Raw genomic sequence first — 72089 nt, 5'->3', positions numbered from 1 at the left:
GTCCCCCAGAGCAGAGTAGCCGGCCAGATATATTTATTTTTCAGGCCAACCTCTCTGCCTTTCTTATCAATAAACCCTCTGTCTCTGCGGTTTCGAGATATCACCGAATATTTGAAAGACAGGCATCACCAGTTCCTTCCTCCAGCAAAGGGGCTGTCGAAGGCAGACGAACGCATTCGGCGACAGCTACAGACGAACACCTACTGGTGTACCGCCAAAGCTGCACGCTAGGCCCCGAAAGTGAATCATTTGTGTTCACACTGTGATGAGCTCTCTTCTCTATCCCACATGGGGTGGGCCTGCACACAGACCCCACTTCACTCCCCACCCCACCCCCACTAAAGAGGCTTGGGAGATCTTTCTCCTCGAGTGCTCGAGTGTGACACCACAAGCTGCCCTTGCACGCCGGGCTCGTGAGGCGGTGGGATCTTGGGGCATCCCGGGCTATACGGACGCGGTCCAAGAAGATACCGATATTCACCAACTACGTCGGCTCATCCTCTCTATTTTCTTAATAAAGGTTTGTTCTCTCACCAGAAAATCGCATTCAAGTCTGCTTGACAGCGGAAATGCGAAAGTTTTTCCCTGTCTTCTTTGTCCCTACAATTATCATGTTATTTTCTGCGTCATTTAGTGTTCCTTCTTGCTGGATGTTTTTCATTGCTTTTTAGCTATTACTTTTTTCTTTCATTTTTTTTTTATTATTATTGCTTTGTTTATTATTTACAGATATGTTACAGGATAACTGATACCTAATAAATTCTTGCATTTTTGTTTTATTTCATCATCCTCATCAGCCTGACTACACCCAATGCAGGGCAAAGACCTCTCCCATGTCTCTCCAATTAAGCCTGTCCTTCGCCAGCCGCATCCGCACTATGCCTGCAAACTTCTTATCTCCTCCGCCCACCTAACCTGCTGCCGCCCCTGCTACTCTTATTTTCTTTTAGAATCCGCTCTATTAACCTTAAAGACCAACGGTATCTTGCCGTCGCTTTATATGCCCGGCCTAAGCCCCTTTCGTCCTCTTGATTTCGACTAGGATTGATTTCTTCCTCTTGATTTCGACCATGTGACCAACCACGTGACAGCGTGGCAGTGAAGCGACGGCGTAGCGGCTCAGCCACGGCGTGGCGGCGCAACCACAGGGTAGAGGCGTCGCCAAGTTGAAGGCTCGAAATACTACCGTAATGTAGCTATCGCTACACGAACACTCCTTCGTTCTGTGATGTGTTCTGTGTACATATCAGGTACGTCCCGCAGGTAGGGGTGGCGGAACTCGCCGTGCGCTGGGCCCAGGAGCAGTGCGTCAGGAGCCGCGGCATGCGTTCACCGCTGCAGCTGAAAGTAGGGATGCGTCCTTTCTTTCCCAAGCTGCGCTTCCTGACCATGATCGCCGAGGACTTTATCAGGGGCCCGGTCACGTGGGGCATCATGGACGGCGACGAGGCCCTATCCGTGCTGCGGAACACAGTTTCTAATGGGGCGCTGCCGCTTCCGCCCGGATTCTGCGAGTTGACGCAGCCCCGTTACTAACTGTGCTTAAGTTCTCTGTAAAACCTATGTTGAAGGTCCAAGATTGTCCAAAGGCTATACGGAATATAAAATTTGGAAGTAATTTGACAATCACTGCAAACAGCAAAAGTGTAGAGTTACTAGACCGCGAAGTGACAGAAGAACGTGTTTCAAAAGTGCTGACATTTCGGAAGGTTTGCCCCTAGAACTAGTGAAAACTTATTTTGTACAAAGTGTTACAAAAATAAACGCATTGGTTGCCTGTAGCTTCTTTTTCATGGACGTGATGTTAATATAGAGCTATATTTTATCTCTTTGAGACAACAGACATGAAGTGGAGCCATAAAAGAGGCCTACTGGGCATCTGAGCAAAAAAGAACTTTGCTTTGTTATCTGTAATATAAGCAATTATTATCAATACATCGGGCAGACAAACTGCGTGTCCACATAGATGACCTGTCAACGACATCTTCACTCATTTCTTTTTTCGCAGAACAGATATGTTATATATCGATAATCGTATCTGTAGTCTCGGCACTAGTTCTCTTTTGCATCCTGTCCTGCCTATCTTGCTCTTAGTGCAATGTGGTCACATCAACACGGTTACTCGCTGTTGACAGAGACTATTTCTACCGAAGGCTGGGAACCTTAGCCATAAGCAAGGGGTTGGACTTTTATTTCTTTATTTATTACATTACCCACAGAGCCTATTTGGCATTACAGTTGTGGGACGAGAGTTACAACACGATCATAAGAATACTTGCAGGAAGATAACGAAAAATATATTCACAGCAAATACAAAGCAGCATAATATGATGCCAACAAACAAAAGCATAAAATTACAGCAGTGCGGCAAACGATTCATTCGTATAAACCGAAGAACGCGGAACAGTGAAAGTACACGGAATTAAACCTTCAGAACTTGGTATTAATCGATAAGGACGGGCTAAGGTTAGGAACCAATAAGCCCAAGCATGTACCCTTATGACGGTCAGTATCCTTGACAAGCTGGCCACAACTACCTGGTTCTGGGGTAGGAATTGCACTCAGTAGGAGTAGAAAATCGTCACAGTACAGAAGCCAGAGGGGTGGAGAGTCGATGGTAGGATTAAGTGGCACAGCGGTTGGCATGTGTGTGCAGAGCGGCCGCTGAGCTCCACATCCTCTCGTGACGTCGTCTCATAACGTAACGCTGTTCGTTCACGGTCGTCTTCCCCTTTAGGGCAGTTCACTGCGTTTTATTACGTTGACGCAAAACCGTGCATAAGCGTCACAAAAGTGTGATGTTGCGGCTACCCCCGGGAGTCTGCGATAGTTTCATCGGGTAATTTCGTCAACACAGAGCCCGCGTGATGCCCCGCCCCAGCCTCTTTCACCCCAGTGCAACAACCCAATGAAAACATGACAGCGGAGTTTTTAGAAATAGATTTGCACTTGCATTTTTGTATAGTGGATCCATCATATGCACATCATGTTAAACCCCGTCATGTCAAACACTGCAGAACCGGCAATCAAGACAAGAAAAAACCTCAGCGGTGGCCTAGTGGTTTATCATCCGCCTCGCGTGCGGGAGGTGCGGGGTTCGATCCCCAGTGCCTCCGGGCACCCACCGCGGTGATGCAGTGGGTACAAGCTTTCCCTGGCGTGGTGCTCGGCTTAATCACGGTGAAATGCTTGAGAAATGGGCCTTTGACTCGCCTTTAGCAAACGAAAAATACCTTGTGCCATGGCACTATTTCGGCGCAGATGCCCTTGCGGCCTAACAAATCAGTATCTTCATTATCCTGTTTGTACGCGGCTGTTATAACGATCCGGTGAAAACACTTGCGGGAACTATCAAAAAGGGTAGAGGAGCTGAGTATTGAATGGCGACATAGCGTTGCGCCTGTTCTACACTGCGGATGGAGGCTAAGTCTCTGCACTGCGCTACACTGTGTCTTCGTAGCCAGCGCGCAAGTCTGCAGCGATTAGACTAGAAAGGCGTGCTAAGCTTGCTGCAAAATATAATCGATGCTGAACACACCTAAACTCATGACACAAGACTAAAAGAGTGGCAGCTGTTTGTTAACTAGGAATTGTGCAGTCATCCTGAGGCTGTGGATTAGCTCAGTTAATACAGGATACAAAAAGAGAAAACTGTCGGCGTTCAGTTTGTTCATAGGCTTTGGCGTTGACAACGTCCCAGATTCTAAAGATTTTGTGGAAAGGAGGAACACATGACTGGCTTCCTGGGTCAGTGGACACCTCAATCATGCTTTGAAGTACGGGGCGGTATTGAGACAGGAATATAGTGGTGTCAATAAAAATAAAAATAAATAATTTTGGGTGAAAGGAAATTGCACAATATCTGTCTCATATTTCATTGGACACTAGAACGGCGCCGAAAGAGAAAGGGATAAAGGAGCGAGTGAAAGAAAAGAGGTGCCGTAGTGGAGGACTCCGGAATATTTTCGACCACGTGGGGATCTTTAAAATACCCACCGCGGTGGCTAAATGGTTAGAGCGGTGGACTACTGATACAGAGAGTATTTCCAAGGTTTTTACAGATTCGTCATTTCGCTGAATTTAGCAACGGAGTACATTTTTTTAAAAGGTTCTAGGCGTCTGCGTTTTTATGGAGGCAAAACGCTAAGGCGCCCCTGTGCTGTGCGATGTCAGTTTATTTTATGAATCCCCACGTGGTCGAAAGTATTCCGGAGCCCACCACTACGGCACCTCTCCCATCCTTTCTTCTTCCCCTCCCTTCTTTATCCCTTCCATTACAGCGCGTTACAGGTGTCCAACGATATATGAGAAAAACATTTTAAAAAATTATAATTGGTTTTGGGGGAACGGAAATGGGGCAGTGTCTATCTCATTTATCGGCGAACACCTGAACCGCGCCATAAGGGAAGGGATATAGGAGGGAGTGAAAGAAGAAAGAGGAGCCGTAGTGGAGGGCTCCGGGATAATTTAGACCACCTGGGGATCTTTAATACCTACCGCGGTGGCTCAGTGGTTAGAGCGCTCGAGTACTAATCCGAAGGTCCCGGGTTGGAACTCGACCGCGGCGGCTGCGTTTTTATGGAGGAAAAACGCTAAGGCGCCCGTGTGCTGTGCGATGTCAGATTACGTTAAACATCCCCACGTGGTCGAAATTATTCTGGAGCCCTCAACTACGGCACCTCTTCCTTCCTTTCTGCGTTCACTCCCTCCTTTATCCCTTCCCTTACGGCGTGGTTCAGGTGTCCAACGATATATGAGACATACTGCGCCATGTCCTTACCCCCAAAGCTAATTATTTTTATTAATTTAGGGGTCAAAGTGAAGCGTGATTTGAACTTCGGCTTTGCTTGCGAGAAGCGTAGATTTTCGCTTAAGAACCTCTAAATCTCGGAGAGGAGCAGGCACGCTTCAAGAACGCGGACGACGGTGTGTTCGAGGGAGGCTGAAGCCCCGTGTAAAGAAGGAATGCCAGCTCAAAGCAACGAATTGAACGGGAGAGAGTTCGTGCTGTGGAATTCTCAGTTGCATTCATAAAGTTTAATGACAAATGATGCGCCAACCATCCTGTTTGTAGGCGGCTGTTATAACGATCCGGTGAAAACAACGCTTGCGGCAATTATCAAAAAGTGTAGAGGAGCTGAATATTGAGCGGCGTCATAGCATGTGCGTTGCTTACATTGCGGATGGAGCCGAAGTCTGCACTTCTCTACACCATGTCTTCGTAGCCAGCGCGCAAGTCTGCAGCGATTCAACTAGAAAGGCGTGCTAAGCTAGCTGCAAAATATAATCGATGCTTAATACATCTAAACTCATGACACAATACTAAAAGAGTGGCAGCTGTCTATTAACTAGGAATTGTGTAGTCATCCTGAGGCTGTTGATTAGCTCAGTTAATACAGGATACAGAAAGCGAAAACTGTCGGCGTTCTGTTTGTTCATAGGCTTTAGCATAGACAACGTTCCAGACTCTAAAGATTTTGAGGAAAGGATGAACGCATGACTGGCTTCCTGGATCATTGGACAATAATAATAATAATTGGTTTTTGGGGAAAGGAAATGGCGGAGTATCTGTCTCATATATCTTTGGACACCTGAACCGCGCCGTAAGGGAAGGGATAAAGGAGGGAGCGAAAGAAAGGAAGAATAGGTGCCGTAGTGGAGGGCTCCGGAATAATTTCGACCACCTGGGGATATTTAACGTGCACTGACATCGCACAGCACACGGGCGCCTTAGCGTTTTTCCTCCATAAAAACGCAGCCGCCGCGGTCGAGTTCGAACCCGGGGATCAGTGGACGCCTCAATCATGCTTTGAGGTACGTAGCGGTAGTGAGAGAGGAATATGGTGGTGGTGATAAAAATAAAAATATATGGTTTTGGGGGAAAAGAAATGGCGCAATATCGGTCTCATATTTCATTGGACACCACAACCGCGCCGAAAGGGAAAGGAATAAAGGAGGGAGTGAAAGAAGAAAGCTGCCGTAGTGGAGGGCTCCGGGATAATTTCAACCACCTGGAGATATTTGATACATACCGCGGTGGCTAAGTGGTTAGAGCGCTCGACTACTGGTCCAGAGAGTATTTTCAAGGTTTTTTACAGATTCGTCATTTCACTGCATTTAACAACGGGGTACATTTGGAAAAGATTTTAGGTGGCTGCGTTTTTATGGAGGCAAAACGCTAAGGCGCCCGTTTGCCGTGCGATGTCAGTTTATGTTAAAGGTCCCCACGTGGTCCAAACTATTCGGGAGCCCACCACTATGGCACCTCTCTCATCCTTTCTTCTTTCACTCCCTCCTTCTGTTACAGCGCGGTTCAGATGGCCAACGATATATGAGACAAACATAAATAATAATAATAATAATAATTGGTTTTGGGGAGAGAAAGAGAAACTTTATTTGGGTGCTTTCAAGGGCTTGGCGTCTCGAGGCCTCCATCGTCTTCACTGCGCTGGCGACTTGAGGCCTCTTCTTAAGCAAGGTTAGGCCCCTATTCCAGGGCTGGGAAATGGCGCAGTATATACCTCATATATCGGCGGACACCTGAACCGCGCCGTAAGGGAAGGGATAAAGGAGGGAGTGAAAGAAGAAAGAGGTGCCGTAGTGGAGGGCTCCGGAAAAATTACGACCACAAGGGGATCTTTAAAATGCACTGACATTGCACAGCACACGGAAGCATTAGCGTTTTGCCTCATGAAAGCGCAGCCGCCGCGGTGGGGTTCGAACCCGGGAACTCCGGATCAGTAGTCGAGCGCCTAACCACTGTGCCACCGCCAAGGTCTGTGGTTGTGGTGAAAACTCTTATTTTGTGAAAGAGTTTGGAAGCCACAGACAAACTGGCTTTATTTCTGCAAGTGAGTTTTAGACCAACCAGCCGCGGTGTGTCAGTGGTTAGGGCGCTCGGCTACTGATCCGGAGTTCCCTGGTGCGAACCCGTCCGCGGTGGCGGCGTTATTATGGAAGCGAAACACTAATTCTCCCGTCTGCTTTGCGATTTCAGTGCACGTTAAAGATCACTGGCTGGTAAAAATTAATCCGGAGCCCTCCACTATGACACCTCTTTCTTCTTGCATGCTTCCAATTCCTCATTTATTTCTTCCTTTACGGCGAGGTTCAGGTGTCCAACGATATATGACAGATACTGCGCTATTTCCTTTCCCCCAAAAGCAATTATTATGATTTTAGACCCTGCTGGGTCCCTGGGCCACTGCGCGCTCCCGCACTGCGTCATGTAGGTCATGTCGGGACATGTCGGCAGCCCGAGCCACCTCAGCAAGCAGCGATGTCGGGTCAGCAGACGTGAGCAGGACCTCCCAGTTCTCCCTCCCCGCTCGAGATGACGTGCTGCTCTTGAGGGCTGCGGTGGCTCGGGATGCCGACGTGAGCAGGACCTCCCAGTCCTCCCAGCTCTAGGTGGCGTGCTGTTCTAGCAGGTGAGGGTCAGCAGGGCAGCCGAAAAGCATGTGGGAGAGTGTGGCCTGAAGGTCGCAGCATAGGGAGCATGCAGCGGACGTGCCACAATTGTGGGATAACAGCTGAGGGGATGACAGAGAGCGGGTCTGGAGGCCTCTGAAGTGGACTTCTTGGGAGTGGCCCTGCTACATGGTCGGCGTCCTTATTCCGGGACACCGCATGACGAGACCCCGTCTCGCGCCCATTTCACCAGAGTCCTTTGGAACTCAAGGAGCTTTCAAAGGGACCACCAGAGGCGCGACGTGTGGAACTTCGGCTCCGTGGAATGACCATCTTTTAGGATGGAAAACGACAATGGACTGCTGAAAAAGTGTTGTTTGTATGCCGCGGACATGGTAAGGATCCTGTGAATACTATTACCAAGACTGTAATAAGACTGTAAGCTTGTAGGATTTGATCGCATCTTGTGCATTCTACCACGCCGAAAGCCTCAATCAGCCTAATGCTGCCGTGGCCTGAGCGGTGGCCGAGGGCCACCGACGTCAGGCCCTAGACACTATGGCGTCACTATCACGATGACATTGAGCGTTGAGGGTACGGATGTCGATCCGGCAGAACTTCAAGGCTCGGACTTGGTGAAGAAAATATCGGAACGTGTGGCGGAGGTTCAAGAGCGCAAACAACGAGAACGCCCAGATGGCGCCGCTAAAAAAGCGATGTTCAGCTGTGGAGTAGGGAAAGGCGGCAGGAAGATGCAGGTCGGATACAGTGGCAACAAGTGCGGCGTCTGCGGGAGACGCTCGTATAAAGCGGCGGGAAGAAAGCTCGCGGAGCCGTGGGTGGTATCGCACCTGCCGCGTCCTCCGAACGCGGACCACACGATTATCATCAGGCCCAAAGAAGGACTTACCCTAACCAAGCTCTCTGTGCCAGTGATCGGCGGAGTAATAAGGATGGCGGCTGGCACTTCGAGGCGGAAAGGTCAAGAGGAGGAGAGGATCATCGTGAACGACAAGCAGGGAGCACTGATATACAGCACGCCCAATGAGGACGATGAGAAAAAAATGTTGGGACTGAAGTCCATTAAGCTCGACAAGAAGAAGTACGAGGTGTCGACTTACATGGCGGAACCTGAAAGCTGTGGCAAAGAAGTGGTACGCTGTCTCGATCTGAGGCTGTGTGAGAAAGAACTGGAATTGGCTTTCTCACCCCCGCAGAATCCTCCCATTCTTGGCGCGCAGGATGAGCGACTCTAACTCGGTGATCATCACTATTGGTCATGACTATATACCGAAGTGGATGATGTGTTTCGGGTCGCCAATGAAGTGCTTTCTATACAAGAGATATGAAGTATGCTAAATGTGTGTTGAAGTGTGGTGACGTGTGAGACAGTCCGCATGAAGAGTGCAGAGGGTGTGGGGCAACCCCCCGATGAAGGCCCACGAGTGTGTGCCGACACTGCCTAGGTGCCAACTTTGTGGCAAGGATCACATCACCGGAGATAAGAGGTGCAAGGCACTCTTCCCAACACCTTATATATTCAAGAAGCGACAGGGGTAAATGAAGCTGGAATACGAAGAGAGAAAGAATGAAGAGCGCCACAAGGCTGATGCAGAAAAAGAAAGGCGCAGCTGGAAAAGCTGGTTTAGAGACCGTTCGAGGAGTGATTCGGGGCATCGCAGCAAGTCGAGACGGCGCTCGGAATCTTTCCCTCGACTTCCATCACTGAGAAAAGGTAAACCTACAACGACGGAACCCCAGGAGCGTAGTGGCGGCACGCAGACGAAGACAGTCTACTGGTCCAAAGGTGGGTTGGGTAAATAAGAACCGGAAACATCCCGCACCGGAAACATCCCGCACCAGAACCGGAAAACTTCCCGCACACCTAATCTTCAACCCTTAAAGAGGAAGAGTGCTAAGGAAACAGAGGACGAGGATCATCACGGAGTGAGAACTGCAGCTCTTGAGGTTGAAACAAAGCCATTGCATGGAATGCTTCAAACGGTACTTGAGCAGCTGAAACGGATGGGCACTGCTGTCGAGCAAGTGAAGGTTTACTATAGGGATAGGCAGTTGCAACGGTTATGCTAAGAGGCTCAAATACTCAATCACAATGGACCTGCGCGTCACTGTAATGACAAAGATTTGGAGTTGAACTAGAGGTTTCTCGCGTAAACGTGCGGTTCAGCAGCGCTTTCTCGCCAATGGCGATCTACCGCAGGTTATTGCAACCAAGAACTGCGGGAAAATACGAAGTTAGCAGGTTACAAATCGTTTGCGGGCGGGTACGCTACCCGAGTGACTACCTTTGTAAAAACAAAAACACTTCAACGTTGCAGCACGAGACGGGGAATGCGCATATAGATCATATTTTGGTCCAACTCATCCCTCGTAATCGCAGCAACAATCTTTCCTTCCTGAACGTGTATAGCTCACCCAGGCAGCGCAAATGTGACTTTGGCGATCCTTTTACGAAGACTAAGGTTATTTCAAAAAGGATTCTATCTTGATACTGGGCGATTTTAATATGCACTGCCGGCAGGGGGATAAAAATTCACGCAACTTAAAGGCAGAAGACTCTGGAATAAAATTCTACAACATGGGCTCGTTCTTATTACGGACCTGATGAGGCCGACTAGGAAGACGAATAGCTTATCCATGGGCACGACACCAGATGCAACCTTGGTCGGTAGTGGCATGCATCACTGCTACATGATGCAACACAAAGAAAGACCTAGGTTGCGATCATAGGATACAAGAGATCATCGTCGAGAATGGCCCACCGGTCTTCAGTAAGAGGAGAGTTGAGACTGTACATTGGGATTTTGTTAGAAGTATCAGGTCGGGATCGGAAACGATAAGCGATATTAACGATTGGAGCAAGGGAGTTATTCAATCTGTTTGGACGCTACCGAAGAGATTGAATTTGAAGGTGATCCGGAAGTCGTTGATAGGCATCTCGTGGGTTTATGGAAGAAAAAGAAATAGAGCAAAAGCGTGGAAGGAGATCCACATTTATTGGAGGTAACGACAGCCGCACCTGGCTAGCAGGCGGAGCGGGCTGTTGATTTTGCTGGCCAGGCCGGTTGCCGAATGCGCTCTGCTTTGCGCGAGCGAGGTCTCGATCTCATCAACATCAGAGCCGCTGGCGATGCCACCGCCGCTACAGGTGCCCCCAATAGCGCGATGCGCGATAAAAGACAATATAAAAACGGTATAAAAAGTGTATCTACGAAGTTTCTTGAGGCGAGTGAAGTTCGGGTCAGAGTTCGAGAAGGCAGTCGTGCGGGAGAAACGAGCTCGGGTGCTTGAGACTGGCTGCTTCGCAAAGGGCGAGAGGAGCCAGAAGAATATGAGCATGATGCAAAAAACAGGCTCGAAAAGTAATCGAGGAACGGGAGGCGAGCTAGGCGCGCTTCAGTCGTAAGGCCTACTGGCGGGGCAGGGAAAGGCCCCTGCGGTAGCTGTCCGGGAAACGCCAATACAGAAAACGCATCCTCGTGGGGATTTACGGGAGATATGAGATGTGTGCTGCTCCACTCAGTTTAGGCGAAGGTACGGCAAGAAAACCACAGCCGTAGAAGAGAAGGGGATGCCTCGGCCGCTGGCGATGGTGAAACGACGGCGCGCGCCATTGGGCTTGCGATCTGCTCTGTGGGGCTGGGGCTGCCGTGTAGGGAAGTGGTCGAAGCGGGCGACGGTGTGTACCGACTGTTTGCAAAAGTGAGCCCACTGTGGCGTTGGGGCTGCTTGCTGGGAACTGAGGGCACAAGTATGTGACGTAGGGGTTGGAGTTGGAAGGAAGTAATAGTGCCGAGTACATTGGCGGTGTTGGACGGGGCATGCTGCAATGTGTCGAAAGCATGACACCTCCTTCGATGGCTATCTTGTCTGTCGCGAAGGTACAGTCACTTGTGAAGGCGCCAGGCTGGCAGGTATCCGATCCAGGTGGTTCAGGTCGCGTGTGATGAGCGAAAATGCTCTGGTGGGGCTTGCATGCGCGCCCCACAATTAAAAGAGTTGGGCTCACTCTGGTTAGGCTAGAGGTAGCAAGCAAACATGCGACTAGAAGCGAGTTGGGGCCCGGGTCGAGAGAGGGTTCTTCTGGTGATGGTCCAAGCGCCACAGCTGGCAAGCAGGGATGGGCAGGAGGCGCCCAGGGACGGGAGCTCGCAGCTGGATGGCCGTCCGTGGAGGCTGCTGGAGCAAACTTATGAGAGACCGCGGTGTAGTATAAGGCAGCTGGTTGAGAAGGTTGGCAAGAGACCGACGCGTGCATGCGTGGCACTTGAAGTTCCGTGGGTAAGGGCACATTCAGTGGCGGCGATAGTGGACATACCGGTGTGCGGAGCGGCACTGGTGTGGTAGTGTTAGCTGGCAGAGTGAAATCCGAAGCAGCTCGGTGAAGGAGTCTGGCCAGGGGTAGTGCGTGGAGTGGGGCCGCAGCTTCTCAATCTGGAACTGGAGCGCAGGAAGGTGGCGGCAGCTCCAAGCCAAATTACGCCGTCAGGCCTTTCTTGAAGTCAGCGCAAATGTCTGGGCCAGCAGGCGGCAACCGCAGCTTTGCCAGAAGACTGGGTTTGAGTTCGCGGCCGGCGTGCTGATAGGGCAGCAGCTGGCTGGACACATGGTGGATGTGAAAGTGCGAGACCAGCAGCGCCAGCCACAAAACGGGGTCCCTGGCATAAAACGCGGGTAGACCGGGCAACCGAGGAATGAAGGAGCGCCGATACTGCTCGAAGAACCCACCGGATGCGATGATAGGCGCGTACATGGCGGAGAGAAGAAGCTGCCGAAAGCCGGGTGCAAACAGCGGGCGTGCAGCGGCAAGGCCAATTGGTGGGAAAGGACGGAGGGAGCGTAGAGCCGGTGGGACCGGCGTTGCGCGTGTCGAAGCTGTCGTCCTGAGTCACAAGATGAGGAAGGTGATCCACATTTATTAGAGGTCCCGGTAGCCACGGCTGATGAGCCGGCGGAGTGGCCTGTTGATGTTGCTGGCCCGGCCGGTTGTCGAATGCGTTCTCAGTTGCGGGAGCGAGGCCGCCCTCCCATCAGCACCTCCGTCAGCGCCGCTGGCGATGCCAGCGCCGCTATAAAAGATCAGCCAGAGAAAAGGTGACAGGAATCTCAGAAAACAACTTGCAGCATTCAAGATAAACAATGAAGAGCATGCAATAGAACTCACCAAGCAAAATTTGGTTATATTTGTGTAACAAATGGATAGGAATATTGGCAGCGCTGGAAGGTGGAAACTGCTCCGACATCTATTAGCTCCAGAGAAAACAATATCGGAGGCTGAACAGCAGCTTCAATTGCTTGTGCATAAATATGCAGGTCCGACAAAGGAACTTATAACCGAGGTTAGGGATCGCTACCTTAACTGTTCTGGAGTCCTTGAGTACACGGGCTCGGTAAACCCGGTATTGGACAGTCCCATCACTGTCGGGGAAGGGGGGGCTAAACTCAACAGCCTAAGAACCAAAACGTCAGCCGGGTCGGAGAGAATCAACAACAGGATGCTCAGGAATCTTGACGACGGTTACATTCGGAATCTTACAACCTGTATGCAAGAATGTTGGGACCAGGGAGAGATACCGCGAGCATAGAAAGCTGCGAACCTGGTCTTCATTGCGAGGAGAGGAAAGAAGCTAGGCTTTGGGCATGTCAAACCCATTTCCTTAAAGTTTTGGGTTGGAAAATTGATGGAGGACATAATTCAATCTAGACTGCATAGAGTCATGGAAGATCAAAATCATTATCCTGATACCGGCGTTTCTCATAGCCTGAGTCACTTTTGGACGTTAACCCCCCACAAATACTTCATCCTGATACATTCATATTCTTCAGATCAAACCTATCGGCATGCGATGCCATTCTACAGCCTAAGATGCAGGTAATCGATAAAAATACGGTTGATACTAGGGTCATTGTGGCACTGGACGTCCCTGAATCTTTTGATAGTGTCACAAACGTAGCCATACTTGAGAAGCTTAGCACGCTAAAAGTTGGAGTCGCGATCATAGAAAGCTGCGAACCTGGTCTTCATTGCGAGGAGAGGAAAGAAGCTAGGCTTTGGGCATGTCAAACCCATTTCCTTAAAGTTTTGGGTTGGAAAATTGATGGAGGACATAATTCAATCTAGACTGCATAGAGTCATGGAAGATCAAAATCATTATCCTGATACCGGCGTTTCTCATAGCCTGAGTCACTTTTGGACGTTAACCCCCCACAAATACTTCATCCTGATACATTCATATTCTTCAGATCAAACCTATCGGCATGCGATGCCATTCTACAGCTTAAGATGCAGGTAATCGATAAAAATACGGTTGATACTAGGGTCATTGTGGCACTGGACGTCCCTGAATCTTTTGATAGTGTCACAAACGTAGCCATACTTGAGAAGCTTAGCACGCTAAAAGTTGGAGTCGCGACCTATAACTACGTAAGGGACTTTCTCGCAAATCGGACGGTTACCATCAGCCTGGCTGGACAATCACTCTAAAACATTAAATAGGGGAATATAGGGACGCCGCAAAGATCTGTTCTCTCTCCCACTCTGTATAATGTAGCGAAGATTCGGCTCCCAGGGCAGCTGAATGGAATCACAAATTTGCATCACACCATATATGCCGACGATTTGACGCGGTGGTTGAACAGGAGTAGCGATGGACAGATTGAAAGGAAACTTCAGCGAGCCATAGGCGCAATAGAGAAATATCTCGAGCAGATTGAGTTAATATGCAAGGCAGAAAAATCAGGGGGCTTTTTTTGTTTCATCTCAAAAAATGAAAAGAAAGAGTCCCCCTTGAAAAAGCTGTGATATTGCTTTGCGATTAAGTGGCAGTTCCATTCCGGTTGTAGACAGTATACATGCCCGAGGGCCGCGCATGCAAAGAAATGGGTACAAACACAGAAACTATCATGAGACTTGTAACGAGTACCAGCCAGACGTGCCGGCTACTCAAGCGCATTTCTAACAAGCATGCAGGGGCGAAGGAGGCCAATCTTTTGAGATTGGTTCAAGATTTCTTCTTAAGCCGAGTGTTATACGTTGCCCCCTATCTCGAACTGGCCAAGGCAAGAAAGGACAAAGTTGAACCATAATCACAAAAGGGATCAAATCAGCACTAGGTCTTCCTCCGAACACTTCGACGGTTAAACTTCTAAACCCAGGTGTCTCCAACAATCTGAATGAGCTCATGGAAGCCGCCACCCTATCGCAGTATCAAAGGCTTTTAAAAATCAAAAACTGGGAGGAAAATCATGGAGCCTCTGGGGTTCGAACCCTACAATTGTTCAAAGCGGACAGATAACATACCTCGAGCAACCAGGGATAGACTCAATATTCTATCGCTGCCAAAGAACATGCATCCGGTATTTTACCAAGGTAGACGCAAAGATAGGGCTGTGGCACTACCGAGCAAATTTCGAGGTAGATCCGATGTGCTCTACACGGACGCTGTCAAATACGATCGGAAGGCAGCACAAACAGCGATAGTGGTTCGTGAGAGTGGAGACCCTGTCTCGTGCTGCACTGTTTAAAACACAAGTTCACCAAATGCAGAAGGAGTTGCCATTGCTATAGCTACACTACAAAACGGTACAAGGATGATAGTGAGTGACTCTAAGACAGCCATTAAGAACTATGATATGGGCAGAATCTCTGCTGAAGCCGCCAAAATTCTGAGAGAAGGGCAAGTACCATCACAGCTAATCTCAAGAATCTGGTCCCCGGCTCACCAGGGTCTGTTTGGGAACAAGAAGCCGAACGCGACCTCCCGAGGGCTCACTTTGCAGTCAATCGCCGCTGACGCGCCGCCTCCACACGAGGAATACCTCCCATCGGGTGACGAACTCACAACATTCCATGATGTAATTTCTCATTATAAGCTCGGTCGCAAGGCCTATTCAGCAGCAGATAAACAGCTCAGTAGGAAAGAGAAAATCAAGTGGCAGAAATTGCAAACCGGGGTGATTCCAAATGCTCTACTTTACAGTAAATGGTATCCAGAAGTCTTTAATCCTAGATGTATGCACTGCAATAGCATTGTAGATCTAGTCCACATGGTCTGGAGCTGCCCTTTCTATAACGACCCGAATAAAAATGTACAATCCTGGGAGATCGTATTGCTCAACCCCGAAGCAGAACAACGCAAAGTCATCGGTCCCGCCCTGACCGCCGCCGAGTCCCAAGGGATTCCGCGCGACGGTTTAGGGAATGAATGGCGGTTTAGGCTATAGCCTTCTCGCCCTTCAGTTTTCACGGGTGCAAATTAAAGTTACATTTCTCTCACTCTTGGGAATCAAGCGAAGAACAGTTCAAGAGGGTAGTCTCTCGTGTCTCTCGGGAAGGGATAGGGGAAGGGGGAGGTGGGGATTTTGAGTACATGTACACACCATGTGGAAGATATCACAGGTCTCCCCACAGTGCAGGCATCCGCGGTCTCATTATCTCGTAAGCTCTGGTGGCCAGGAGCCGAATGATTCTTTTCGGTGTGCGATCAGCGGCAGTCCGTCTTAAATACAAGCGACAAAGGGGGAGATCTCGCCTGCAAAGTAATGATCAAAAGCTTTTCGGGAGTCCGTCAAGATGAATCTCGAATTGGCGTGGGCGGCAGCAAGCGCTATCTTTACTTCCTCGGCTCGCATTGAATTCTGGGCTTGGAAGAAGAATATGTCAACGTTCATTTCCTGGTATAAAAGAGCAGCCGAGTAAAATTCCGTGGGTGATGGCCCTGCTACGTCTACATAGTATACACAGGGTCGAGAGCCGTGTTGTGTCTCAATTTTTCTCAATTTTTTTGTTTACGGCAGACAAGGTGAGGACATAAATTGTTTCAAGGGCAAAATCAGGAGGAAGGGTCAAAATTCTTAGAAAATTTCGTTGCCGTGATTGTGATTGGCATTGTCATAAGGAACAGGAGCTTTAATTCTCTTTTGACTGTAAACTGGAGGTGGTTGAGAAAATGACTGACCTGGACGCACCTCTAGCCATGTGTTTGGAACTTCGATTATGCAGATGTCTTCTTGGGCTCAACTTTTTCTATCATCACAAAAGTAATAGAACTTCTTCAATGCATAAATATTGGCAGCATTTCTATACGAAACCGATCCACGGCTTTATATTCGATTTTTTAATAGATCAAGACAGCATTCTTGCAAGGTTAGCGGAAAGAATCCTGTGCAAGCTGAAGCTAAAGGCGGCGCCTCATCTTCAGGGTCAGCAGGAATAGGCATGAAGAAAGGTCGTGTACATCCCGTATATGCACGGTGTCGCACATCTTCTGAAGAAGATCGCTGCGCGGTGGAATATGCAGGTGGTGTTCTTCGCCGAACAAAAAGTTGAGAAAGTACGCGCTGCTGTGCTCAAGAAGCTGAATTCGGGCTCTCTTAGAAAATATAATCGGCAGTGCTCAGTTTCACACGCAGGAAAGTTCATAAACTGAAAAAAAGGCGTCATGTATTGGGTACCTTTCTCTTGTGGAAAGGTTTCATACGGCCAGGCGGACAGGTGCATAAGCATCACACTGAAAGAGCATTAGAATTCCCTCTAGATGAAAAATATTCAGGGGGCACATTGTTTACCTGAAGTGCAGCGAGGGGAAAGCCTTTAGCGTGGTGTTGGTGCATGTGTTACTAACTGATGTCTGGTTAAGATGTTGATTAAGTACACTACTGTCTGTGAATCTTAAATGCTGGAGACACTAGAGGGCGTTTGGGAGGTATCCGTCTGATTCGACTCCTTCCCGCAAACACTCTCCAGCGTCCAACACGAGGAGAAATGCATAAGCGTTGGCAGCAAGCTGCGTTGTAGAGCACGATCGGCTGCTGATCGGAAAGATGTTTGTTCGAATCCAATCTTGCACAAAGAATTTTTTTGTTATCGAATTGAAGACCGTAATGAGCTTACCGATCGTATGCTGTCACTTCTGTTGTCGTGACTTCCGGTTGGCGATACAGCGGACGAACAGGACCTCGACTGGGAGTATGAGTCATAAAAGGCTCTCGCCTTAAAACCCCCTTCTTCCCACCTAGTGCAGCACTGCAGTTATTGCAAAGATCAAAATGACAACCTTTGCCGGCCTGACATTCATAACAAAGAGATCCATTACTACAGCAGCAACCAGTTAGGCAGGGAAATCTTCGAAGCTTATTGCATGGCTAAGAACACACACACGAATGTGGCGATACCATCCGTGGCATTACAGGAAAATGAGATAGCCTTCCTCGATAGAAGGAAGCCCGCAGTGTAATCTTCGATGCGTTTGTTTTATTGTTTGGTTTCGTGCATGTTTCAACTTATTTATTTCACATGTTTTTCCAATAAAATTTAGTTGCTAGTCCGCGCCCGCGTGTTCTTCTCTATTTGAAGTCCGTTATCCGTTTTATGCTACTCCACCATCTGGACTACTATCCTTTTTATTGCTCTTTGTAGAGGAGGTCTCGGTTCTTGATAAGTCTTAGTTATTGGACACCGGGTTCACCGAGTAGCAGATGAGTTGTTAAAGGTACACCCCTTGAAAGTACTTTGGGCAAGTGACGTAAGCACTTCAGCACCCTATAACTGTGATTTATAAAGTGTGTTTTTTTTCTCAATAAGAAGATCAGTTGGGAGGTAAAGCTTTCCTGTGTCGTCTTCCAATTTTTCTTTCTTCTCATTCACGCTGTACCACCCACAACAAACTCTTGCCAAGTTTCCCAGGTATCCGTACTTCTTAAAATGAAGATTGGAATCAAGTTCAGCTCCCTCCTACTTTCGTCACTGCGAACAAAGTTCGATGCTGTTTGTTTTCTGAAACCTGGCTTTCCACACAGGATGAATCTATTTATTTTGATGATCATAAGTACAATGGTTTGACGAGGCTTCATGGAATAGGCGGTGGTCTTGCAATTTATGTGAAAGACTGCGACACGCCTACTGTAATTGAAGAATTTTTGGTCGAAACTCCCAATTATCAGTGCCTTTCTATATCTTTGTCACACGTTATTATTACTGCAATGTGCCAACCACCCATGGTTCATAAGCAGACTTTATCAATTTACCGAGTGCCTGGCTGACTATCTAGCTTCTATTAAACTTTCTTTAATACTTATGGGCGATGTCAATATAAATCCTATGGCTACAGATTCCAATGCATGCGAATTTAAGAGTATCTTGTCAAGGCATGGAAACTGGGGTACACGAGACTGCATTGAGAGCGCTACATCAGAGTTTTAGCCAAGTTAATACTTTTTTATTATTTCAGGAGAAAAAAACAAAAAATTGGTTTGTGGTTAAGCATTGAGTAAAAGTTTGCCGGTGCTGTTGGTCCGGTGATTTCCAGAAACTGGATGCACCGCTTGAAGGCTTCTCGATGATATGACTTGCAGGCGAAGCGATTTAGTGAGAAACGAACTTTTATACAGGCTATTTTGCAGATGGCTACAGTCAAAAGTCAGTATACGGCCACAACTATCCGCGGCCGACCTAGCCGTCCGCCTGCAAAGAGGCGAGGGACACCGCGTCCCAACAGCCAAACTGGCGCGCCTTGCACCAGCTCTCAACGGTCACTCCCTCCGCACTCCGCCAGACCGAGCGCCTCCCAGCTAGGAGTAGATACAGAAAAAGCACACGGGCGTGGCTCCCTTAGCGGGTACACCCCGAAGATGCCCGCGCCACTGTCCACACGTAAAAATAAACTGCAAACTGTGACTCATCAGTTTTGACGAATAGGAATGCTCAGAACTGATGTCAGCGTTTTCTCTTACCCCAGCGTTCGTCCCTAGGTGGTCTCGCAATGCTTCGCCAAGGAGACAGGGGTCCAATGTCGAGGCCGACAGGTATCCCCGCCGTCCGGAGCGGCGAAGGAAACCGCAAGGTGGAATGGGGAGACTAACCAAAAAGCCATGAGTCCCCTTCTAACGCCGTGCACCAAAGCAAAACAAAATAAAACAAAACCGGACGCGCAGCCTAGGTCACTGCTCTCTCGCGGAATATTCGCAACACATGTACGAAAAGATGCGACAGCTTGCCGAACCCTACACCTTCCCCCAAGACCCGGCTAATCTATTCATAGATAAGCCGAGGCAACAAACAACAAAAAGGGTTCGGCAAGTGGCGGTTGAGGTGGTTGAGTACCTCTGCACGAGCAAGCAACCGGAGCCGGCGAGACCGCATGCTGCGACCCTTCGTCACACACACAGATACATGCCACTAAGGTCCACAAAATATAGACAAAAAAAAAAAACGCACGGAAATCCCACACTTTCGTTCGGTCGACGCGCGCCTTTCTTGAGTACAACGAGTACAGTTTGTGGACCATGCACACAGTTCCCTGGTCCACTATCCCCAGCGGTCACTGCGGCATGTCAGCCAGTGCACTATCGCAACAAGCTTTGGGTATTCTAGACAAGGCATCTGCGTTAGCGTGGTCGGCTCCTCTGCGATGTTCAATGGTAACGTTGTAGCGTTGGAGCGCAAGAGCCCAGCGCCTAAGCTTTGCACTTTGAGGCACACTGCTCGTAAGAAAGGAGATCGAATTGTGGTCAGTGATGACAGTCACGGTGGCGGCGCACACCCACGTCTTAAACGTTTTTAATGCCCAGATTACCCAGAATGCCTCCCTTTCGATTGCCGCCCACCGCATCTGCGATGGTGTGAACTTGTGACTGGCGAAGGCTATCGGCGCCTCAGTGCCGTTGTCAGAAAGCTGCGCTAAACAGGTACCGGCTGCTACTGCCGACGCGTCTGTAAAAAGCAGATACGGCTTTCGCGGGTCCGGAGTGGTCAGTGAAACCGCCTCGCTTTGAGCTTTCTTCAGGGCTTTCAAGGCTTTGTCCGCGTCATCTGGCGACGGTATTTTGTTCGGCACGCCTTTTCCTGTCAGGCGTGTTAGTCGCAGAGCGATTTCTGCAAAATTGGAAACATAGCTACGGTAGTTGCGGCACAGCCCAAGGGTGCACCTCAATTCTTTTTTTGTCTTAGGGGCTTGAATTCCTTCGATGGCCTCAATTTTCTCTTTGGCTGGGCCATGCCGGCCTGAGCCGACCACGTGCCCCAGGTAGCAGATTGAAGGCATCGCTACCTGGCACTTCTCCCAGCTAGCGTGCAGGCCCACCCCTTCCAGAGTGCAAAATACCCGCTTTAAATGATGGATATGCGCTTCTAGAAATTGGCTGAATACGGCGATATCGTCTAGATAGGCGCAAGCGTATTCTTCCTGCCCGGCTAGCAACTGGTTCATTTCCCGTTGGAAGGTTGCTGCTGCGTTCTTAAGATCAAAAAGCATCACCCGCCAGGCAAATTGACCTAGGTGCGAGATGAACGCTGTCGGAAGCTGAGAATCCTGAGCGAGTGGTACCTGCCAATAGCCGCAACTGAGGTCCAAAAGTGTTATGAACCTCGCGGCTCTGACTCGCATGATCAGCTCCTGGGGCAAAACTTAGGAAATGCGTCGGTCTCGGTCACCGCGTTCAGCGCTCGGTAGTCTATGCAAAGACGTGCCGACCCGCCTTTTTTGGGAACGCACATGATCGGGTGTGCAAAAGGGCTTTTGCAGGGGTAGATGAGGCCTTGTGCAAGGAGCTCATCAATTTGCCTCGTTACTTCGTCTTTTAAAGCCTCTGGGACTCAATGAGGGTGGCCTCACCTTGGAGTTGCCCCCTCCGCGAGCTTTATGCTGTGTTCGCCCACGCGCGCGATCGACGGTTCGTTATCAAATAATGCCTGGTGCTGCTCGAACGTGGCGTGCACCAGCTCCGCTGCATCCCTGTCTAAGTGGCTTGTTTTATCCGGCGTAGGCATTACCCGGTCCTTCGGGACGTTGCTTGCGCGCGGGGTATATTCGATTTCTCCAAAATTGCAGTTGCCATCAAATATGACGCTCACCGAACCTACCTTCCCGACGTAAGGGCGTAGCTTATTTGCATGTATTAGCATGCGGCGACCATCACTCATCTGCACATAGTACGAGTGCTCGCGGTACCTTTTTGTCACCACCGCCGGCCCTATCCACTTTGGGTACATTTTCCCTGGCCTCTTGTCATCAAAGACGAGGACTGCCTCATCTTCGCGAAAGGTTTTTACCATTGCGTGCTTGTTGTAGTGCGACGAGTACGCCTCTTGCTGTTTTCTAGTCGTTAGCTCCGCAATGTCGGCCGCGAGTTTGAGCTGTGCTTTCAGATTTTCCAAATACTCAGCGGGAGCACTCGCTAGCTCCCCGGGTGCCTCAATGTCCCCTGCCCAGCTTTGCTTCAGGATACCGAGTGGTCCTACTGGGTCTCGGCCGTAAAGCATTCGGGAGGGTGACACGCCAGTGGTGTCGTGTGGCACCTCCCGATAGGCTCAAAGAAAGGGAATGAACTTGTCCCAGTTTTTCGGTTCTTTTTCGAATACGTGTGAGAGCGTGGTCTTAAAGACTCTGTTCCACCTCTCCACCGCCCCGTTGCTCTCCAGATGATTGGGAGCGGAAAAGCGGGGCGTACAGCCGAGTCTTTCGAGGAGCTCCTTCGTAAGTGCGGCTGTGAAATTGGTGCCGCAGTCTGAGCACACCACCTCGGGAACCCCAGTCCGGCTAAACACCGAAAGCAGCGCGTCGCAGGTTGCCCTGGCGGACAAAGACCTTTAGGCAGACTACTTCTGGCCAACGCGTCCACAGATCTATTATGCAAAGCGCGTATCGATGTCCTCGGCCAGACGATGGCTCAATCGGACCTACGATATCCACGTTCACTTTCTGAAAGGGAAACTTCGGGCGAGTGAGAGGCGTTATCGGTATCCTATCGGTTCGCCGGTGGTCTGAACGCGCTTGACAGCTATGGCAGCTGTCACAGTGTTTGCGAATATCCGACTCCATGCCCGGCCAGTAGAAACTGTACTTTAGGCGAGCTTTAGTCTTGAGAAAACCCAGGTGTCCCCCCCAATAGGACTCGTGTGCTAGACTGAGTGCGGCCTCTCTCCGTAATCTTTGCAGTACTAACTGCTGTACCCCTTGGCCTTGCACCTGGTCTTTATAATGCAAAACTCTGTCTACGATAGACATGCCCGCCTTTCCTTGCTTGGCGTTCTGCCAGGCCTGACGCAGAGTCTCATCCTCATGCTGCTCCACACGAAACTTCTGTGCCCCTCTAAGCTCAGCCTTGCCGCCCCCCTGTGATGGCTCGACCTCATTACTGTCAACTGTCTGCTGCGGCAGGGTTTCATCTGCGAACGCCAGGACGGGGCTCTGTGCCCAAGTCTGGCCCTGATCTATCTGGTCTGTCTTCAGCCGGCGGCGACAGAGTTCCCACCACCTGCACGAGACCCTCACTGTCCGTTTCGACCGAGTCATGCAGCTGTTACCATGAGTCTGCGGAAATTAGACAGTCGGCTTGTGTGAGCGTGTCGGTGAGCGCACACAACACCGGTGTCTCAACGTCCACATTTTCGATCAGGAGAGCGCCAAGAAACAGCGCCAACGGAACTACTGCCAGTTTTGCATCTACCTTCTCTCCGAAAGCAGAGACGAGATCGATCGTCCTGAGACGAACTCCTCAGGTACAAGGCTTTCGACCATTACGGTGATATCTGCACCGGTGTCCACAATAGCGCCTATAATCGCTTCCCTACAGCAGATTTTAATGTCCCTGAGCGCTGGACGCGTGGGTTGTAACACATGGGTGGACACGCGTGCCGTTAGCCTATCATCGCGCGGTGGATTCTCTCGTCTGTCAGCTGGCTTCTCACGATCAAATGGGCAGTTCGCGACAAAATGTCTCCAGCTCCCGCATCGGAAACAGCCACCCGACCGCGATACCTTTTTCTTTTCTTCTCCTGGCCTGACTGCGGCTAATCTGACTCCTCGCTCTGCTCCATGCTTCTGCGTAGTTGGGGCTTCAGTTCTCGGTTTTGGGGGCGTGTCAAAACCTTTAAAGCTGTCGGCTTTCCTCTGAGCGCTTCCCTTCCCGGCGACTTCCTCGTATGTGTGGAGCAGTGCAGCTATCTCATCCGCATTCAACCATTTCTCACCCTCGCGCAGTTTGACATATTTATGTGCTTCTTCTGATAGCCCCGTATTGAGCTGGACAGCAACCAGTAGCTTCAATATTCCGTCAAAAGACGACACGCAACGTGACTAAATAAAAATTTAAGCAACTCTGGACGCGTGTGACAAAAGCCTTCCAGGTTTCTTCACGGCGCTTGGTGGCCCCAGAAAACCGCCTTTGATACACTGCGGCTGAACGTTTCAACACGTCTAGGACCACCGCCTTCAACTTGTCATAGTCCCTGTGCTGCTCTGCGGTGAACCGTGTCGATAAGTAGGCTACCCGCTCAGCCAGCACCGGGAACACAAGCTCAGCCAATGTTCCTTCAGCACGTTGTAAGCCACGAGCGAGCATTCCAGTGACTCAAACCAGACGGGTACTTCACCGTCTGCCGGCAATTTGGGGAACGCGCCGGCGAGTAGCTTAGCATACTGTCTCAACCGCTCGTCTTAGGAAGGCACCGAATTCTGGCTTCGAGCACGCATGAATTGCATCTCGAGCTCTAAGGCCCTTATCTTTTTTTTCATACAATTCCAACTCTTTCTCAATGTTTTGGCCTTGCCGTGACCCCGACGCCTCGTTGCTGCCCTTGTCTCCACTGTCACTACCGCTGTCCATCGTAGATGCCTTGTCTGGGTTAAGATGACCAAATCGGGTTATCATCAACTACGCAAGCCTTAGTCAAACAGTGACATCTAAGAAAACGAAGGAATCAGAGAACTCCCTAGGAGCTGCGCTCAGGGTCCTCTTTTCGGGCAGGAATGGCGGCGACCTCGGATCAGGCGCCGACTGAAGCCGCTAGCTGCTGCCTTTACTCGGGGATGCCGTTTTCTGTCCGCTGAAGGCCGTGTCCGCTTGAATCTTCCAACTGCCGCCGTTGCTCAGGGATACCACTCTGTGTCTGTTGAAGGCCTTGTCTTCGGCGTTTCACGCCCGATGCGTTTCGCATTTTCGTACCCCCGTAGCCTGTCGTCCTTTCTGTATCTCGCCTTGGATGCCGAACTTTGTCGTTCTCTCCGTGGATGTCTTCGTCCGTTCCTCGGGGCCGCTGCAGAGCACCAGTACTGTCGACTGCGCCAGTAAAGGTTTGCCGGTGGTGTTGGTCCGTCGATTTCCAGCAACTGGTTGCACCGCGTGAAGGGTTCTCGATGATATGACTTGCATGCGAAGCGATTTAGTGAGAAACGAACTTTTATACGGGCTATTTACAGATGGGTACAATCAAAAGTCAGTATACGGCCACAACTATCCGCGGCCGGCCTAGCCATCCGCCTGCACAGAGGCAAGGGAGACTGCGTCCCAAGAGCCAAACTGGCGCGCCTTGCACCAGCTCTCAACGGTCACTACCTCCGCACTCGGCTAGACCGAGCGCCTCCCGGCTAGGAGTAGCTAGAGAAGAAGCACACGGGCGCGGCTCCCTTCGCGGGTACACCCCGATGGTGCCCGCGCCCCTTTCCACACGTAAAAATAAACGGCTAACTGCGGCTCATCAGTTTTGACGAATAGGAAAGCTCAGAACTGATGTCAGCGTTTTTCCTTACCCCGAGTTCCTCCCTAGGTGGTCTCGCAATCCTTCGCCAAGGGGACAGGGGTCCAAGGTCGAGGCCGGCAGATAGCCCCGCCGTCCGGAGCGGCGAAGAAAACCGCAAGGACGAATGGGGAGACTAACAAAAAGGCATGAGTCCCCTTCTAACGGCGTGCACCAAAGCAAAACAAAATAAAACAAAACCGGACGCGCAGCCTAGGTGACTGCCCTCTCACGGAATATTCGCAACACATGTACAAAAAGATGCGACAGCGCGCCGAACCCTACACATTGCTAAACGTAAAATAAGTTCGAAGGCACGGCTTTTTGCAGCCCCGCCACGTACCTGAAAACGCCGCTTGGGTGCCCACAGTGGCTGGAAAAAGCCGTGTCTTCGTACTTATTTTATGTTTAGCAATGCTTAACCACAAACCATTTTTTGTTTTTTCCGACTCAATTAATAAAAGGTATTAACTTGGTTAAAACTCTGATGTAGCCCCGCCACGTACCTGAAAACGCCGCTTAGGTGCCCACAGGGCGCCAGCTCACTATGAATACCAAGGCGACAAACCCTCTTCTGTGCGTCAGTAAGCAAAGAAACCGCGGCTGCATAACGCGAACAAAGGCGGCTTTTACCTCCAGTAATGGTTTATTTTCCTTCCTTTTCGTATCGCTTTAAAATAAACCACAACTAGAGAAATATTAATAAGTCTCCGCCACGACGGTGGAGGTTCTTCGGCGGGCGCACGAAGGGAGCGGACGTGTTTTTTAGCTCTCTGCTCCTTCGGATGCTCGGCCTAAGGCTTCGCGGCGCTGCGAGGCCTCACCATGGAGACCACAGGCTCCGTGAACGAGCGAAGGCCTGTGTTCGGCGGTGACAATCAGCAACGCAGGGCAGGCCGCTCACGCTCACGATCACGGAGACGAACGCGATCCAGAGAAAGGTCGTCCAGCGTCATTCGGCGAATGCAGGCCGAGATCGCTGGTCTGCGGGACACGGTGAGGTGCCTGATGGCGGCGCTCATCTTCACCTCGGAGAATCTCGAGACCGTCATCGGGACCTTGGACGTGTCGCCGGCGGACCTACGTGTTCTATCCTTGAAGGATGCCATGGCGCTCGCTCACCAGACGCAGAACTCCATGGCGGCTCCCTCCCCGACATTTCTGGCCACCCCTATGCTTCCTGCTACCGTTGCTACACCTGGGGAACCGGCTGTGATGCCCTCTCCCCCTGATGCTGCTGCTGCGGGAGGACACCTGAAGCCGAGGAGAGCATGCGCACCCCGATGGACGAGTCTGTTCTTAGGAAACGGCGACGCTCAACGGGGTCCGAGGAGGAGAGGGACTCGGAAACCAAAAGGGACATCGCGGTGGCTAGGCGGGAAGCTCGAAGCCCCCCACCGTCACCTTCCACACTCGAAGGAGCATGACCTGCCCAGCACGAGCCCCATGGAGCCAACCTCCAGCCTGCTGCTGATGCTGGGGCGACGGCGTCCGGAAGAAAACCGGGTGCGACCTCACCAAAACCCGCCGCACGAGACCAGGCTGCGGCTGGGGCTTCCTCTGCTGGCAGCGAGCGCGCCCAACTCCTCGGCGGGCCGCAGACAGCGGCGACGCTGATGCTGGGGCCAGCCTGGTCCCGTGGCGCACCATCTCTTCCAAGGCGCAGCGGCGCCGGAGAGCTGCCCTGGAGCGAGCCGCGGCTGCCGTGGATGTCCCGTCCAGCCTGGTGGAGACGCTGCTGTTTCGGCCTGCGAACCAGTGCACCGCCTTCACCAGAGAACAGGGCTGGGAGTTGGCCGAGGAGATCGGATCGCGCCCGGGCGTCCTCGCCGTCCGGATCAACATGCGGCGGATTGGGGTTGCAATGGACGCGGGGAGCAGCGATGCTCTCCAGGCCCTGCTAGCCACAGCCGTCATCTGCGGCGTGCCAGTCTGCGCCAAGGAGCCTCCTCCTCGGAACCAAAGCTCCGGCCTGGTCTTCGGTGTGTACGGGCGCAGGACTGCGGAGGAGCTGCTAGCGGCGGCGGAGTCAACGGTGTTGATGGTGTCGGCGTCTCTGTCGGGCAGCTCACTCGCTCTCCGTTTTGCGGCACCGACACTACTGGCGTTCGTCACCATATTCAAGCGCAGGCTTGCGGTCCGCCCCTGCCGTCCCCGGCCGCTCCAGCGTGGCAAGTGCGCCAGTCTGGGGCATGCCACTGAGGTGTGTCGCGCTTCAGCCTGATGCGCGCTGCGGCGGGCCGCACGAACCTGGTACTGCGCGAGCAAGCCACGCTGCATTAACTGCGGGGGACGGCACGCAGCCATTGACCCAGCGTGCCCGCACTGGCAGCGAGAGCGTCACGTGGCCATTTTAATGGCCACATCCATGGCCCCGATGTCCAGGCGATTTGTCCGAGCCGTCGTCCAGGCTGAAACAGCGGCCTCAGCCCAGCAACATTAGCAGACGCCGCGCGCGCTTTTTTATGCGCAGGCCGTCAGGGGAACACCTCAGCAGCAGCAGCCACCGAAGCAACGGCAGCGCCGGCAGCGGCAGCGGCAATCCGGTTGACCGGCGTCCCGTGAAGCGCGGCCCGAGCCTGCGACCGCTTCTCATGGCCAGCCCCCTGACGCACGGGACGCGGAGATCGCGCGCCTAAAGCTGGCATTGCGCGCTGTGGTAGATTGTGCAGTCACGCACTGTGACGTAGGTGTACCACAAGAGAGCATGCGCCCGTTCTGTGCCTGCGTTGCTATCACCGGTTGTGCTGATAACGGGCCACCGCCGCAGCTATTTAAGCAGTCGTGTTCTTGGAATAAAGCGCTTTTGATTCTGTGCATTGTGACTCACGGTCAATCTGTTACAGTGGCGACGAGGCACGGTCGAACCCGTGCAAGGGCCTGTTGGTCGGCGACATGGCTTTCGGCAGTCGCATTCGAGAGTTCGACCTCAGTGAAAATTCATCGTGGGTAGATTATGTCGAGCGCATTGAGTTATCGTGCGCAGCTAACAAGCTCACAACGGATGACGACAAACGAGCTGTGTTGCTCAGTTGCTGTGGGCCAGAGACGTACTCCCTCATAGCAACCCTCGTCAAGCCTTCGCGGCCACCGAACGTGGGCTATCAAGTCATCGTCGACGCAGTGAAGAAGCATATCAACCCGAAGCCATCTGAACTATACTCGAGGTACATCTTTTCGAAGCGCGACCAACAAGACGGAGAGGGCGTGGCTGACTATGTCACTGCTTTGCGCAAGTTATCCGGGAACTGCGGATTTGGCGGTACAAAAATTCCGTTAGAGGAAATGTTGCGTGACCGTCTGGTTTTTGGAATTTCGGACAGTGTGGTTCAACAGCGTTTGTTGGCGGAAAAGGATGTGACGTTTGAGACGGCATACGAGTTAGCAGTAACGGCGGAAACGACTGCCAAGCAGCAAAAAGCAATGAGGAGCAATGCACAAGAACCCGAGTTCCAGCAGGAGTTGACGGCGGAAGTAGGAAGGGTGGCGAGTATGAAGAAACCAGAAAGACAGCGGCGTTGTTTTCGCTGTTTGGCAGCCCATTCAGGATGGCGGTGCAGATACAAAGATTCTGTGTGCTTCAGCTGCGGTGGAAAGGGACACTTATCAAAAGGATGCCGAAAAAAGCAAGCAGAAGTGGAAATGCAGCTGGATGATATGGAACATGCTGTGAAGAGCGAGTACGACGAGTCGTTCAGTATCAGCCAAGTAATAAGTGGGACGCCAAAGTACGTCATCGCTGTAGAGATTGGGAAGGAAAGCGTGCCTATGGAAGTAGATTCTGGAGCTGCCAGGTCTATTATTAGTGTGAACAAATTTCAAAAGCTGCAAGTGGCGAAACAGATCAAGCTGGAAGATTGCAACACGCAACTCGTTACCTGGACGAGGGAAGGTCTTGACGTGCTGGGAAAAGCGTCCGTGCCCGTGAAGTTCAAAGGCAGAGAATTTAAGTTGCCACTACTTGTAGTGAAAAAAGAGGGAAACACTCTTCTAGGCCGGGATTGGTTCCAGCCACTGGAAATCAGCATAGCTGGCCTTTACAGCGTCCACGCCAGAGCAGAAGGCATTTTGGAAAGGTTTCCAGAAATGTTCAGTGACACGTTTCCAGGGGCTGCCCTACCTCGCATCCACATCGAACTCAAGGAGGGCGCCCAAGCCAGGTTCCTGAAATGTCGTAGCATTCCGTTTGCGATGAGGGAGGAAGTCGTGGCAGAGCTTAACCGCTTGGTGGAGCTGGGAATTCTACAACCCACTCAGTATTCCGACTGGGCAACGCCAATCGTCGTGGTGCGGAAAAAAAACGGCTCCCTCAGAATATGCGGGGATTATCGAAGCACTGTGAACCAGGCCGTCAAAAGCAATGTGTACCCACTTCCGACAAGCAAAGAACTTTTTGCGAGGTTAGGAAGGGGGCGTGTTTTTTCCAAGCTGGATCTGATGCAGGCCTATCAGCAACTGTTGGTAGATGAAGAAACGGCAGAGTTGCTCACGATTAACACCGTGCAGGGGCTATACAAGGTTTGTCGTCTGCCGTTCAGCATGTCCGTTGCTCCTGGTGTTTTTCAAAGAACCATGGACACCGTGTTGGCTGGAATGCCGCACGTAGCGACATACCTAGACGACATCCTGATTGCCAGCGAGTCGATTGAGGAGCATGAAAGGATGTTGGCTGAAGTCCTCAGCCGCTTGGCCAAATCGGGTCTCAGAGTTCAAGCGGAAAAGTGCGAATTTTTCAAGGAGAGTCTTGAGTTTCTAGGGCATCGGATTGACGCAAAGGGCATCTACCCCTCCAAGGTCAAGGTCGAGGCCATCCACCAAGCTCCTGCACCCAAGAACAAAAAGGAACTGCAAGCCTTTTTGGGTACGATAAATTTCTATAATCGGTTCTTGACGGGAAGAACAGAAGTAGCGGAAAAGCTGTATCGTTTGTTGGATAGCCACGTAGCATGGAACTGGGGTGCAGAGCATAAGGAAGCGTTTGAGAGCCTGAAGAAGTTGCTAACGTCTAACTCGTTGCTGGTGCATTTTAAGACGGATGTCCCGTTAGTGTTGTCATGCGACGCATCATCTGTGGGTGTAGGAGCTGTTTTGGCTCATCGCGACAGCAAAGGAAATGAGCAGCCTGTGGCGTATGCGTCCAGAACGCTATCTAGGGCGGAGCGCAATTATGCTCAGATTGACCGTGAGGCCCTTGCCGTGGTTTTTGGGGTTCGACATTTTCGCCAATACCTTTGTGGGCGCGATTTCCTCATTATCACGGATCACAAACCCTTGCTAAGAATTTTCCAGAGGCAGAAGCGAATTCCGGCGGCTATTTCTTCCCGCATGTTACGGTGGACGCTAATGCTGTCGGCATACGATTACGTGCTTGAGTACAGGAAAACCAAGGACCATGGAAACGCCGACTGCCTAAGCAGGTTACCGGGCCCCTTAACCCGCCAAGAGACCGAGGCGCCAGGCGACATACTCCTTCTGGAAGCTGTGGAGTACCCTCCAGTGAGCACAATGGAAGTGGCAGCCTTCACCAGGGGTGATCCCCTGCTGTACCAGGTGAAGCAATGGATCCTGGAGGGCTGGCCGCGAGAACGGGTAGCCCTGAAGTATTCTGCATATTGGGTAAGACAAAACGAGTTGTCCGTACATCGTGACTGTGTACTCTGGGGGAGCCGCGTAGTTATTCCAGAGGCACTGCAGAAGCAAGTTCCAAGCCTTATGCATGCTAACCATCCAGGAGTGACGGCCATGAAGGCAATCGCTAGGTCGTACGTGTGGTGGCCGAAGATGGACGAAAAGATCGTCGAGTTTGTGAGGCACTGCACGCCATGCCAGGAAAACAGGCAGAATGAACCAAGGACACCAACGCATTTCTGGACTAAGCCTGAACGACCGTGGAGTAGAATACACGTGGATTTCGCAGGACCCGTCCAGGGCGTGTTTTTTTTGGTGGTTGTAGACGCCCTGTCAAACTGGGCCGAAATTGAAGTGATGCCGTCTCTCCAGTCATCTGCAGTAATTGAAAAGTTTCGCAAAATGTTTGCAACACATGGTTTGCCCGACTTGGTTGGGTCGGATAATGGCACCGCTTTTGCAAGCAGAGAAACTCAGGCTTTCCTGAAACTGAATGGTATACGCTATATGTATGCGGCGCCGTACCACCCGGCGAGCAACGGAAGGGCGGAGCGGATGGTCCGAGAACTGAAGTGTGCGTTACGGAAACAGAGACAGGGCACCGTATTATGCAAGGTCGCACGATTTCTATTCAAACAGCACTCTACGCCGCACGCCGAGACCGGGATATCTCCAGCCGAAGTCATGCTGGGCCGGAAGTTCAGGACCGCCCTATCCAGCCTTCGCCCGGATGAGAGTGACGCAAGCTGCCTTCGGCAGCCGCCACCACGAGGTTTCCAGTCTGGTGACGAAGTGTACGCGCGGAACTTCCGGCCAGGGCCCAAGTGGTTGTTTGCACGCGTGTCGCGACCGATAGGCCATGTCATGTACGAGCTGAGTACGGCAGACGGAGCTGTGCACCGACGCCACCGCAACCACGTTCGAAGAGCATGGTGCTCTGATCCCCGGACAACAGACCAGCAAACCTGTCCCTCGTTCGCTCTGCCGTCTATGTCAAGCCGCGCACTGGGACCTCCGGAGCCCGAGACGTCTCAGCCGCTCCGGCGTTCCACTCGCCAACGTAACCCAGTGCGACGTTACGGCATCGATGACTAAGGGGGATGGGATGTGGTAGATTGTGCAGTCACGCACTGTGACGTAGGTGTGCCACAAGAGAGCATGCGCCAGTTCTGTGCCTGCGTTGCTATCACCGGTTGTGCTGATAACGGGCCACCGCCGCAGCTATTTAAGCAGTCGTGTTCTTGGAATAAAGCGCTTTTGATTCTGTGCATTGTGACTCACGGTCAATCTGTTACACGCGCCCTCAGCGCACTTTTCCCGGTGGGCACCGATGGACACCGGGCTTGCTTAGAAGCATTGGGTGCTCCCGCACAGATAAGCCTGCATGATGGCTAGCCGCCGGACTGCCTCCCGCATACCATCCATCCTGCAGTGGAACATGCGCTAACTTGCGGCGCGGTACGCCGAAATGCGAGTTCGCATCGCACAGGATTCGCCGGAAGTTATCGCGCTGGAGGAGACGTACTTACGCTCACATGACGGGGAGCCCCAGATGCGGCTACCTGGCTACATTGGCTACCAGTCAGCCACCACGTGCGAGGAACCCACCTGTGCCGCAGTGCCCTGTTGTGTCACATCTCAGCGCCCCGGGAAATCAAGGTGCGCAATATACGTGCGGTAGGACGTCAAGCACATCATAGTCGGCTCGGCGGCGGCGACATCTGACGTCCAGGAGTGCGTGGTGGTGACAGTGCGCGTCGGTGGTGTTGACTCGTCGGTGGCCAGTGTTTATGTGCGTCCAGCTGTCGCGTGGAACCCGCTGTGTTTTCGTGTTGTGTCTTCGTGTTGTGCCCCGCGCCAAATCATCTATGGTGATTTTAACGACCACCATAGTGCGTGAGGCAGTGCGCGCAACTCCGCGCGTGGAGATGACCTGCACGACGCAGCAACGCAGCTGGGTCTCACCCCCTTAAACACTGCCGAGCCCACCTTTCGACGACGCGGAACAACCGGCTCCTGCCTCGACGTTGCATTCGCATCCAGAGGCATCGAGGGGACATGGCGCCGATCACCATCTCTCTGGGGCTCGGATCATTACTCCATCCTAATCTATCCCACTGTGTTGGAGGCGCGCCCCAAACGTGCCTATTCCATTACCAACTGGAGTGCGTTGAGGCGGGCGGTCGATGAGGCTGCGGCCACTGGCGCAGATTTCTTTTCAAGTCTAGTCCGAAGCGCTCTCGCATCCACCCAACGAGCAGAGCTAAGGGGAGGGCAGCGCACACCTGATATCGAGCTGCTCAATCTGCGCATATCGCGCAGAGCGACGGGCGCGACGGACTGACAGAGCCGCCGACTGGACTGTCTACAACCGCTTGGACGATTCAGCGCCCGCCACGCCAACAAGCTATACCGCCGGCAGTGGGCTTCACTATGCCAAAAGATGGAGGAAGATGTCAGCTCGCGGAGGCTGTTTGACACCTTGCGGCGCATCACCGAACCACAGGCAAACCGTCAGCCGCTGGCCACCCTCACAATCTCCAGTGGGCTCAGGTTTGAAGAGTTGGCAGAGCGGGCGCCTTAGCGTTTTTCCTGCATAAAAACGCAGGCGCCGCGGTCAAACAAAGCAAATTGCTTTTTCGCTCAGATGCGCCGTACGCCTCTTTAATGGCTCACCTTCAAATCTGTTGTCTCAGAGATAAAATATAGCTCTATATCAACATCACGTCCATGAAAACGAAGCTACAGGCAGCCAATGCATTTATATTTTGTAGCAGTTTGTACAAAATAAGTTTTCACTAGTTCTAAGGGCAAACCTTCCGAAATGTCAGCACTTTTGAAACACGTTCTTCTCTCATTTCGCTGCCTAGTAACTTTACACTTTTGCTCTTTGCAGTAGTTGTCAAATTACTTCAAATTTTTTTTATTCCGCGCAGCCTTTGGACAATCTTGGCCCTTCAACATGGGCTTTACAGAGAACTTAAGCACAGTCAGTAACGGGGCTGCGTCAACTCGCAGAATCCCGGCGGTACTGGCAGCGCCCCATTGGACACTATGTTCCGCAGCACGCATAGGTCCTCGTCGCCGTCCATGATGCCCCACGTGACCGGGCCCCTGATGAAGTCCTCGGCGGTCATGGTCAGGAAGCGCAGCTTGGGAAAGAAAGGACGCATCCCTACTTTCAGCTGCAGCGGTGAACGCATGCCGCGGCTCCTGACGCACTGCTCCTGGGCCCAGCGTACGGCCAGTTCCGCAACCCCTATCTGCGGCACGTACCTGATATGCGCACAGAACACATCACAGAATTAGTGTTCGTGTAGCGATAGCTACATTACGGTAGTATTTCGAGCTTCAGCGTGGCGGCTCCGCTACCCTGCGGCTGCGCCGCCACGCCGTGGCTGAAACGCCACGCCGTCGCTTCACTGCCACACTGTCACGACGTTGGTCACATGGTCGAAATCAAGAAGAAGAAATCAATCCTAGTCGAAATCAAGAGAAAGAAATGGGCTTAGGCTGGGATATAAAGCGACGGCAAGATAACCGTTAGTTCTTAAGGTTAATAGAGTGGATTGTAACAGAAAATAAGAGTAGCAGGGGGCGGCAGCAGGTTAGGTTGGCAGAGGAGATAAGAAGTTTGCAGGCATAGTGCGGATGCGGCTGGCGAAGGACAGGGTTAACTAGAGAGACATAGGAGAGGCCTTTGCCTTGCATTGCAGTTAGTCAGGTTGATGAGCATAATGAAATAAAACAAAAATGCAAGAGTTTATTATGTAACAGTTATCATGCAACATATATGTAACGAAATAAACAAAGCAAGAAATTGAAATAAAAGAAAAACAAAAGTGAAACAAAAATAGTAACAGCTAAAAGCAATGAAAAACAACCAGCAAGAAGAAACACTAAATGACGCAGAAAATAACATGAAAATGGTAGGGACAAGTAAGACAGGGAAAAACTTTCGCATTTCCGCTGTAAAGCAGACTTAAGTGCAATTCTCTGGAGAGAGAACAAACCTTTATTAAGGAAATAGAGAGGATGAGCCGACGTAGTTGGTGAATACCGATATCTTCTTGGACCGCGTCCGTATAGCCCGGGATGCCCCAAGATCCCGCCGCCTCACGAGCCCGGCGTGCGAGGGCAGCTTGTGTTGTCACACTCTAGCACTCGAGGAGAAAGATCTCCCAAACCTCTTCAGTGGGGGTGGGGTGGGGAGAGAAGTGGGGTCTGTGTTGACAGACCCACCCCATGTGGGATAGAGAAGAGAGCTCATCACAGTGTGGACATAAAGGATTCACTTTCAGGGCACAGCGAGAAGCTATGGCGGTACACCAGTAGATGGTCGTCTGTAGCTGTCGCCGAATGCGTTCGTCTGCCTTCAACAGCCCCTTTGCTGGAGGGAGGAACTGGCGATGCCTGTCTTTCTAATAGTCGACGATTTCTGGAAACCTCAGAAGCGGTCGGCTAGGCTCATCGGTTGGCGAGCAGGCGGTAGTAGGTGTCTGGAGGATAAACGCTCGGGCATAATAATAATAATAATTGGTTTTTTGGGGAAAGGAAATGGCGAAGTATCTGTCTCATATATCGTTGGGCACCTGAACCGTGCCTTAAGGGAAGGAATAAAGGAGGGAGTGAAAGAAGAAAGGAATATGTGCCGTAGTGGAGTGCTCCGGAATAATTTTGACCACCTGGGGATCTTTAACGTGCACTGACATCGCACAGCACACGGGCGCCTTAGCGTTTTTCCTCCATAAAAACGCAGCAGCCGCGGTCGGGTTCGAACCCGGGAACTCCGTATCAAACCCGACCGCGGCGGCTGCGTTTTTATGGAGGAAAAACGCTAAGGCACCCGTGTGCTGTGCGATGTCAGCCGCATTCACAGCTTCGTAACCACGGAATCCCTGGTAGGCTGGCGCTCATGTGATGTGCCTAGGCAGGCTTGGGCTCAGAGTCTTTTCTCTGCTCAGTATAACAGTAAATACTTACTGAAATATGATAGCAACGTATAACCAAAGGCCCGCCGCTTATTACAGTAGCTTAATGTGGGCGATACACAACTCCAAGAAATGAACGTGTTCAGTAACTACTTCCAAGAACTTTCGCATTATGGTTTCGGCGGGATCTTCTGGCACTTTTGGAGGTCACGCAAGGAAGCGACGTCGCCCCCAGAGTAGTTTCAATCTGTTTGAGACATTCATGATATTGAAAGATGTACGAGACAGGACTGTCGAAGAGATAGTACTCTGGAAAAAAAAAGAACAATGATAGGCTGAGACGCAGAAGTGACAAACACTTCGTGCTTTTATCTCCAAAACAATTGCCTATCTACGCCAAAGTTTGATGCCATTTCCTGCCGCTTCTCGTTATCGCAATGCCGCCGCAGTGGCTCAGTGTTTATGGCACTCGGTTGCTGTCCCGAAAGACGCGGGTTCGATCCCGACCCCGATGGTCGAATTTCGGTGGAGGAAAAACTCTTGAGTCCCGTGTACTGTGCAATATCAGCGCACGTTAAAGAACCCCAGGTGGTCAAATTTCCGGAGTCCTTTACTAAGGCGTCCCTCATAGCCTGCGTCGCATTGGGATGTTAAACCCCCCAAACCATAAACCATGTTTATTACAATAACCAGTGCAGGATTAAGAAAAATGGGGGCCCTGGACTAATGCGCATGCTGGCCCCCTTTCCTTATACTGACTCCGCTCCCTCCCTCTGTCGCCTGCTACGCTGCTGGAAATATGCCATGTTTCAGTTTAATTGCGCCAAAATAAAAAGAACGAGGTGCGATCAACGGGATTAATATTATAGTTATTATTATAAATAAACAACGAACCTTTCTTGAAACTTGTGCTGTTTAAACACCAACATATATGTTCACTATGATGAATCTGTATTGTGTTTTCAGCGAAAGCTAGGTTTTAAGGAAACGTTTAGTGCAATCAAAACGAAAAAGAACTTAGAAAAGACAACACAGCTCAGATGTCGATCGTTCTGAAGCTAGGCTTTGTTTGCATCACTAACTTTAATTCGGTGAGGAGACACATGGTTGTATCCAAAACATTCTTTATTAAAATTCAAGCATCAGACTGCTGTAATCCTTATATAAGTTACTCTACAAATATCTAATACATATAATACTTAAGGCAATACAAACACCATAAAAATGCACTTGAATACACGTGAAAATTACCAACTGTAATTGGAGAACATTATTTGAAATTTTTTTCGTTAAAGGCAAGACAAGCAAGGACGACACCAAATAAACGGCGCACGATCAAAAACAACAAAAATACAGTTCTTTATAAGCACGTTAAATTTCGCAAGAACAAACAAGAGACGAACAACGAATATTTGCATATCTTGAATTACATTGCTCAGCGCTTCAATGGCAACGCGGAGGCTCGGAGGCGGCACAACGAACTTATGGGAACTATTCATGTATAGCGCAAACAGTCCTCTTTTAAAATGGCTTCTTTCGGGCCTTCGCTTTTGCAAAATCAGATATAGTCTGTTCGAAGGATAGATTGCGGTGGAGGTCACTTTCAATAGACATGATGGCAAGCGAGTTCACCTGGGCGTCAAGGAGGCTCAAGCGAGGGCAATTGTTTATCAGCGACAACTTGGAAAACGATTGTTCGGTCTCACAGTTTGCCAATGGTACGCCTAAGTACATTCGCTAGGCAATAGAAACGTTCGGAAACATATGATTATTCTTTCGTTCAGCAACTTCATTATTCCCAGTTTACTCGTGTGCTGGCATTAAGAGTTGTGCAGAAAGTTCGCAAACCTAATGATTTGAGTGAAAAATGCTGGCTCCAAATCTTTTTGTAGCTTTTAATAAACTTGTCTGCCTGCTGTGCCATGGAGGCCTTGCTCCCAACTTCTGTGAGCAATTTTAAGAATCCGAACCCTTCGCTGAGTTCAGTATACGCAGCCTTTCGCACTCGCAAAGCAGAGCTTAGACTGTCAAGTACAACATTGTAGGTCTCTACGATAAACTTTTCTTCTACCTTGTAGCCCACTACCGCTTTTCCCGTCCGGCGCTTACTCAAAGCACTCATGCTGATAACATTGATTTTTACTGAGCTTGCGTGCTCTCTCTTCGAAGGTATTAAAGAGAGGTCGCAAAGAATTAACAAAGCTTTCTAGCAGTTGAAATGTCTTGCAGTGTAAATGTCTATGCCTGGTTTCAGAAATACTACGCTCATTTTGTCAAAGCGGTCCAAGATTTCACTCCAGAAAATCGCCAAGATTGCAGTCTCTAGATTTGTCATTTTCTTGAAGAGAGAGTGCGCTTCGTTTCTACCCTATCGAAAAATCTCGTATGGATGCGTATGTGTCTCGTATGAATTTATATGGGTCTAGTATGTGGTCATACGAGATGATATGTGTCTAGTATGTGGTCATACGCGTTGATATGTGTCCAATATGTGTTTCGTATGGGCTGATATGTGTCCCTAGTATCCCTCGTATGGGCTGATATGTGTCCTTCGAATGCCTCGTATGGCCATATGTGTCCTTCGTATCCCTCGTATGGGCTGATATGTGTCCTTCGTATGCCTCGTATGGGCATATATGTCCCTCGGTTGCCTCTATGTGCTGATACGTGTCTATCGTATCAGTTGTTTGAGCCGAAATATGGATTTCGTATCACCCGAATGGGCGATGTGTCTTTCGTATCACTCATTTGAGCCAATATGCAGCTCTCGTATCACTCATATGGCTGAACAGCATCTCTCAGTCAGCTGATACTGTCACGGACTCGAAGACGACAAAGTTGGCAGTGGCGCGGCACGGAGCGCTCGCGCTAGGCCCACCGCCATTAAATCATTCCATCGCCATCTGTTATGTAGTACTGTCTTCACCTGCTTGCCGTTACGTAACATTTGGCGTGAGGTGCGGAGTTCATCCCCATCCTGGTCCTGGAGCTTCGGCGTCCTGCGTGTGCCGTGGTCGTCGGTCGTGTGTTCCTGCCCGCACCGCCCGGTTGTGCCCCAGCCCGCCAGACCAGAACCGACCATGTCGTTCACCCCAGCCCCGTCCCCGGCCCCGACCAGAAGACACGACAACTTGATGACGCCGCCTCTACTCGAACCTATGACCCCGCTGACCCTAGAAGCCGCCAACATATTCGAACACAGCCCCTGCCCATGCCGTTCGGTGTGATCATGGGCCTCGGCCGTCGGCTCAAGGTGACCTAGCTAGCTACTGCCCGGAAGCTTCCTGGACCAGCGCTCATCTGATCATCATCTGTTCATCTCTTTCATCGTGACGGCAAACCCTGCATCTTCTTCTCTTCTGTGTTCATCCGTCCTGTCACGCTCATCGTCACGCCCTGCGTTTCGTCTTCACTGCCGGTCTTTCAGTTCGCGCGATCGGGACGATCGCTCGGCAGCCCCGGGTAGTGTCACGGACTCGAAGACGACAAAGTGGGCAGTGGCGCGGCACGGAGCTCCCGCGCTAGGCCCACCGCCATTAAATCATTCCATCGCAATCTGTTATCCGTCACGTAACAATATGTGTGTCTTTTATAAGGCTCGTATGAAATTAAATGGATAACTTTTCATCTTGTCTTTAACGCGGTGCACTTGAGCTCATAATTAAGAAACACAGGTGATCAAATTAGATCCCTCTAACGTGGTGGGATATTAAATCCCGAGTATAGTACCATTTTACGCTGTATCAGCTTAGCACATGAATGGGCAAGCATCTGGCATTCCAATACTGTCCTGTTTCAAAGCTACATCTCAGCTGAAGCGCACACATTCGAAAAAAGTTTAGAACACCCTCAGGAAAAGCAAAATTAAGCCAAGGACACCATATAAAACATAGTAGATAATAAGGCCACAAAACATTGGTTCATGGCATAAATGACTCAAGTAGCTTCCAATAATAAGGAAGTGACTATACAGATGCAAAAATTTCCCATACATATATCCCAAGCTTGAGAGGTGTGTTGAATAATTTGCCTCCTTGTCTATAACATGGTAATTACTGAAAGTGAAAGATATTATTATAAACAAAGCTTCAGATGTCTTTTTTCAGAGGTGTAATTCATTTTTTGATATCGTCCCCCACTTACACTGATGCCCTTGCGTCATCGATGCACTATTGTTGTTTACATGCCCTCAGAGAAGAATGAGGCTGATGGCTCCAACTGGACACTAAAGGTCTTCAAATGTTTCTTCAGCTACGGAATAGCCAGTAGTTACAAGGCACTAGGTCAGAGCTATTGGTGGGTGATGCAGAACATCCCGAAACTGCAGCTTATTCAACACGGCGGTATTGCCACCTAACTTGTTGTCATGTCAAGCATTGTCACATTAAATGATGGATTTTTTAGGACAAACTATAAGAAAAAGTGCACGGTCCTTCTGCATCCTCAAGTTCAAGAATGCCCGCAATAACCGTCTGCTTAATGTGACAATCATCACAAATAAATTCATCCACATGTGCCACGAGCTCAGATGCGAGATGCAGACAGTAGGCATCCACTGCACTCCTCGTCTTTCACACTCAACACAGCTGGATCTTGCATGTACGTACAGTTTGTACCCACCTTCAGACTGGAAACATAACATACCCATTACCATAAATTGGACTCATTCGATGGTGGATAATGATAGGGAGAACACCTTCTGCCATTCAAAATTTGGTTTCGAAAAACTGTTATAACCGTACACAGATGTATACTAACATTTTCCTTGTGACTACTTCAATATCAGTGGTGCCATGTGCAAAATGAAAATATCATGAGAAGTGGGAACATCAAACTTTCTTTTCATTGTAACGTCTTTCCCTTTCATGAGGTAATAAATGTGTTACAGACCAGGAGGTAAAAAATATACTGATCACCCCTCGTATAAACAGAATCCACCAATACCATCTGTTTAATGAAACAACCCTACATAATAAACAAAAACACTACATATATACTAATATATCATGGAACAAGAGTAAGAGTTTTGTACACAGACCACACGAACAACACAGCAGCAAGTGACATAAAAATATTAGTTACATTTATCCATATTTACTATACTCAAATACAACTTAAAAATGAAGGGGCAGATGCCTCTCAAAGGACCAGGCATTGTAATGAGCATGGAGGAGGAGGACACAACCAGCAATGCATGCGAGTTTTGATGATGACGATGAGATGTGAGCCCGTTAACAGTCCAATGTGATCCATTAAACGTCTGCGTATACAAGACGAGCACATCGAGCACTGCCACAATGAGATTAGCAAAAATGAGAATGACAATGTCTCTAATGAGCTATTGTAAACGCCATGGTGGTGGGCTTCAGATTAACTTCAACTGCATATGCCCTGACAAAGCACAGCAAAGAGGCGTATTTTCCACTTCACCTATATCAACATTTGTCTGCTTTCGCCTGGATTTGACTCAGCTTCCTTGGGCATAGACCACAATGGAGTGAATAAATGTCCATCCAAACAACTGTGACGTGACAACTAAAGAACTGAATATGGACAGGTAATGACAAAAAGAAAAGTGGGCCATATATGCCCTCTTCACTGTGTGAACATGTCACCCATCGGAAAACAAACATAAAAATAAAAAGACATCAAGTGTCACCTGCTGAAGAAATAAACAGCCTAAACACTAGTACACCTTCGTTCACAGAAATGGAGCTACCTGTCACAAGGCAATGGGTGTGGTAGGCATGCAGCAACCCAATTAAATAGTGTGCGCCATCCTGATTGGCTCAGGTTGTCGTACCTTCCATGCAAACAACTTGCGAAGTGATTATAGAGAAGCATTTGCCACTTCATTCTTGAGTTGTATTCAACTATATTTACACAACACCCAGAAGAAAATACTGCTTCTCAAAGGGACACTAAGGACATGTCCACATTATTTCTGTTCTTAGTAAAAATATGTTGCATTGGCCCTTTCTAACCATTCTGTTATTCTGTTAACCATTCTATTACTAGGGCCACCTACACGTGTGTGTTTTTTTTTCTTGCAGAAATGAAGGGTTTATTTGAGATATGTCAATAAAAGAATTCCAAAAAGTTCCTATAGTTAGACGAAAGCTATATATTCAGAAAAAAACAATCCGGTATACACTGCGAACTGCCTTCAAAGATCTTGCCTGACCGAATGCTTCGTCCGACCGAACATCTCTCAGGACACCTTGGACGTATTAAACTTGTTTACCAATAGACATCGGCTTTGCGACCAATATAAGATATACAATATGCGAGATATACTCACTCCAGTGGGACGATCACGCATCTATAGGGCCGCCTACCCGAGTGTGTTTTTTTTCCTTGCAGAAATGAAGGGTTTATTTCAAATATGTCAATAAAAGAATTCCAAAAAGTTCATATAGTTTGACGAAAGCTATATATTCGGAAAAAAAACAATCCGATATACACTGTGAACTGCCTTCAAAGATCTTTCCTGACCGAATGCTTCGTCGGACGAAACATCCCTCAGAACACCTCGGATGTTTCGAACTTGTTTACCAATAGACATCGGCTTTGTGACCAATATCAGATATACAATATGCGAGATATAGCCACTCCAGCGGGCCGATCACGTATCTGTAGGGCCGCCTACCCATGTGTGTTTTTTTTCTTGCAGAAATGAAGGGTTTATTTGAGATATGCCAATAAAAGAATTCCAAAAAGTTCCTATAGTTCGACGAAAGCTATATATGCGGAAAAAAGCAATCCGATATAAACTGCAAACTGCCTTCAAACATCTTTCCTGACCAAATGCTTCGTCGGATCGAACATCTCTCAGAACACCTCGGATGTTTCAAACTTGTTTACCAATAGACATCGGCTTTACGACCAATGTCAGATATACAATATGCGAGATATACCCACTCCAGCGGGCTGATCACGTATCTATAGGGTTGCTCACCCTTGTGTGTTTTTTTTTCTTGCAGAAATGAAGGGTTTATTTGAGATATGCCAATAAAAGAATTCCAAAAAGTTCCTATAGTTCGACGAAAGCTATATATTCGGAAAAAAACAATCCGGTATACACTGCGAACTGCCTTCAAAGGTCTTTCCTGACCGAATGCTTCATTGGATCGAACATCTCTCAGAACACCTCGGATTTTTTAAACTTGTTTACCAATATACATCGGCTTTGCGACCAATATCAGATATACAATATGCGAGATATACCCACTCCAGTGTGCCGATCACGTATCTATAGGGCCGCCTACCCGAGTTCAGGTGGGCTATACTCAAGAACCGCGGAACAGGGGGTGGCAATGGGGAAGGTCACCTCCCCCCACATTTTTCAGGGAGGAAGTGCCCCCCCAATCTCCATTTGCTTCTACTTGTATCAGATTTCTGAAAATTGAAACACATATTAGTTCTAGGACTCTTAATTCAAAGCACAGTGGGGCTGCATGAGCTGCTTGGCTTAGTAGCCAGTTGTAAAGCATTTCGTATATGAGTAACCTAAACCGGTCATGTCCCTACAGAATTCGGTCGACTATATATCGACCTGACCGTGTACATGATCATGATTAGCAGAATTTAAACAAACTATGCACAGGCTTTTTTAATGGAATTGATTACTCCTCGTGCGTGCAGCTTCCCACCTATAAGCTCGTCATTTCAATTAATATTATATTGCCTAAATCTTTGCACCGTTTGTTCGTTCGCACTCACAACCTCCGGCACGCGGTTTTATCATTTTGTTTTGGAATGCGAGGTGCGACCAGACTTATGCCGTTGATCATGGCCACGTGCAAATGATTCCACATTTTTCCAGATTCTTGCTGCTTTTGGTTCTTTATCTCAAAGGTTCCTTGCCAGCTTTAAATTCAGCACGACCAAGAACTGCATGGCATTCAGGTCGATGACCGCCGAGCACTCATAATTAAGCCTATTGCAGCCGCCGAGTAATTCAGCTCTTAGTGGGCGTGAGTCAGCCCCTTAAACAGTTATATTTGGAAGCCTTTTTGTTGTCTTCCTGACAGCTGGAGTGTCGTCACCGCAACGTGATACTTTGCATCAAGCTTTGAACATTGAAAAAAATATATATATACAATTTATTATGTAAATGAGCATTAAATAAATAAATAACAAAATAAGCTCGAAGTCCTGCCCTCCCACTAAAAAAAGAGTTCCGGAGTCCCTGGGCTATACTAATTGTCTCGAGCATAGCCCAAACCTTCACCCGCTGCCATTACGACCCGGACGCGACAGCGGTGTGCCAGAGAACACTGCGAAACTATAATTATAGAGCTCCTTGATCACCTCGACCGAAGCACCTCGATCGAGGGCGCGGTTGTGCTACCCAGTTCCGTGTTCTAGCGCACACTAGCAGTTTATTTTTGAGAGCCTCTTCCTCCTCGTACCTTGCACACTTCTGATTTCTTAACATAAATTCTTTCAGTGCATCAATTTACCTATTCAGCAATCTATATTTCCCCCTCTGCTGGTCCTAAGTCGCTGATTTCAGGTCAGTGGCAATATGGTACTTAATTATGATATCTACTACGCACCGTGCCAGAAAATACTTTTTTGCAGCAATTACAGACTTTTCAAGCACTTGCTGCATTTAGGAGAGTTCTAAAAGAAGTGTTTATTTTATCGTAGATAACACAGAAGTTGCTGTTTACAGCGCAGAGAACAGGGAAGGGCCCAGCGTTATTTATGATCAATAACCGGGCAACAGGAGCTTTTATATATCGAAACCGAAACTGAAAATGTTCTAGCGTCGTCTGACGGCTAGGCCCAGACTTTATAGTGCTTCCTGTTTGTCGTAAGCCACACAAAACTTCCTGCTTAAAGCACTAAGTAAAAAGCGCAAAGCACAATCAGGCACCGCGAGCCACTATAGGTACGAGCTTTGAAACCGAAACCGAAGGCGATTTGTCACATAGTGACTACTTTGTGTAATGCAGTGGCGATCAAAAATCGCAGAACACTTCAGACATTTAGGTTACAACGGTACCATAAAGCTCATACATGATAGAGCCTATAGAGTTACACTAAGCCGCCCTATTCACACTCCATGAGCAGTCACAGGTGCAAGACCGAATTGACGGGCTAGTTGGTTCTGCAGTTGGTTCTGCTTATGATCGACCAACGCTCTGTGGCAGGGCTTGACACGGACTTCATAACTATTTCCCCTTCAAAGTAGTATTTGTAACTTTTCAAGTGTAAGTATTTCGTGGTGCGTAGAGCGCCGCGTCGTCTGCTATTACATGCGGTCAATCAGCAGTCAACTGGATGGCCGGATGCGCTGCACGAGGAGGCTGCGACATGGAGGGTATAGAGATCACGGTCGGAGACGCAAGTTCTGCCGCAGGAAATAAACAGACGAAATTGAACGAATAAAACGTATTTATTATTCTGGTTTGTAACGAAGAGGTCATCATCATCATCGCATGCAGCGCCCTGTGCGGTGCGCGTCGCCAAGCCAATCCAAGTCTGCGGTCGTTTGCGTCCAACGTTCATCACTCGTGTTGGTGTGTGTGGTTGTTACAGTTATTGGATTGTGTGTTTTGCAGCCACATGTGACACTTCCACTATGGGTTCATCAGCTGCGGCGAGCTATGCGTACGTGAAATACTTCGACCGACGGTGCAAAAGCTATCGTACACGTCTCTATGTCGTCCTTGCTTCCTTTGCGCTGCACCTCTCCATGGTGCCTCACCGACTGGCGTTAGCGACCTGGCGAAAAAAAGGACGCCTACTGGCGCGGCGGAAAAGATGAGAAGGCATTCTATTCCGCTCAAGTAATGGAGCTTGGAGGTGAGTTTTGCAGTTACTTCGTATACGTGGTCAGATTTCAGAAGTGCCAAACGTGTGATGAGTGTACAGTCAAGCCTAACGCTTTTAGCAAAGCTAGGTGGCGTTTTACATAAAGTCGATGCACATGCTTTTTTACTGTTACGAGCACTTGCAGAACGCTTACGATACCACTTACTCTGTGCATGCGATCCGAGCACACAGCAGCCCAGCGCACGCTTCCCAAAGAAGGGAAAAACTGCGTGGTCGCGTTGTAGCAGGTCTCGACGTGAGCGTCACTCTGAGCGAAATATTATTTCGTGATTTGTTTCATAAATTCAAGTAATTGCATGAGGCAGGGAGAAATCGGCTGTGTTCAGATCAGCTAATTTTTCGCATCATATGATTTTTGGAAAGCAATGAACGCGACACACTAACTGATTCGTTTCCGTAGCTTGCCCTGTGTTTGCTGTCGCTTTCATTATTTTATCTCTCATTTCTTGTGTTCCAGTAACAAAAGCGGAGCTTATCCAGAGGATGTCGAAGAGCAAAAATCACTGCAATGGAACTTGAAAAGTCTGAGCCAGCAACAACAGTTGCACAGATACATGTATGTACTGATCGAAGTTTTACTGCGGATGCCTCTGCTACTGCCACTCGCACGCTTACCAGTCGCAATATGTACATTACATAGCAGCATACTTCAGAGCCAGATGCCTCTCTGTCTGTGTGTGTCTAAAATATTTATGGTTGCAACAGAGAGCTTTGTAGCGGATCTTTGAATTGTAGTATAGAGATATTGCTTAAATGCTACCATTGTAAAAGATTGCGTAGGACACTAGAGAACCGCATGTGGAATGGAAGCATCGTTATGTTTTTTGTTCTCTCATATATTGTGTGCTTCATGTCAGGTCAAAGTTTCATTTTTCGTATTGCCCCCTCGCATTGTTGTCTAAAATATTTATTGTTTAGGGGAGCAGCCAGGCTGCCTTCAGCAACAGAGAGATTTGTAGCGAGCCCACCGATACGGCGTTGAGGGACAGCGCACTTCTCTCATTGCAGCACGTTGTCTTAGCTACGGCTTGCAACTCGGTGGCCTGTTTTCACAGTGCCATGATGCTGGTTAAATATATGTATCGCTGGAAATTTATAAGCCCTGCTATTCTTCGGTTATGCGGCTTACCAAAGCGAATCGGGCCGCGTGAGACACGGATAGGGCCTCTGATAATTATTAATCACGAGGGGTGATAATTATTATTCACGTGTCTATCGAAAACACCGGTGCCGCCCTGTGGGCTACAACTGCGGTGGGCTCTCTCCGGTCGGGGCGGCTCTTGTCAAGACACGATTAATTACTGGAAGGCACCGTTCCCCTCTTCCCGTCATCTGTCCATCGTCGCTCGCTTCTTGCAGGGAACCAGTCAAATGGGGAAGGTCATTTGCATCGAGCCGGGCGTAGGAAGAACAGGCTCCTTCCCAGCTAGTCATCCTTTTTGTGCAGTCGTCGTCCACCTGATGATGCTGTCGGAATTGCCGCTGCTGTTGCTGCGCCACCGTGGTCATCCCTGTCGATAGGATCTGTGCCTTAATCCTCTTCGGCTGGTGTGCATTCCGTTCATAACAGGCCCAATGCGGACGCCACCGAAAGCTCCCCATTTGACTTTCAAACAAAAGGTGTGCTGTCTACTCTTGTAAACGGAAGGGCAGCCACACAGAACAAGCAGGGATGGAGGACTAAAGCTAGTAGACCAAGCGGAAGGGAGAAAAACCTCTGAGAGGGAATGGAAGGAGAGGAGCATGGAAAAGTAGCTAGTTTGCCATATATGTAACTCCAATATAATGTCTTTTATTAAAGAATTATTTGCGGTTGTGTGTTCCGGGGACGGTGCCTCACAACAACCTTGGTAGAGGACATTTTCAGCCAGAGGGTAGTCGGGGCCCTTTAAGTAGTGGCTGCCGGCTGGCGTGCATGTGTACTCTGCCAAATTTGTTGTTAAAAATTTTTATTCTCTACGGAGGTAATTTTCATTTGACAGCTGAAGATGAAGCATAACCTTGCGTGTGCCGATTCGGTCGTTGCCATAAAGCTTGGTGCTCGGGTCTTCTGCCACAAGTGCTTAAAATACCTGAGAAATACCGTATGCATACTTCACCTTGCATTTGACTCATCAAAAAGAAAAATTTCCCAATGTGGATCATCATGCCTGCACACACAGTGCGGGGCCGATATGCAAGACCAGATTGTAATGCCTTTCATTCGAGTGCTAGCTTTGCAGTAAAAGCGATAGCATACAGACACGACGTGCAGCTAAATTTGTACAGTACACGCACTTCAGAAAAATGTTCAACCAGCTGATATGCACGCTTGTCAAAATTATGCGTGCATTACTTGCTGGCAGCAATATTAACAGCTGGAGGGCGGCAGACTGCAGTTAAGCGGAACATATCCTGATTGTTTTCTGCTTAAAGCCCACAGGAATTAGTTCACAAACAGAAATTGCAACTACCACAGGAGAGTCAGTATAGGCAGGGTCGATCATTGGCGCCCAAGTAATTAGTGTGTACTTAACAAATATGCAATATTCTGAGACCACAGCATGTTGTTTGAGCAGTACATGCGCAGTTTTTCCCTCCTCTTCATAATCAGCCTCACTACACCTACAGGGCAAAAGCCTTTCCCATGTCTTTCCAATTAACGCTGTCCAATTAACCCTCCTGTGTGGTGTCAAATGCATGTCTTTAGAGTGCGACTGCCCGTCACATATTCTTTTGAGGATATCTCGGAGCATACATGCAGACCTCACGACAGCACACAATGCACTGAAGGACATATACTTGCGTTGTTGCCGTTGATGTATGCATCTGAGTGCAAGAGTCCGCAGCTGCCCTGAATAACTAACGTCCTTTCTTTCGCTCCCAAGGATCAGATTTCTACCGTACGCATGCGAGCAATGAGACGCCACAGCACGCAAAGCAGCAGAGGGCACTCGCCTTCCGTGATCCATGGACGCCCTTGGCGCAATGATTGCCAGCAGGCTCGTTCTGGCGGCGACCAGTTCATGTGAGCATGATGCACCTTCCTGTCAGGAGTGAATTTTCTGGCAGCGAACAGGCTCTCCGAGCGCAGCAATTTGAAAAAGCCCAATGATAATTTAAAGATGTATAGACACCTAATTTTGGTGGCATGTTTTCTTTTCTTCAATGATGCAGAAGACGCCACTATGCATGAATCACCATGTGATGTTTGCCTACAACCGCTAAATAATTTATAATTGTTTTTTTCTGTCATGCTGTTTCAGTTTTGGAACAGCCGAACGATGGCTCTGACGTCAAAGAGGGCTTTTCCTTCACGTGAGCCATGGAAAAGTGTCCATAGAATCGCTGCTTCATTCTTTTAATTTACTGCAGTGTTGAAATCAGCCTTCCTCAATTGCTGGAATGACAACAAAAGTGCAAGCAGCGATTATATTGCTGTTTTTTCATGTCTCGTGACGTGTAAGCACACATTGACGTCACTGTCCTTGTTTAAGCGTTGAAGCCGAAACTGGACGAAAATGAAATGCTATTATAAATTATTAAGCAGTCGTAAGAGATTACTAGCTGCTACTCCATGTATAATAATGCCTTACGCATCATTACAAACAAGAAAACACGCACCCAAACGCTAGGTGTTATACTGCTTTAACGTTACGCCTATCATTTTTCTTTCCGTGGCTCACTGCGTTCTCCTCAGCTTAAGCTGAACCCTTTTTGTTAGCCTCCACGTTTCTGCCCCATAGGTGGGTACTGGTAAGATACAGCTGTTGTACACATTTCTCTTGAGGGATATTGGTAAACTGCCATTCATGACCTGAGAGACCCTGCCATATGCGCTCCATCGCAATCTTATCCTTGTAGTTATTCCCTCATGATCCGGATCAGTTGTCACTATTGATACCTGCCTTAAATAGACGTATTCCTTTACCACTTCCCTTACCTTGCTACCAATTGTGAACTGCTATTCTCTTGCTAGACTTGAGAATAGGAGAATACCACAAGGTAATCCATGTATGATAATGCCTGATGCCTCATTAGAAAGCAAAAACACACACCCAAAAGATGGGTGTTTATACTCCTTTAAAGCTAGTTGGTGCATTACAGAATGTGAGTCACCATTGTTACCAGTCAAACCCTTTAACATCATATTTTGATCTGTTGATTGAAATCATGTTTTTTTGTGTTCTAGTTAATGGTATTTTATTATTTCTTTGCTCCTTATTTGGAAAAATTATTTCTCAGGACTCTGACCAGGCTCAAGAAGTGTAATGTGATAGTAAACTGAATATGTTTAAAAATACTCTGAAGTTGCCCTTTAATTTACCTTGTACATTAGTCTTTTGTAGCAAATGTGAACACTTTTCATACTTTGAAGTCTTCCACTAGCATGGATCCTGCTGCCCCACAGAACCCGGATATCTTGCTGAGGTCAGCAGCCAGGTATGAAGGTGTCGCATATTTAGAATGTAAGACAAGTGGGCTTTGATGCCCCATCGGCCAGTGCTAATAAAGGAGCAAAACACAGACGGAAGACGAGCCTGACAAAGTTCAGTTTGGTGCTCAGGAACTCTTGGCTACCGGGGTGCGCCGTGCTAACAAAGATTGTGGCCGTCCATACTTCTTGTTTGATTTGTGTCTTTACACTTGTGGAGGCGCTGGGTGCGCCGTGCTAACAAGAAGTGTCGACGGCCACAATCATTGCTAGTACAGCGCACCTCGGTAGCCAAGCGTTCCTGTGCGCCAAACTGAACTTTGTCAGCCTCGTCTTCCGCCTGTGTTTTGCTCCTTCTTCAGCACGGGGCGCTGGGGCATCAAAGCCCAATTGTCGATCTTACAAGAATGATTTTGTAAGCTTGAAATGCTTTTAGCTCTCATCCTTGTTAAATGCAGGCAAACAATCTAGAAACTGGAAACATGGGGATGAGCATCTCTGCACACCTCTCGGAGATGGGAAATTTTCTGTCCGAATGATATGAAGCACAAAAAAATTGCCTGCAGATCAGCCCTAGGCACAATTTTAACCTGTGGCAGCTCAGAGCAGCTTTGCTTAGCGATGGCTTTGTGGTCGAAATGCAGTTTTTGTTTGTGTTCTAGTTGTTGACGTTTCATTATTTTGCAGAATTATTTCTTGGAACTGAGACAAGTTTCAAGAAGTGTAATATGATAGTAAACTCAAAGTGCTTTAATATCCCCTGGAGATGGCAATTAAAGGAACACTGAGGAGAAATTGAGGTTGCCTTGTATCGATAGAATATAAGCTCCTGATCACAAAAACGCCCCTCCTACTGGAAAACAAAGCTCTTGTAAAGTAGAAAATAGCAAGAACCAAAATACAGGTATCGCCGCCACAGGGCAATCTCGCAAGTACAAGCGTGATGACGTCATTGGAAAAGAGACGCCACCTTGGAGGAATTTTCCTTCCGACATGAAGCTGCGAAACTGAGGCTGACATAGGAAGGTTGCGGGGGTCAATATTGAAGTAAGTTTTGTTTTAAAAGCAAACCAATAGTGCACTTTTATCGCACAAGGAAGGCAGGCAAAAGACAATCTGAATGTTGGAAGCAAAGAAAACCGATGCTTGTTATGGCGCTTCGTGTCTATGAGCTTTGTGTGCCTTATGGTTTTGTTTTTGAAGCGTCTCGATTTACAAGCGCCGAACAGCAGAGGAACTCCAAGTGCCGCTTCAAGTGCTAGTTACCTTTTGAAGGAGCCTATTAAGGCTGGTCAGATGATTGCCGCGGTCGATGAAAAACCATGATGGCACGATGGTCGGTGATCGTACAAGGCAGTGCGTAGTACAAAGAGCACTGGTGTCTTCGCACACTCGCCCAGCGAAACATTCCTGGCTCTGCCAATCAACTTCAAACTACTTAACGAAAATTCTTTGTTAGAGACGGGAGACAGGGTACGAGGCAGTTAAGAAAAATATGCTGATGGCCTAGCTCTGTTAGGCCAGCATATACGTAGCGAAAGCGCGGAGACTTCTGCATCGGAAGAATGCACTCACTAGATGCGCCTTTATTCAAGTTAAATCTTGAGCCGTCGTGGCGGAGTGGTAGAGTCCGCCTCAAACTACAATTGCCCTGGTTCGATTCCGAGCATCGGCACATGTTTTTTTTTATTCAGTGAGTGGGCGGGGGGTTCCAGTGGCGTGCATAGATGCCGCCACCTAATACGTTGGTTAGCGGATAAGCGCAGGCTCTGTTAAAGGGGCAGTTAGGAGAACTCTATCAAATTATTTTTGTTAGCAAAATCTGATAGTTCGGCATTTCAAGGCTTTGTTGCCGCCTGTTCGGGAGTGAAAGGTGCATTTATTTCAAAGAAATTTGGATTCAAAGTTGAAAAAGTTTTTCTCGCCACTCCGATTCAAACTCGGGAACTTTATGACATCACGGCGCACTCTTATGACGTTACAGGACGCAGTGACGTGAAACGTGACGTAAGCGCAGACGTGATTTCTCGCGGCTAGCGGTGTGGTCTAGCAGCCGAAATGAAAGCTACTGCCGCCGCATGTTGAAGGCATCTATCGGGGGTTGCTACCGTCGCTTCGTTGACGTTTGCACCGGCGTCTTGCCTGCGTTATGATCGATCCCGTTCCCGAACCTGACGACGAAGTTCTCGCAAACACTCCGGCCTGCATTTCAGTGACCTCAGCCCCACAGAGCGTGCGATGCTTTTGAGGGAGCACGGTTAGGTTAGGTGCCGGCGGGTTGTTTCCCCCTTCTGCCATGAGCAGCTGTTACAAATAAAATATAACCCCTGTGCGGGGAGTCGGAAGGGGCCAAGACAAGGTTGGTGAGTCGCGCCCATAGGAGGCTGGCCGGGGCTTAGGGGCGAACGGATTGCGATTCTTTGAACGGCGCGGTTGCACGGTGCAGCAGGCGGCATCGAGGTCTCCCATGGTTGCAAGGGCCAGGTTATTTATTTTATTTTTTGCCAAAAAAACGGATGAGTACTCAAGGGCGCTTGCGTTTAAAGTTGGCGGCTTGAAAGTAAAGCCCACGCTTCAACGACTTACGCGCGTTTCCGGCGGTACGGGGTCTACTGGATCGGGCTCTCTCGCCCACTTGCGTGTACCTTCAGATGTGTGCTGTGAATGGATTAAATTAGCCGAGAGCTCGAAAAGAACAGCTGCGTCCAACTGCCGAAGCTATTGAATGACGTCACAACACGTACCTCGCCGCAGAGCTGAATCGGTCTGGCCGGGCCGGCGGCGGCTGGCGCACCCTTCGCAAAATAGAGACATGCTTAAAGTCTCCGCCAGTGCGGTCAGAGCGCCGAAACCGCCGAACGCGTCGGCGGTCAAGAAGAGTTGGAGCATAGAGGGTCTCGGGTTGGCCGACGTGACGTCGCCATGCAGCGCGCGCGCGTATTACTCCGGAGTGTAAACGCACCTTAACAGAGTCTGCGCTTAACCGCTAACCAATGTATTCAGTGGCGGCCCCTATGGTAGCCACTGAGGCCCCCCGCCCACTCACTGAATAAGAAAAGAAACCTGTGCCGAGGCTCGGAATCGAACCAGAGCCTTTGTAGTTTGAGGCGGAGACTCTACCACTCCGCCACGATGCCTCAAGATTTAACCATGAATAAAGGCGCATCTAGTGAATGCACTCTTCTGATGCAGAAGTCTCCGCGCTTTCGCTACGTATATCCTGGCCCAACACAGCTAGGCCATCAACAATTTTTTTTAACTGCCTTGTACCTTGTCTCCCGTCCCTAATAAACAATTTCCGTTAAGTAGTTTGAAGTTGACTGGCACAGCCAAGAATGTTTTGCCGGGCGAGCGTGTGAAGACACAAGTGCTCTTTATACTGCGAACTGCCTTGTACGATCACCGACCATCGTGCCATGATAGTTTTTCATCGACCGTGGCGATCATTTGACCAGCCTTAACAGGCTCCTTCAAAGGTTAACTAGCACTTGAAGCGGCACTTGGAGTTCCTCTGCTGTTCGGCACTTGTAAATCGAGGTGCGTCAAAAACAAAACCACGGGGCACGCAAAGCTCATAGACTCGAAGCGCCATAACAAATCGAAACTCCTGGCTGCCTGTGGCGCCGCCAAGCATTGGTTTTCTTTGCTTCCAACATTCAGGTTGTCTTTTGTCTGTCTTCCAGGTGTGATAAAAGTGTGCTGTCGGTTTTAAAACAAACCTTACTTCAATATTCAACTGCGTAACCTTCTTTTGTCAGCCTCAGAGATTCGCAGCTTCCATGTAAAAAGGAACATTCCTCCAAGGTGGCGTCTCTTGTCCTATGACGTCATCACGCTTGTACTTGCGCGATTGCCCTGTGGCGGCGATACCTGTATTTTGGTCCTTGCTATTTTCTACCTTACAAGAGCTTCGTTTTCAGTAAGAGTGGCGTTTTTGTGATCAGGAGCTTGTATTCTGTCGATACAAGGCAACCTCAATTTCTCCTCAGTGTCCCTTTAATGCGCGTTTATAGCCTGGCGTAACGCATGCGCGCGCACTGCACATTAACGTCACGTCGGCCAAAGTGAGACCCTCTATACTGCAACTGCGCTTGACCGGTGATGCGACTCCCCGCACTAGGGTTATGATATTTAATTTGCAACGGCTGCTCATGGCAGAAGGGGGAAACGACCCGCCGGCGCCTAACTGAACCGTGCTCCCTCAAAAGCATCGCACGCTCTGTGGGGCTGAGGTGACTGAAATGCAGGCCGCAGTTTTTGCGAGAACTTTGTCATCGGGCTCGGGAACGGGATCCATCGTAACGCCGGCAAGACGCTGGTGCAAACGTAAATGAAGCAATGGTAGCGACCCGCAATAGATGCCGCAACGTGTGGCGGCGGTAGCTTTCATTTTGGCTGCTGCTAGACCGCACCGCTAGCCGCGAGAAATCATGGAGTCTGCGTTTACGTCATATTTCACGTCACTGCGTCCTGTAACGTCATAAGAGTCCGCCGTAATGTCATAAGAGTTCCCGAGTTTGAATCGGAGTGGCGGGAAAAACTTTTTCAACTTCGAATCCAAATTTCTTTGAAATAAATGCATCTTTCGCTCTCGGACAAGTGGCAACAAAGCCATGAAATACTGAACTATCAGATTTTGCTTACAAAAGAAATTTGATCGAGTTCTCCTTACTGTCCCTTTAATGTACCATGTACAGTCGTGGTAAAAAGTGCTAAGGCTACTGCATTCAGCTGCAGAGAAATCAATGTTCCTAGCATAATTCATGTAGCGGATCATTCAAAACTGTAGTCAAGCAGAAAGCTTCTGTATCGCAAGAAGAAACCTGCTAGCATTTCAAGGTCACTCGGTCTTTATTATTGCCGTAATGGCTCTGTTATGCGGCTGAAGCGAAAAGCCTTTGGCCTTAAGACTTCGCCGACAGTGTACATTACTCTTGTTGCAAATGCGAACACTTTGCACACTTTCCAGGCTTCCACTAGCATGGGTCCTGCTGCACCACGGAATCCAGGTGTTCTTGCTGCGGTCAATGGCCAGGTACGATGGCTTCTCATATTTAGAACTAGTTTGTAAGCTTGAAAGGCTTTTAGCTCTCGTTCTTGGTAACTGCATCAAAGAATCTAGAAACTGTGGAAAAGTATAGGGCTGAGGATCAGTGCACACCTCTCGGACACGTGAAATTTTCCATCCAAATGGCATGGAGCGGAAAAAAAATGCCTGGACCGGAGCCCCAGGCACAATTTGAACCTGTGACAGCTCAGGGCAGCTTTGCTTAATGAACTCTTAGATCACTAGACCATGACCACAACCTTTCATGTTCTAATTAGCACAGCCTCTTGTGCTAAGATTTAATTGCTGTGTTTTAAATATTCATAATCTTGCATCTGTTAGTTCTGTGCTTCCGAATATTTGGCAGCATTACTGTTGCCAGGGTGCAGTGGAGCCTGAAGTAGAGATAAAAAGGCTCATCTATGTTGTCAAAGGCAGCTTTTATGATTGCACATAAACGTGACGTGGTGGCCCATCGCGCTGCTCACTCCGAAGAAGAGAGCGATGTGTCATGTTTTATCATTAGTAGCGTTTGCAAGGAAAACTGCCATTTTCGTAATGTTACTTATAGGAAGTGTTGCTTGTTGGGCGAGTTGGTGATCCATGAAAATAGAGCAGCGCGTATCAAAACAGGACACAAGGGAGAGACACGTAACGACACGAGCGCTAACTATCAACTGTTTATTTCTTGCTGTCGCTACGTATAAATACATGAGCCACAACTCGAAACGAAAAACAAAAAAGATTGATGAGTCAGCCTTTCGCTGGTTTCCATCGTTCTAGATAGGAGAGCTCTTTAGCTGACAATGCCACTGATGCCACGCTCACACACTTGCCACCTGCACGCAAAATACTACGAGCCTCAATAATCTCTCGAACAATCTTATCATTGTGGTGGGTTATGATTTGGCTCTTCTTAAAAAGTGGCATGCACGAATTTGGAAGGTCCTGTTTCTCAGCCTCGACCTTGCAGTGACGACAGTGTTGGTTTAGGTGGCCCGATTTGCTTTCATTAACATTGTAGTCATGTTCTTTTAGCCTGCTATTCACACATCTCCCTGTTTGCCCAATATACTCATGGCCACAAGTCAACGGTACGCGATAGACAACACCCTCCTCACAAGTGACAAATCGTTTCTGATGGTCTATTACACATCTTTTTTTCTCCTGGATACCGCACGGATTGGTCTTTTTGCAAAGCATAGACAGTTTTACGGGTGCTGAAAATACATCAACGCCTGCTCGTTTTCCTAGTTTCTTTAGGTTGTGGGATGTATGATGAATGAAAGGGATGACAGCTACTTTCTTGCGATCCTGCTGTTCATTGGTACCTGCCTGCTCGTTGAACAATCGTGCTTTTTTCATTTTTTGCAGCAGGCCTTCAGCCACAGAAACAATTAGTGGCCCAGGATACCCAGAATCAGACAGTCGTCTAATCTGAGAAGCTAAGCATTCTTGCATCATGTGCTCACATGAGCTTTTGAGCGCATTTGTCAGGCAATACTTGATAATGCCTCTCTTTACCAGTTTCGAATGCGCCGATACCGCTGGCATTAGGCCTTTTTTTGCACGAGGTTCATAACCCCAACAGATGTGGTTAGTGTGAAAGTTAAGTCTAAGATCTAAGAACTTGATAGAGTTCTTGTCAGGAATCTCATGCGTCAGAATTAATGGGTTTAATTGTTTTTTAAAGGAGTCGAGCACGTTTGCAGCGTCAGTATAAAAATCTGCCTTAGAGTTGTCAATGATGATCAAAAAATCATCCACAAATCTAAAAATTTTTACAACTTTGGAGCTACTTAAGCTTTTCCCTAGGATCCTATCATGCTTTGCAAGAAGGAGGTCGCTGAGAACAGGCGCAATACATGAACCAATACAAATTCCACACTTTTGCAGGTAAACACCTTTGTCCCAGGTAGCCATTGTTGAGCGCAGGTATACATCCAGCAATTCTAAAAACCCACTCACACTCACTCCAGAACTGTTCTGAAAGGAAACAGCTCCAAGCGCGTCAATAGCCTGTTCAACACACAACAGCAATTCGTTTTGTGGCAAGGAGTAAAACAGATCTTTGATGTCTATTGAAAAAGCCAATACATTTTTGTTTTTATTCTGGCACAAATAGTCGACAACCTGTTTAGAATTTTTTACAAGGTAGGGGTCATCAAATTCTGTAGCGCTAAGTTCTTTTGCAGGAATCTAGCTACACATTTCTGCCATGCCCCTTTTTCCGAGATTATTACGTGAAGTGGGCACTGTTCTTTGTGCGTTTTAGCAGAAGAGAACATGTCTAAGGAAGGTTTATGGCTGTCCTGAATTTGCTTGACAAGGCTCTGTAACCTAACCGTTTGCATAACTTCTTTGCTTCCGCCTTAGCTTTCTTTAAACATTTTTGGTCCTTCTTAACAAAATTGCATTCTATAGCTTCTGAAGCTTTCTTCCGAAACAGGTCATGAGGTAAGATGGCGAAACCCCCCTCCTTATCAGCTGTCAGGGCACAGAGACGATTGTCACAAAGAAAATCTTGCCACTCGTTTTAACGGCACGGTCTGCTTTGGTCGCACTGAACGTTCGAGAACGTCAACGCCTTGGGATACGCAGCTGCTCTTCTCACATTCCGGCGCCAGGCTTGTAACTCGTCGGACCATTCCCAGCAACTCCGGGGCGTTTTTCCTAGGTTCAACCGCACACTTTGGCCCAAGCTGGAGGGTACGTAGTACGTCCTCGGGAATATGAGCGCGGCCTTCAATGTGGACGGGGTTGTAGGCGCTCACCTTCTTCTTGGTGGGTTGAAGTACACGGAGGCGAGACAGCAAAACCTTCCAAAGTCCCTCGGTCGTTTGGTCAAGCGCTCGGCGGAATTCCAGCCAGATTAGTGCGGCCTTTGAAGGAGGTGCGGTCCTGGTAACTTGGACAAACAGGTATTCCCTGAATAGCCGAGCTTGCCTTCGCCATTCGGACCTCAGTATCTTGAGGACCCTGGTCGCATGCCCAACCGAGGACCTAATGGCTCTGAAGATCAACCGAACTGCCGGCGGCAGGAACTTCGCACGTAAACAGAAGGAAAGTGTGCGAGCCTGGCAGGTTGCATTGGCAACCAGAGCAGCAAGAGCATTTGGTTGAAGAGAACATAAAGAAGAGCCCGATGAACTAGAAATGAATTCCAGAAGTGTTGCTTGTTGGGCGAGTTGGTGATCCATGAAAATAGAGCAGCGCGTAACAAAACAGGACACAAGGGAGAGACACTTAACGACAGGAGCGCTAACTATCAACTGTTTATTTCTTGCTGTCGCTACGTATAAATACATGAGCCACAACTCGAAACGAAAAACAAAAAAAGATTGATGAGTCAGCCTTTCGCTGGTTTCCATCATTCTAGATAGGAGAGCTCTTTAGCTGACAATGCCACTGATGCCACGCTCACACACTTGCCACCTGCACGCAAAATACTACGAGCCTCAATAATCTCTCGAACAATCTTATCATTGTGGCGGGTTATGATTTGACTCTTCTTAAAAAGTGGCATGCACGAATTTGGAAGGTCCCGTTTCTCAGCCTCGACCTTGCAGTGACGACAGTGTTGGCTTAGGTGGCCCGATTTGCTTTCATTAACATTGTAGTCATGTTCTTTTAACCTGCTATTGATGACCCCTACCTTGTAAAAAATTCTAAACAGGTTGTCGACTATTTGTGCCAGAATAAAAACAAAAATGTATTGGCTTTTTCAATAGACATCAAAGATCTGTTTTACTCCTTGCCACAAGACGAATTGCTGTTGTGTGTTGAACAGGCTATTGACGCGCTTGGAGCTGTTTCCTTTCAGAACAGTTCTGGAGTGAGTGTGAGTGGGTTTTTAGAATTGCTGGATGTATACCTGCGCTCAACAATGGCTACCTGGGACAAAGGTGTTTACCTGCAAAAGTGTGGAATTTGTATTGGTTCATGTATTGCGCCTGTTCTCAGCGACCTCCTTCTTGCAAAGCATGATAGGATCCTAGGGAAAAGCTTAAGTAGCTCCAAAGTTGTAAAAATTTTTAGATTTGTGGATGATTTTTTGATCATCATTGACAACTCTAAGGCAGATTTTTATACTGACGCTGCAAACGTGCTCGACTCCTTTAAAAAACAATTAAACCCATTAATTCTGACGCATGAGCTTCCTGACAGGAACTCTATCAAGTTCTTAGATCTTAGACTTAACTTTCACACTAACCACATCTGTTGGGGTAATGAACCTCGTGCAAAAAAAGGCCTAATGCCAGCGGTATCGGCGCATTCGAAACTGGTAAAGAGAGGCATTATCAAGTATTGCCTGACAAATGCGCTCAAAAGCTCATGTGAGCACATGATGCAAGAATGCTTAGCTTCACAGATTAGACGACTGTCTGATTCTGGGTATCCTGGGCCACTAATTGTTTCTGTGGCTGAAGGCCTGCTGCAAAAAATGAAAAACGCACGATTGTTCAACGAGCAGGCAGGTACCAATGAACAGCAGGATCGCAAGAAAGTAGCTGTCATCCCTTACATTCATCATACATCCCACAACCTAAAGAAACTAGGAAAACGAGCAGGCGTTGATGTTGTATTTTCAGCACCCGTAAAACTGTCTATGCTTTGCAAAAAGACCAATCCGTGCGGTATCCAGGAGAAAAAAAAGATGTGTAATAGACCATCAGAAACGATTTGTCACTTGTGAGGAGGGTGTTGTCTATCGCGTACCGTTGTCTTGTGGCCATGAGTATATTGGGCAAACAGGGAGATGTGTGAATAGCAGGCTAAAAGAACATGACTACAATGTTAATGAAAGCAAATCCGGCCACCTAAGCCGACACTGTCGTCACTGCAAGGTCGAGGCTGAGAAACGGGACCTTCCAAATTCGTGCATGCCACTTTTTAAGAAGAGCCAAATCATAACCCGCCACAATGATAAGATTGTTCGAGAGATTATTGAGGCTCGTAGTATTTTGCGTGCAGGTGGCAAGTGTGTGAGCGTGGCATCAGTGGCATTGTCAGCTAAAGAACTCTCCTATCTAGAACGATGGAAACCAGCGAAAGCCTGACTCATCAATCTTTTTTGTTTTTCGTTTCGAGTTGTGGCTCATGTATTTATACGTAGCGACAGCAAGAAATAAACAGTTGATAGTTAGCGCTCGTGTCGTTACGTGTCTCTCCCTTGTGTCCTGTTTTGTTACGCGCTGCTCTATTTTCATACATATAGAAGTCCTGAGGAATAGGATTTTAGCAGCTTTAATGTGGAAAATAATCTCTCTCCCCAATCTGTTGTAGGGCTTTGTACAAAGCATATGTGCAGCTGTTTTATTGCTGGTCAACCTCGGGAGGGAAATTTTCAGTGCAGAGCAGTGGCGCTGGCTTCTTTCCCGAGGTCGAGACTTCTTGTTTTGCAAGGACGCCACAAAACTTTTGTGGGGTTCCCCACAAAAGTGACGCTCCTTCCTGGTGATGCTCCTTCCCCGAAGAGCCTTAGCGGAAAGAGCGTTCAGGGAAGGAGCATCACCGCCTCAGTATGCCGGCAATTCCTTAAGGCTGGTGCCATGCAGAAGCCTCGGATGAGCTCAGAAAAACTAGCAGCTGTGGGCAGTAAGCCTCTTTTATTTAGGTACATTTCCTGACTGACAAAGGCATTTGTTTATTTAAGTGTGCATGACTAAATACCTTTATTTTGCAGCACCTGCATGTCTTCAATTTTGTCATTATTAATACTCTTTCAGATGCATTTGATGCATACATCAAAGCTGCACAAGCTGCCGAGGATGAGAAAATGCGCAGAGCGGTTGAATTGCTACCTGGCGGATATGCTGAGGGACATCAAGTAATCATCGCCTGCACCTGCCCCTGTAGTGAATGACTGTAGTCAGATAAAAATGATAAAATAAAGGCAGCAAGAAAAATTATTTCATTGACTGCAGCCTAGTATTTGGTGCTGGGATGCAGCATTTGCTGCGCTGAAGGGTTGCAAGCTCATTCAGGTAGCCTACATATTCAGAGCTATTAACTGTGCACCAGAGTACGTGTTGCAAGGCCATTGTATCCCCATGTCGAGGCCCTCGTATCTGTACGAAGGTTACGTGGCCCTCGTATATGAGGGACGGCGAGACACATATCCAATAGCGTATATATAAGGCACGTATCACCCGTATATATGTGTTTCGCCATACGAGTTGAGTAACACGTATGCCATATGAGCACATATACATACGAGCATATATGTGTACACATATCCAATAATTGCGTATATATGAGACACAATTAACACATATATACGAGATTTTTCAATAGGGTAGTGTTACCGTTTTCTTCCTCGTTCTTCGATATAGCTTCAGGCAACACATGACTGCATTGAAATTTATCAGAATGGCCTTACAAGATTGAGCGTGTCTTTACCACCTGGTCCCAGAAAGACTTTTTAAAACAAGCTGCTGGCCAGTTCCGCCCATGCTTCCCAAACGATACTTCCATCGCTTAGGTGAGACAGCAAAGAACACATACAGTGCCTGAATTACAGTGAAAAATTTCACTTCCTCAAGGCAACTGTCAACGCTACACGCGCCAACTAACTTCAGTGATTGACCAGCACACGGGGTGTAGACTGCCCATTCGTTCAAGTGTTTGATTTGAGCTCGTAGTCTCTTGTATTTTCCTGACATATTACTGGCATTATCATAAGCTTGATCCCTAAAATCATCAATTGAGATGCCACTGGTCGTCAAGAGAGACATCACGGTATCGAAAAGATACAAGCCGGCATGCGATTCGATTGGAACAAATCCAAGAAAGCGTTCGTACACTTTCCCATTTAATTAGTGTCATAGCGTTTGATGTGCTTGTTTAGAAAGAGATAAAACTTGTCAATGGCCTCAAGGACTCCGATATCGTTTCCATTTCACGGTGAACCAAAAATCTCCTCACTGCCCCTAAAGGCTAGGTTGCGCTAAGCAAGAAGCTTACTACAACAGCTTACTGCAACGACTACGCACTTCAACACCTCTGTCCAGTAAGCGGTCTCAGTGACAAGATGCTTAACCAGCTCCTTGTCATTTGTGCTGCTTGAGTTAGAGCGGGCGAGCCATGTTGCCAGGCTGTTCCGGTGCTCGCCGCTATTTTCATGAGCGCAAACCTTTTCTTCTGCTCTTTTCCAATAAGAAAAGCCGAGCGTGGTGAAAGCACTGGGGATGCTTGAAATCAAAAATAGTTTGCACATGAAATAGTAAACGCAACCTTTGGACATCGAGTACATTAATCAGTGTCGGTCGTACGCCTCCCTATTTACAGCCTTTCGCACGAAAGGATGAGGTGACATATAGCGTTCAGAGTTTTCTATTGCTTTCCGGAAAACGAAAAATCTTTTGCCCGATTTTGAAAATACAATAGCCCTTTCTTAAGGCATACACACCGAAAGCTGTCAGTAATAACGTCCGGCCACTTAGCAGGGTCACTTCGGCGAATCTCGCAACGTACCTCTTACTGGGGGGAGTCTGTACTTCTCTGTTGCCGCAACAAGAAGCCGTCTCATTCATCCTCTTGAGGCACACTTTGTGGGTGAGTACACGATTATTTGAAGCCAAACTAACAACAAACAAGTGAGTCGGTTCTTGGAGTGTTGTGTCCGGGCGCTAGTCAGTAGAAGGAGGCTCATCGGGGAGGTTTGGCACCTGTTGATCAGCAGTAGTAGAAATCGGGCGTGGCGTACTGGCCACCTGGAGCTCTGTGTCAGGGGTCCGGCCGAGTAGCATAGACATTGCTGGCTCAAGAACAGGACAGGGCTCGGTTAGCGTCGGTTGCTCAGAAATATGGACGACCGAGGTTGGCACCATTTTCACAGGATCCAGACAACCAAGGTCAGGAAAAACTTGCTTCTTGGCAGGAAACCGTGGCGATGTAGTTGTCAAGTCTTCCACGGAAGCACAGTCGGTACTATTGGGAGTTTGACACGGACTCTGGGTTGAGCAATCATACCGCTCCGCGGAAGCTGCATTCAGTAGGTACTTTGTCAACTATGGTAGCTTCTTTTCAAGCTCTTCTCTTTCTAACCTCGCCTTTCGTTTAGACAGGCCACTTTGATGCTTCCTACTTAGCATTTAGGATGAATGGATGCTAATTGTTCACCGCACCGGGCACTTCTTCAGACCGACGCGACCGCAGGTGTACAACGGTGGTCGTCCTGATGACTGGCGCACGCTGCATCGATGGTCTGTGGCTGGCCGAGAGTGGTGCGTCCCCCGGGAGCTCCTCATCGGGCGGGTTTACGCAAGCTTAATCGGCGGCTTGGGGCTGAATCGCAGCCCACGATCAACTTCCTTTCATAGACGAACGCCGCTTCTCTCTTTTACTAGCGCCAAAGCAGGCGTTCACATACGCATAGAGTTCCTTGTACAAATTACCTCCTTCCCCGTACAAGCTCAACCCATCTCCCGTTCCGGTCTCGCCATGCTATTGACTACGAGGAATCGTCTGTTCTGGGACGTTAACGATTTTTCTTTCGCCCCGTCGACACCGAGCGCGAGAACAAAGGGCCGAGGGCGACTCCTAGCGCGGGCGAAGTTACGCGCCCTCCGTCGCCTCTGAATCATCTTCTATTTCTTTCTGGAAAGTTTCTGGAATCTTTGTACTGATCTAAGCTGCTATCGTAACTGCTGAGAAAAACTTAAATCTCTGTCATATTTTCTTAACGCTAATGACGAATGGCGTCCTGTTGCTTTCGACATGGCTCTGGAATTAAAAAAGGGAATCGAAGTTGGGAATTTGAGACGTCGGTAATTATTTTTACTCTGTTTAGGTACAACATGTAGGTGTCTTCTTGATGGTAGTGCTGGATGCTAGCACTAGACATGGAGTACAAATTCACTCAAATGCGATCTTCGCCCAGTTGTTTCCTCCCAAAATCTAAAGAATAAGTTCCACAGCTCCTCGGCTGTCCAAATTCTCTGTTCTGGGAGATTTGCGGACCTAACAAGAAGCAAAAGTCTAACGGTAACTGTATTGCTAGGACGTGGAGTCCACATATCGATTCTTTGCTATGAAAACGTTCTCAGCTGCGTTTTTTTTTGCAGGCCAGTGGGCTGTGCAGTTCGGTGAAGGGCAAAATTTTGAACTTTTCGCTGCACCGCGGAAGTGTATTTTTAGTCAGCTGTTTTTAGGTCGAGAGCATTAAAGTTATTTGAACAATAAAAGAGGCAGCAGGTATTGCTGCATTCAGAAAAAGAGATTTCATCATTGGGGGTTAGAATAACTTTTTCCTGAATACCTCGCTTTATAAGAATTTCAGCCAAAACATGATAAGTTACCTTTAATTTTATAAATCTCTTGTGTGGTACGAAAATCCTACTCCTGCTGAGCGCGAGGCAATATATTGGGGCATCTGTCAACAACTCCGCACTTTTTCACTCACCGCTTCAGTAAGTGACATAAATGAGTGTATTGTTAGCGACATCAAAAGTGGAGGTGTTACTGATCCTGGGAAAGAAATAGGAAATGCATGAAAATTATTTTCATTACCCTATCTTCAGAGCATCAATGGTACCACCTGACTATTAGGTGCAGCTGAAGATTGCATTTTGGATACCTTGAAATCCGCGGCATCAAAAACAGAGGCATGCCCGTGTAGCTTACACTACTCCTGTAGCGAAACCGCGTCTAAATGCGCTTAAAACCTAAGTAGCGGCTCCTTGGGCGCGAACTCGAGGGTATGCGAAAATTAACTGTTAAAGTAAAACTATTTAAATGCCAGTCATTGTGCACAATTGATAGCGTAGCTTCCGGTAAGTCACTGCAATATAAGTGGCGAACAGCGAGGAATGCGATGCTTTTCAGATGTCATTGTGATCTGGGGCAGTTCTCTTTCCAAAGAGTAATACAATCAACTTCAGAAAGTTGCACTGTACATAAATAAATTTGCGGAAGTTTGAAAATATAAACTTGTCAAGCAGATACAAAGTAGGAGCAACATCTGAAGTTTTCACATTTTGCCGCGGTCACATTTGTTCACCAATATCCGTATTTGCGGCGGAATAGCGGTTGTATCTATACTTGTCAGACTGTGGTTTCGCGTCAGTCACCGAATGAAATATCCGAGGGAAAACAGCGAAGGAAGCATTGTATCGTAGGTAGATATCCAACTCACTCCTACAGCGTCCTCAAGTGCAGAATCCGCGCTCAGTACTAACTAACTCACTGAGCCAAAGCGATCATACAACCAGCGAGAAGAACACAGTTACTTGGAAGCGTGCATAGGGAGACGTCAAATCACTGTAGGCTGGCAAACTGTTCACTTTTCGGACACTACTGATATATTCCCCTGTTTTGCTAAAGTTAAATCTCTGGAAGTTTATGCCGCGTGGCTCTAAGGTTGCTCTACCCTTACGAGGAACCGCAAATGTTTACCACTGTTCTCCTCGCTTAGGCGCCTAATTTCTTTTTGCCTCATCGTCATGTGCAACTGGTGGTGAGTGCCTGGATAGTACATTGCACGACTGGGGCAGCTTTCTAATTTGCTTCGGACAACCGTGAAAACCTTACGCCCGTCCAGTACACAGCCGCATCGCATTCGATTCATCATCCCATTGTCCGTAGAGGAATCAATGTCTGCATCAAAAACTGGCTATAATTGCGGCGAAAAACATCTACGACTATCCTATCCAGGAACTGTGCTAAATCTCGTCCCTCCACGCGGTTCTCCGCCATTGCAGTCTACGTATGGCATCTGTCGTAACCCACTGCGTTATTCCAAGCGGCTCATATCCTGATTCCATGGCCTGCCCACGTTCGTTTGATCGTCTTGGCCTGAACAAGGATATCACAAACTTACGCATGCTTCTTCACCCGTTCTACTACGTTTCTGGCTGCTGATTGCCGTTATGATTTTCTCTTCCGTAAATATATGCGTTTTCCTCAGTGGACCTTGAAGGTCACGAAAAGAAACATCGAGCTAGAAAGCTGATATCAATACACTGGAAATACGTTTCATGGAGTCTCTTCTCATTGTTATTCTTTTAACGATTTTCTTCTTGTGGTCACAATATGCGCTCACCCTTTGACCTACACGGATGGATTCGCTTACCACTTCCAATAGGTCATTGGATACTGTAAACTCTTTATTTTCTTATCTGGCTATTAAACGTTTTTGGGGAGCAAAACAAAAGGAAGTGTACAATAAAATATAAATCACTCTAAATTACCTGACCCCGGCCGCCACCCTGCTGTTCCGCAGCGTCTACAGGAGATGCAATAACAGGCTGGCAGTAATTCGAGTATTATTATACAGGGTGTTTCACCTAATACTTCCCACCGTTTTTAAACACAGGCTATTTGAGTTACATGAGCCTTTTTTTGGCATAGCATTGTCCGCAGTCTAGCAGAACGAAATAAAGCTATGACGTGCTAACTAGCAGGCTGATTAACTAATAATAAATGGCTAACTTTTTAACTACTAGTGCTAGTATTTATATTTATTGAGAGGCGTGTAGCCCAGTGTAAGTAATATTCACGTCAGTTTTCAGAATGTTGTTAACATGGTCGCCTCGGTGCTGTAGCGGAACAAATTTTGGCTATTTCGGCGAGTTATGTGCACTGCAGAGGTTGCTTTGTCTGCAAGCGTCTCTAAAATGCATGTATTTTAGCTCGAAATAGCCAAGATTTGTTGAGCCGCAGCACCGAGGATAAGTGCACTTTCGAAATTATAGAAACACATACAGATATTGACTCATACGGTGTGCTACACGACTCTCAATAATTCAGGAGCCTAACAGTAATGGTTTAATATTTAACCATTCAAAATCAGTTAATCAGCATGGTAGTTAGCACCTCTTAGCTGTATTATGATGTATTATACCGATGACAGTGCTGTGCCGAAAAAAGCGTTCATTTAACTGAAAAAGCCTATTTTTCAAAATTTTGTTAATTCTTAGGTGAAACACCTGGTATGTACTCCTATATGTTGCACTGCATTCACATGCCGTTTCAAAAGGGTTTTTGTTGCGTCCTGTATGGATCGAACAACTTCATAATTATCTCATTGCATGAGGACAGCAGCTGTGCCTACGTAGCCAAAAGAACGCCGAAGTTCTCGAAAAAGCGCTTTTAAGAAAGAGTATAATTTCCTTTTGAAAGCCGGATTTTTATCCGCCTAAGAATGTTAGCAGATCTGTAAGTGGGCACCGTCGTACGCCAGTATTTAAAGTTGTGTTGTTTCTTCAGAGCTGAGTAGCAGAAACATTAATAATACATCATTGGACGCAAAACACTGCGTTCTTAAGTGCTAGCTATCATAGAGTCATGGCGTCACTATTTCCGGACCTTGACCACGAATTTTAGTGCACCGGAGGAATTGATAACAGTATTAAGAGGCTTGAAAAAGGCCCACGGGAGGTTTCTTCTTAAATGTGAACGTTGCGATGAGAACGCCACGATTAAATGAATTGGAAAGCTGAAGCCTTTTGCAACACTGAAAACATCACTTGTGCCTTTACACAATGCTGTTACGCCATCGGCTAACTCGATATACTCTGCAAATGGCGAAACGACGCTTTTACAGAAGTGCGTGGCGAGCAGTCTAGCTGCGAGGCCGCAAGTCTGGATATGGAGGCGAGGCCGCATGACCGCATGTGGCCGCGCCTACAGGCCCGCTCTGTAAAGAGCCGAGTCTGTGTCCTTGTTTCCCACTGATGTCTACAGACGAACGATGCTCGTTTGTGTGCAGTGCGCGCGGCAGCTGATGAGGCACCGATGCGAAGGCAGTCCCATCTGCTCGTCCACTCGCGCTAATCGTTACAACGAGATCTAGGTTACCATAAGAGGAAAGCGCACGTACAGACGTGTCACTTAACAATGAGGTGAGGCGCGTGTGCACTACACCATTTTGTAGTTCTAAGATGAGGATCGTGTAATAATGGTACGGGTTGTTGCTTTCTTATGCAACGTTTTGTCTCTTGTGAGTATTTAACGTGGCCTAGCTGACATTGCACAGCGCATAGGCGTTCTCGCATTTCGCTGCCATCACGATGAGGCCGCCGTGGCCAAGATTCAATCCCTCAACCTTTGGTTGGGAGCAGCAGTCCAATTCCGAAGCCATTGAGTCACCCCAGACAATATACACCGAGAGAACCTTCAGTGTCGCTGTTGATGTGCTCCAGAAATAAAGGTGGGGAAAATACCGATTAAAGTACAACTGCTAGTGGAAATAAACATCTGAACTGTAAATATAACGGATCAGCAAACTTGCAGCGCACTCTTCTAATTTGTGCATTCTTCTTTTCCACTAACAAGATATAATATAGAGTCTGGTATTGTCGGAAATTTTTTTATTTTTAACATAATTTTGCCGCTTTTTTTGCCAGTGCATCTCTTTGCTAGTGTCTAAAGGTTGGTACTGTTATGAATTAGCTTTTTTTAAGAGTTTAGGAGAACTGACAAGTTCTCCTTTTTCTATAAGAAAAAAAACCATAAAGAGGACAAAATAAGCATTAAGGAGCTGCCACTGAGCTGCGCTGAAGAAGGCTTACCTACGCAATAGGCGCTCTTCGAAGCGGTGAAAAACCCGCTAAACGGAGCGAAAGCTCTTAAAATTTTTCTACTCGATTTTCTCAGTAAGCCTCTTTTTTTATCACGCTGCTCAATTTGGAAAACTACCGTTCTGGTACTAAAGCGGGTGACGTGGCTTTGAAGATAATTTCTAGATTAAAAGCTGGTGGAATGAAAGAGTGTTTGCAGTGTTTCAACTTTTACTGAAGTTTTATTGCCATAACAACTAAATTTTTGAAAAGCAGTTGTGGAATGGTGAAAGGAAGCTTACTAGAAATAATTTTAAAACAACTGCGTGAAGACAGATATACCTTTCCCTGTTCTATACGATCGCTTTTGTGTAGACTGGCAAGAATTGAATAACTAGTAATTGAAAGGAATATAGTTATCCTAACCTTACGCGCCGTGCAGCTGGTTAAAAATTTCACAGCTTTTTAATGGTTAAGAATTAACACCTAAATTGTGATTCAGCTCTAAAGGTATAAGGATTAACTGTTGCTGATACTACTATCAGAATCATCAGAGCGGTTTAAATGTTAAGCGTACCGCCCCCTCCCCACCCGGCAATTACGCAAAAAATGGGCATTTTCACGTTCGTTCAATGTTTCCTAAGTGGACAACAACAAATATGATCTGCCTATCCCCGCTCAATACACATACCTGGTTTTTAGGAAGGCTTAACTACAAAGAATGACTTGAAGACAGCTTTTGTTAAATGTTGTGTCTAAAATAAAAACTCCCTCGCAGGTCGCTCATTATGTGGTTTTAAAGTAGTTGCAGCCGCACTGCCGCCATCCCATCTGCTGAGAACTCTGTGACCACGCATTCATTACTGCTCTCTCTCTTCGCATGCGAACTGAACTGCGTCAGGTTATGATTCGCGTGACCTGATGGCGAACCGAGTCCATCGATTGGAACCCGACGTAGTAGATAAACAACAGTAGTGACGCACTTCCACATCGCCAGAAACGCGAACCAATGGATTGAATATTTAGGCGTCAGTTCCAGATTGCCAAGTTGTGTCTATTCTTATATGTGGTAGATTAACAGCGCAAGTGCGATGTGCTGTGAAAACCAAAAACGTACAGGACGCGTGTTCTACTGCATCTAGAGGTGAACATGTTGCAGGACTAAATGGCGTGATTCTTCAGACATGGCAAAGCTCCTGTCCTGTCGTGTCATTCTAATGGTCTTTATCCTATCTTGTGTGTGTTTTTTTTCATGCAACATTAACGTGCCTCAAAAAAGAAGAAAACATTATTGTTCGCATTCCTGGGATTTATTAACTAGCGCACAGATCAATAGAACATATCCTTGCTTTTGTATACGTAGATGCCGTCTATTCTTTAGATCTCAGCTGATCCATTTTTCGTGACGTTTCCTTCATTAATTCCGAACAAAATGAAGCTGTTTTGAGTCAAGCACCTCCCATACTTTTCGTTGTGGCTCGCCTTTCAACTGTGCTGTTTAATTTTCTAGTCGATCACATGATTCAAAAAGCGCAGCAGCGTATTTCACATTAGAACTGCGGTCCTTCGCAAAGTAGAACGACACGGAGAATCAGGAGTGAGAGGACGCTGAAGCTATTTCGCGTGAAATTATAGCACTGAAAGCATGCAACCAGATAGGGAAGGACGGTTTTGTTCCGTTTCAAATGAACGGAGCGCTTCACTGTATGGGAAGCTGGAAAATAAATTCAGTGACAGGTTCCTTAGCTTAGATATATGCAATTCAGTGTTCTTTAAACCGGCATTACAGTCTGTACTAACGAATGGTGCACTTTTCTTTCCGTTGTAGGTTCTGCAAAATGCCACCAAGTTAGGCACGAAACTTCAGCTTTCTACCCTAACCAGCCTGCCAACTTGCAACGTCTTCTGTCTCCTTGAGCATTTCCTGATAATTGCAGAAATACCCCACTGCCAACTATTATGGTGAAATTTAAAATTCTTTATTCTTTTTTACGGAAACTCACGGCGTGTCGTCCCCGTTGGCTTCGCTGTAAACGATGTCATACTCCGCCGTGGTGCCGTCGTCAGAGAGGGAAGTTCTGTGGTACCTCTCAAAATACTTCGTGGGCTCCGGGTGGGATATGACGTACACGTTGAACACAGGGAAATTTGACAGCACCTGAGAAGATATGCACATTTACTGGTAAAGACAACCACAGGCAGTGCATAAATTTTGCAGCTTGTTTAATGGAAGGCTTGCCAGCAAAGTGGCGCACCAGTTCAACCGCATTACCTCCTGCTCTCGTAGCATTTAAACTGCGGGAAAATACTGCCACGAGTGTACATACCTTTCGAGCATGGCCGAAAAAAATTATCCAAGAAGGATACTAAATTTACGCGGATTTTTCATCAAACATAAAAAATGGCTGGCGGTTTAGCATTCTTTAGCATAAAATATTGTGAGACCCGCCGCGATGGCTCAGTGGTTAGCGCGCCCGGCAACTAGGCAGGAGTTTCCTGGTTCGAATTCGGCCATGGCGGCCGCGTTTCGATGGAGGCAAAACACAAAATGGTGCCTGCGCGCTGTGACGTCAGTGCTCGTTAAAGATCCCCAGGTGGTGGAAATTATTAAGGCGTAATCTATTCTTGGGTTATGAGTTGCGGGGGCGGCAGTTGTAGACGGAATTTGTCCGCGCGAACTGTCAATGATAAGTTGTATGGCAAATAAAACAAATATGCAGAACTTCATTAAGCAACAGTTATCATGCTACATACATGTAACTAATTAAAACAAAAATATAATTAAAAATAGAGAACAAAATGTAAAAAATAGGAAACAAAGTATAAAAAAGAAATTAAAACAAACAACAAGTAGAAACACTAAATGACGCAGAAAAAAATAAAAATGGCGAAAGGATAGGGAAAGGCTTTCGCTTTTCCGCTCATAAGCAGACTGAAGTGCAATACTCTAGCGAGAGAGCAAACTTTTATTAAGCCCATGTACTGTGCGATGTTAGCGCACGTTAAAGAACCCCAGGTGGTCGAAATTTCCGGAGACCTTCACTACGGCGTCCATATAGCCTGAGTCGCTTTGGGGCGTTAAACCTCCATAAACCAATAAACCAAACCTTTGTTAAGAAAATAGAGAGGATGATCTGACATAGTTGGTGAACACCGATATCTTTTTGGTCCGCGTCCGTATAGCCCGGGATGCCGCAAGATCCCGCCCCTCGCGAGTCCGGCGTGCGAGGCCAGCTTGTTGTGCCCCACTCGAGCACTCCAGGAGAAAGATCTCCCAAGCCTCTTTCGCGGAGGTGGCGTGGTGAGGGAAGTGGAGACTGTATTGACAGGCCCACACCACGTGGGAGAGAGAACAGAGCTCGTGACTGTGTGGGCCCAAAGGATTCACTTTCGGGTCATAGCTAGCAGCCATGGTGGAACAGTAGTAGGTGTTCGTCTGGTGCTGTCGCAGAATGCATTCGTCTGCCTGGTGGTGGTGGTGGTGAAAACATTTATTACGGATGAATAGGAGGTATGTTTGGATCAGCCCGTAAGGGACCGATCCGTACAAGCACTAGGTGGAGGTCCCTAGTATGGGACCCCAGTGGCGGTTGCCGCCGCCCGGGCGCGCCCGACTAAGGCTTTTTGGGCCTGTAAGTCGTGGCAGCCGAGCAGGGTTGCCTCCCAGTCCTCCCGGGTTGGGTTGGGGATGGGGGGAATAGCGGGGTTGGAGGGGCAGGCCCAAACCATGTGATAGGTGTCAGAGGACACTGCACTACAGTGTGGGCAGCTGCCACTA

At 48.2% G+C, this 72089-nt stretch overlaps 1 long non-coding RNA gene and 1 pseudogene across 2 annotated transcripts; both read left to right on the top strand.

Annotated features, from left to right (window-relative positions):
* Positions 1-14612: 14612 nt before the first annotated feature.
* Positions 14613-15654, top strand: LOC144133984 (uncharacterized; annotated as a pseudogene).
* A 29314-nt stretch (positions 15655-44968) lies between these two features.
* On the top strand, positions 44969-60722 carry LOC144132559 (uncharacterized). 2 transcript variants are annotated; one of them, XR_013314847.1, is made up of 7 exons: positions 44969-45318; positions 45806-45904; positions 46708-46968; positions 48216-48355; positions 49706-49770; positions 54732-54797; positions 60539-60722. It is a non-coding gene; the product is annotated as an uncharacterized LOC144132559 (long non-coding RNA). The 2 variants fall into 2 exon arrangements; XR_013314846.1 differs by lacking the exon at positions 46708-46968 and having other exon boundaries at positions 44973-45318.
* Positions 60723-72089: the final 11367 nt, after the last annotated feature.

This window comes from Amblyomma americanum, chromosome 5 (assembly GCF_052857255.1).
Source record: "Amblyomma americanum isolate KBUSLIRL-KWMA chromosome 5, ASM5285725v1, whole genome shotgun sequence".
Classification (NCBI taxonomy): Eukaryota; Metazoa; Arthropoda; class Arachnida; order Ixodida; family Ixodidae; genus Amblyomma; species Amblyomma americanum.
The sequence above is the reverse complement of the archived record's forward strand: the minus strand, read 5'-3'. Positions and strand labels throughout refer to the sequence as shown.